This window comes from Hibiscus syriacus, unplaced genomic scaffold (assembly GCF_006381635.1).
Source record: "Hibiscus syriacus cultivar Baekdansim isolate YM2019G1 unplaced genomic scaffold, ASM638163v2 tig00117034_pilon, whole genome shotgun sequence".
NCBI lineage: Eukaryota > Viridiplantae > Streptophyta > Magnoliopsida > Malvales > Malvaceae > Hibiscus > Hibiscus syriacus.
Genome location: NW_024063533.1, coordinates 3,408,126 through 3,480,214, shown reverse-complemented (window position 1 = coordinate 3,480,214; position 72,089 = coordinate 3,408,126). Strand labels below are relative to the sequence as shown.

Below are 72,089 nucleotides of genomic sequence, written 5' to 3'. Positions count from 1 at the left end.
TCTGGGTACGACGTGGTCTGACATGGCAGCTTCTAGAAGGTCCAGTCAGCGGTAGTTTCTAGAAGACTTCCTCCGCACACCTTTTGGAAAATGGACGAGCAGAGTTGCATTAGGAGACTAGTTTAAGTTTGAATTTAAATTAAAAAAATAATTATCTTCAAGATTATTTTATTTTATTTTCTTTGTTTATCCTTAGGCTTTGAGAGGCTATAAATAACCACTTGGGGTAAGCCTAAACTCATCACTCAGATTACAATCTTCTTTTCTCTCTAGTTTTTATACAATCTTTCTCTTTTTACTTTTCAAATTCTTTTCATTTTTCTTTTATTTTTCAAGCTTTGTTTTCAATATGCTAAGTATGAATTTTGTCATACTTAGCTAAATTTTTCATAAGCCGAGAGATGACGCGATGACTCAATTTCAACGGGAGAATTAAAAATACCCTTAATATCTTCAGAATATTTCTTTCAATCTCTACGCTTATTTTTCAAAATCAAAACAATTTTCAAAATCAAAGATTGACTTTGGTCAAGGGGTTGTTGCTATTAAACGTGTGGGAGGAAGATTTGGCTTATAGAAAGCAATTCTACTTCCTGAGAACACACTTGGCGAGATGGCTTCGCCAAGAGGGAATTGAGATCGGAATTGATGGTTATTGAAGCAACAATCTGAGTCGGTCGCCACGAACTTAAACGATAATTGATCTACGACAATTGATGTTGTTAGAATCAATTATCAAAGCTGGAATCAAAGATTTCCTTGGGTATTTGGTATACAAGATAGAGTCACGAGGATTGCCCTTGTAGACAAAGTAACCGACGTGAATCCCGAAGGGAAAATCTTATTCGATGATCTAAAGGAAATTGAGTCAAAGCAAGGCTTGAGGCTATTTTTACAGTATTCATTCATAATATTTATTCTCTTATTTTTACTTTAATAGCTTTTATTTATTTAATAGTTTTTATTACTATTTAAATCTCATTTCACCAAACCCCCCAATTTACTATCTTTCGTCTGGTTTAAAACCAATCAAACATAAATTTGTGATTTTCTAAGTCCCTGAGGATTCGACCCTTATTTCTCTATACTACGCATTTCCTTATTGATTAATTGAGAAAAAAGAATTTTGTTTGACATCGAAAACGACAATTGTCAAATTGGTGCTGTTGTCGGGGATTCACCAAAGTTACTATTTTTTGTTTGCTTTTAATTTATGACCAGTACTAATCCGGACGCATTAGTGGAGTACGACCCAGAGATCGATGCCAAAGCTAGGAGACTCCACGCACAGACGCTTCAGGAAAGAAGGAGATAAAAATCAAATCCAGAAGAAGAATCAAATTCAGGTGAATCCGTTAATACAATTCTGATGACCGATCCTACTATCCGAGAGTTAGCCGCAGCACCTACTGAACAAGGACCTTTGTACATTGATTTTCCCCAAGGAGAAACTCTGTACTAGTTGAAAACCGACCTTATTCATCTACTACCTACATTCCGTGAATTGCCAAATGAGAACCCACACAAACATCTCATGGAATTTCATATGGTATGTACCAGCATGAGACCAAAGGGAGTAACCGAAGACCAAATAAAACTTAGAGGTTTTCCTTTGTCCTTAGTCGATTCGGTTAAAGAGTGATTATTTTATCTTCCCCCTAATTCTATTACTACATGGGATCAAATGACTCGTCTTTTTATTGACAAGTTTTTCCCTACGGCGAAAGTAAGTGAACTACGAAGGAGAATACTTGGAATCAAGCAGCTTGATGGAGAGTCACTTTACAACTACTGGGAGCGGTGTAAGAAGTTATATTCTAGTTGCCCACAACACGGGTTAACTAAACAAACACTCCTTCAACACTTTTATGAAGGATTATCTCCCCTTGAAATGAAGATGATCGATGCTGCCAACGGCGGAGCTTTAGTGAATATGACTCATACTGAGGCTAGAGACTTGATATCCATGATGGCCGTAAATTCCCAACAGTTTCGCACAAATAATGAACCTCCTCGAATGGTTCATGATATAAGTTCATCTTCCTTAGAAAATAAAATAGATAAGTTAACTGAAGTCATCAACTCTCTTATTGCAGGAAAGACAGGACAAAACTGATTATGTGGAATATGTGCATTACCTAATCATCTGATATACGGTTGTCCACTGGTTCAAGATGCTGCAGCAACTCTAGTCAACACAGTCGAAAACTTTTCGGGACCTCCCCAAATAGCCTATAATCCCTACGGCAACACATACAACCCAGGATGGAGGGATCATCCGAACTTTAGTTATGCTCAGAATTCAAGACCAAATCAAAGTTATCAAGTAAGACCACTTCCACCACTACAACAGCCGCAGAAGACATCACTAGAGTCAATTGTTGAGAGGTTAGCACTTTCCCAGGAAAAATTCCAGACTCGTACTGAAGCCCATTTCCAAGAGATAGACAAACAGATAAGCCAATTGGCTCAAACCCGTAGGCCGTTTGGAATCGCAAGGTAAACTCCCATCTCAAACTGAAGTAAACCCGAGGGAAAATGTCAGCGCCATCACTCTTCGGAGTGGTACAAGAGTGACGCCACCTGTTCAATTAGACGGAGCAGTCCAAAAAGGGAAGAAGATTGATGGTTCAAGATCCTATAAAAAGAACAACGAAGAACAAATGGACGATCCAACGCTATCTCTCTATAACGTGCAACCACTTTTTCCATCAAGGTTTGTTAAAGAGGATAAAAAAAGCTGAGGAAAAGGAAATACTAGACGTCTTTCAGAAGGTGGAAGTTAATATACCTCTCCTTGAGGTTATCCGAAAAGTTCCAAGGTATTGTCAGTTTTTAAAGGACCTTTGCACAACAAAGAGAAAACTTACCGGAAATGAAAAAATAAATTTGGGAGAGCACGTCTCAGCCGTTTTCCAACGAAAGTTACCATAGAAACTAAAAGACCAAGGTATGTTCGCAATACCCTGTAAAATTGGTAAAGTTGAGATAAAACAAGCCATGTGCGATCTTGGCACATCAATTAATGTAATGTCTTTATCTGTTTATAAAATGATTACTAACTTTCTTTTAAAGGATACAAAGATCTCGATACAACTTGCCGACATATCGGTGATCTATACAGAAAGACTCTTAGAGAATGTATTGGTGAAGGTAAACGACTTGATATTTCCCACCGATTTTTATATAATCGAAATGGAGAATAATCGCACAAGCACATCCTCTAATATCCTGCTGGGGCGCCCTTTTCTAAGTATTGTACATACAAAAATTGACGTAAGAAGCGGGACTTTAACCATGGAGTTTGATGGTGAGATTGTTAAATTTGACGTGTTAAGAAAATGAAACACCTAGACAAAGTGGAGAGCATAAATTATGTTGGTATTATCGATCCTTTGGAAAATAATAATTTTTCTTTTGATCTATGCAAGGAGTTAGAAGATCATGATGAGGAAATCATAAAGTTGAAAAAAATATTTTCAGATTGTGACGATTTGATTCTTTCTAAGTCTAAAGTTCTGCCTTATGTTTTGCAGGCACAAAAAATTAAGTCGAAACCATCGAGGAATCATTTGACGAAATTAATTTTTGGAAAGACAGATGTTTTGATGGCCATTCTTTTCGACAAGGTTTTTAATTTGGGAAATATCCGAAGAAATCTTTATGAGAATTTTCGAATTTCTCATAAGGAATTTCTTAGTTGGAAAAAGAGAATGAAGTGGAAGTTTTTGTCACGGATCCTGTAGTCTGAATCAGGTCGTCGAGCTAACGACGTTAAACAAAAGCGCTTCATGGGAGGCAACCCATTGTTTTTTTTCGTTACATTTTCATTTTTAATTTTTATTTCGATTGAGCATGTTTCATTTAATTTTTTTTTATATTTTAGGAACCAAATGTTTTTCAAACTTAAACAACAAAGAATTGAGAGATTATCATCTAAAGAATGCCAAATTCGGACCCCGGGAGCAGTGTAATGGCGTACAAGCAGTGAGGTACCGATACCCCTCTGACGATACCGGTACCTTGGGAAATAGAATCGAAATAGGGTATCGATACCCTCATATGGTACCGATACCCTCTATATAGTGGTATCGATACCCCTCTGAAGGTACAGATACTGTTGACTCCTACGGTGTAAGTTAGCACACTTTCAAGGGGACTGGTGCACATTAGCACACTTCTAAGGGAACTGTGGTCGTCATTAAATTCAGGGAGTACTTTATTCCTTCTCTTGTACTTTAATTTTAAATTTTGAGGCAAAACGCTTTAAGTGAGGGGAGTAGAATGTAGGTTGAATTTTCCTTTGCTTATCTTTATGTTTTGATGCTAGAATGTGTTGGTTGGATTTACAGAAATTACATTGAATTTCCCTGTCTTGATGAATATTTTTGGAATGCTATGCTTGTTTGGGAACACATGATTGTTTAAGTTAGGATGTTCTTGATAATGGATAGTATGAATTGTGATAAGTTGGTATTTTTGTGATATTCCATGACTTTGTTGGTTGCAATGTGATTAGCTCAATGCGTGAAAACAATTTGGTGAGATTTGAGCATTTACGAGCATATCATTTTCGCTCTCATTTTGTTGGATTGAGTGTGTTGAATTTGACATTGGTATTCTAGAACCTGCATGTTAAATACTGTCGATATTATACATGAACATGATGCTTAAAAATGATTTGGGCAATTTAGGATTAACCATTCTGTTTTCCCTCGCTAAATTGCATACCCATGCATTTTCCCCTTAGTTAACCACTTTTGAGCCTTTTCCCGCTTCTTTGTTCTCACAACATTTATAAACCCGAACCTTTTATTTTATCCCTGTTTTCTACCTATTTCAGGGCAAGTGAACCATTAATCCATTGTATGCCCCATTGAAAAAAAAGAGAAAAAAAAACAAAACAGCAGTTCGAAAAAAAATAAAAAAATAAAAAAAGAGATGTTGTTCGAAAAAAGAAAAAAAATAAAAGAATGGAGAATGAAACAACAACAAGGAAAAATTATTTGTTGTTTGATAGGTTGTCTTTTTATCTTGTTGCGCTTAATGATTGTTTTGATGCAGTTGAAATTATTTGTTAGTTCCTTGCCTTGAACATTTAGCCATATATTTAGCCTTTTCCCACCTTTACCTAAGCCCCGTTACAACCAATAAAAGACCCTTTGGTTTATGCATCGTGTTCTCATTAGTATTGGAGATTTGATTTACTTGCAGGTCGATGGTAATATCGTGTCGATTCTGACATTGAGCGTTTCTTTACCCCAAACACAATGAGTGATTTGAGTGAATCCTGGTAAGGCGTTGAGTTATAAGGATTGAGATTAATGAATTAATGGATATTACAATTGCACTTGACTTGTTCTAATTGGTGTCTTGAATAGTTATTTTGGTCTCTACCTTGCTTCCTCGAATGTGAAACTTGACAAAAAACGGTAAATGAAATTTTTGACTGATTTTATTAATCATACTTGAGGACAAGCATGAGATAAGTGAGAGGGAATTTGATGAGTGTTCAAAATAGTTAATCTTTTCTCGTTATTTCTTTGATTTTGTGGAATTATTGTTGCTATTTGGTCGTGTTATGCTTGTTTTCGTGCAGGTCCTTACTTTCCAGAATTAGTGACAAAACGGGGTTATTCTATATTTTTTTATTATTTGGTCATGGCTGGAGACATGGGCACGACTCTAGGCACGACGTGGTCTAACGTAGCAGTTTCTAGAAGGTCCAATCAGTGGTGGTTTCTAGAAGACTTCCTCCGCACGACTTCTGGAAGATGGACGAGCAGAGTTGCATTAGGAGACTAGTTTAAGTTTGAATTTAAATTAAAAAAATAATTATCTTCAAGATTATTTTATTTTATTTTCTTTGTTTATCCTTAGGCTTTGAGAGCTATAAATACCCACTTGGGGTAAGCCTAAACTCATCACTCAGATTACAATCTTCTTTTCTCTCTAGTTTTTATAATAGCTTTCTCTTTTTACTTTTCAAGTTCTTTTCATTTTTATTTTATTTTTCAAGTTTTGTTTTCAATATGCTAAGTATGACTTTTGTCATGCTTAGCTAAATTTTTCATAAGCCGAGAGCTGACGCGATGACTCAATTCCAACAGGAGAATTAAAATAGGCCTTAATATCTTCGGAATATCTCTCTCAATCTCTACGCTTATTTTTCAAAATCAAAACAGTTTTCAAAATCAAAGATTGACTTTGGTCAAGGGGTTGTTGCGATTAAATGTGTGGGAGGAAGATTTGCCTTATAGAAAGCAATTTGACTTCCTGGGAACACACTTGGCGAGATGGCTTCGCCAAGAGGGAATTGAGATTGGAATTGAGGGTTATTGAAGCAATAATCCGAGTCGGTCGCCACGAACTTAAATGGTAATTGATCTATCGTCAATTGCGAAGTTGGAATCAAAGATTTCCTTGTGTATTCGGTATACAAGATAGAGTCACGAGGATTGCCCTTGTAGACAAAGTAACCGACGTGAATCCTAGAGGGAAAATCTTATTCGATGATCTAAAGGAAATTGAGTCAAAACAAGGCTTGAGGCTATTTTTACAGTATTCATTCACAATCTTTATTCTCTTCTTTTTACTTTAATAGATTTTATTTATTTAATCATTTTTATTACTATTTAAATCTCAATTCACCAAACCCCTCCATTTTACTGTCTTTCGCCTGGTTTAAAACCAATCAAACATAAATTTATGATTTTCTAAGTCCTTGAGGATTCGACCCTTGTTTATCTATACTACGCATTTCATTATTGATTAATTAAGAAAAAGGAATTATTTTTACATCGAAAACGATAGTTGTCAGAAACTCAATCCTATAAGGCCTTAGGACCACCCTTACTGCACCAGCAGCAGACTCTGAACACTCCAACCCTACACAACTATGAAAGCGTACTCGTTGCACGACTACTGCACCACCACAAGCATGAAGTCGAGGTACCTTGCATTGCATTTCATAGAATGTAGTTTAATTTTCCTTAGTTTTTACTAACCATTTAGGATAATGCTTCTCTCAAGTTTGGGGGAGGTAGGGTTCCAAATCATTGCATGATAGTATTAGTATAATAAATATGTCATGATATTAGTAAATGTAGAATTAGTTTTCTGGAATTAATTAAGGATGCCCAATGATGAAGAATTCTTGATGGCTATGATAGAATGTACATGACTGGTTATAGATGATAGAACCAACTCTAGGACTTGCTTCTTTGAAACCCTTGAATACACGATTGTATGTTTTCCATGCTTGAGAAACTTAGAAATTTTTTATACGAGAATTCTTAAATGTCGTGGCATAAAACTTTGAATGATGAAAAACCCACATAAAATAATTAAATGAATGAAGAGAAGTCATGAATAAATGCCTAGGCATATCTGTAGAGGGACACTCCACTATGCCATGGCATATGAGTGAATTAAAGTAGTCACGGGATGACTCTACCTTACTAGCTCGAGGGTGGAAAGTATGCTCCCTTTCACCTAGAGCGTTGGATGGTAGAGTGATAAGCTGACTCCCCTTGTAGCAGAATTAAAGAAAAGAAAGCAAGGTGGGAGTAAATATTTGTAAATGTCATGGCAAATTAAGAAAGCTTGCTTAGAAAATTTTTAAGTTTTTAAGCATGGACTGGATACAAACACGCACACACCCACACAAAGAATCTTTCCCTAAGGGACAATACTTGATTTCTAAACTTAATTTAGTATGTTGAAGCCATATGTGCTGAGGGCTGAAATTTTATCCCATATAACTATTCTGCTTCTGAAATTGTCATGGTATTTTTGTTTTGCTCAACAATATTCATTGCTTGAGGACAAACAATAGCTTAAGTTTGGGGGTGTAATAACTCCATAAAAAGGTAACATTTTGGGACATTTTCACTTAAGTTATTGAATGTCTAAGAGCCCATTTAGGACCATGTAGATGCATTTAGGAGCATATAGTTGCATGTGGTGGAATTCTATTTGTCTCGGCATTTTATTTTGAAATCGGTGTTGCTTTATGGGAAAGGTGTTTGTTCGGTGATGTGCATGAATTGAGAGCAAGGAAAAGAGAAAAGGAAATGACGTGACATAAGGAGATTGCTGAGCAGAATTTCATGTGACCTCTGCCCGAGAAATATGCCTCAAAGATCCGCCTGAAAGGATCAGCGCTGCTACAACCGATATTGCTGACCGCGCCGTCTGCTCTGCAGATCCTGTCTGTCCTTGAGCCTCTACAGTGATATTATACCGGGTACTCAGCAAGCAACCCAGGTTGGATCATAGCCAGCTCTGCTCGATCCCCACGTGATTTAACCATGGTTTGGGGTATCCTAGGAATTTTAACACCAAGTCCTAGGGTTAATTTTCTCCTATAAATAGAGGATAAAGCCACAATGAATAAGACTTTGGTTCCACGTTGATTTGAGCTTAAAAGTCAGAGAGAAAAGGTCTTAATTTTCTCCGTCAATCCTACTTACCGTGTCATTTCTCCGTGACAAGCTTGAAGGAGTGGTGTTCTAGGCATCCGAGAGGAGCTAGTTCGCTGGGGGCAGTTCGTGGTGGCCGAGGGAAGTTCCGAAAGTGCACGTCGAAGGCTTTTTCTCCTTCCATTAGTTCTTTGCTTTCATATTTTATTGTTTGGGTTATAAGAAATGGATAAAACTTGCTTCGTGCTTATTTATTTCAAACCCCACCATGAACTAATCTTATTTGGTGGGAATCCATTTGGATATTTAAGTTTTATTTCAATGAATGGTTGTTTTTCTATGCTATAATCTATTTTTGTTTATGAAACTTAGTGCCTTAAGGTTGTAGGAGCTACGAGAGCAGCCATTCCTTAGGAGATTCTTTGGGTTTGAGAGAATACCGAGATAACACATCCTTAGTGTTCGAGAGAAACTAGGGAGGAACTACATAAACAAAGGGTTTTTAGGTAGTAACTAGGCCTAATCCACCTTAGAGATAATGCTAGGATTTCATTCGACTAAAAAGAGTTGTGCATGAACGATAGGTTAGATGTTAATGATGTCACAAAAAGGTATTGCCAAGACATATCTTGTTATCTGGACCAATAGGATCACTGCAAGGGTTTACGCCAACCGATTTTGCCAGGACATCTTCAATCTGTCGAATCCCTTCCTAGAGATAACATAGGGCATCATAGTATACTCTGTCGGAAAGAAGAGGCAAAGAGATAAGATCATTCCGAGAAGTAAACTTAGGTTTTCGAGAGTGACTCCCATCACTCATTCCCATAGTAGCTTGTCGTGTGAGAAAGACAAAGTCCTATTAATCAAATCGTATATTTACATTTAATTTTGCCCTGCCATTTCCATTTGTTTGCACTCAACACAATCCACTTTACCACGACATATCTATTTACTACCATACTACCACCATTTCATCTCTACAGCATCCATCTCAGTTTGCCACAGCATTCTTATTTGTACATACCATCATTAACTTTACTTAGGTGACAAAGTAAAGCGTTTTGATAGAACTTATTCGATTTCCTCCAATACCTGTGGAGACGATACTCACTTATCACTGTATTACTTGTTCGATTGTATATACTTGCACATATATTCGTATCCATATTTAGTACTCACACAGCGCGGACAGGGGACCAATTCCATCGGCCCATTCCTCTTCGAACCGAGGACCATCACTTGCTTCCTCGTCAACTGAACACCACGCTCCACCACCAGCAAGCGAGCCATCTATGAACGCTCGAGTCTCTTCCTAAACTGATAACACTTTGCCCCACAAGCTTCCCAACTCCATGAAAAAAATCTCACTCCACACTGCTAGAGGAACGTCCATCAAAGAAATCCAAACTTTGATTCGAACTTTGTTTTCATAGCCCTCCAGCATTTCATGCTCATCGAACCAACGGTGAACCCATAACTCTCTATCAAACAAGCACCCCAGATGATCATTTTCATTTTTGAATTGAATGACAACCAGAAACTCATGTCAAATGCTAACCTTCACATCATACCCTTCAACTCTAAATGTTGATTGAATAATATCTTCATTATACATATTTTTAACTTTCCCCACCAAAAAAGTTTTTATCCACGCAACCTCCTTCTTCGATAATCGAATATTAAAGCTTTTCTCATCAATTTTAGGTTTAGGCCTTGAATCTATATCTTCTTGAAATGTAACATGAATCATGTTACCCTATCCTGATTTAAAAGCATGCTGAATATTATCGTCAACTTCAACAGCCCTTCCTTCAGCAAACTGCAACCTGCCTAGTACTTCCTTAAAAGACCTAGAATTCCTTAACGATGGCTTCCACACTTTTCTAAAGGGTCTGCCTTCCTCATCCCTCTTGATCTTTGATGCTCCAATGAAATCATGAAAGACTCTAACCTTAAAACCATCCATGATCCTACCATCTGCGCTACAGAGTGCAGTGTATGCTTCATGTTTGCTTCTGAATCTAACAAAAGCAAAAGTAGAACCGCATGTGAGTCTTCTTCTACTTTTATACGCTATGAACACATCAGTCACGACTCCATAAGCCTGAAACGTCTCCTTGAGAGTTTCAGGGTGAATCCTTTTACTCATATTGTTGACAAACACAGTATGCCACTTCGAAACTCGATCACGCCTCTCCATTGTTGTTGTTAAATTGTTGTTTTAAGGCACTCTCTGTTTACTGTTTTCTTTTCTTTCCACACTTCACTTTGCCCTGATTGTTCTAATTAGCAAATATTAACTAGAACCAACTTAATTCCAATTAAGATCTAAATTAGTTGCATGTGGCTAAACTAAAAACCCATTGCATCCTCATTCCTCAATGATTTTTGTTCGATATCGTTGCATGTATTTTCCATTGTATAATATAAATGTTAATTAAAAATTTGGTTAGAGGGAACCTTAGAATGTTAATATTATCTATTGCAAGTGGCATTTAAATAAGAGAATAAACTATATTAAATATTATTAAAATTTAGATATTGCAAAAAGGAGGCATTTATCAATTAAAATTAAAACGATATAATTGTTCTCTTAAAGATTAAAAGCGTAGAAATGACAATTTACATTTAAAATCAACTAACATGTCAATTAGAAACATAAAAGAAAAATAAATTATTTAATAGAAAAGAAAATTCAAAGTGCCTTTACACCTAAAATCCGTCCAGGTCATAACAACATTTAAATTTTATCGACTCGGTACTTACATTGCAACAAAATGAAAGTATAGTGCTATAATTGAATTGAATAAAAAAGTTATGGTCAAAACGACTCAAATCCTAAAATTAAATTATATTTGATATAATTTACACCTAAAATTTTGAGAATATTAATCTTGAGATATTGATTTGAAGAATAATTGAAGAGGATAGAACCTTAGCATGTTTCGAGATGTCAATCGCCATGTTGAGAAAGCTATTTCGAACGTATATATGATATCATGTAAATTAGATTTCATGACAAATACGTGAGGAAGACATGAATTAGATTTCGATGAGATTCTTATACATTAATTCTCTCTCTTAGCATCTTGTTACATTTTTAAAATTCTTAAAGACCTTGATTAAGTTAAAACCATATCGTACCAATTGATCCAAATTCCTTCATTCTTGCATAATCTTATAAGAAAGCAATTGAAGCCAAAGCTAGGCCAATCATTGACCATGTGATGGCACCCCTACAACTGAAAGATCCTTGTCGCATATTTAACTAGCAACCTGCTATTGTTTATCATTCTTTCATGGAAGAATGGTTAATGGTTAAGGGAAGGGCAAAGGGGCGGCAATTGGTTGAGTCTAATACAGTGAAAAAAGAAAGTACGGATCATATGATCCGTTTCGTTGCCTAGGGAAGTAAGCTGTGATTCTCCTTGTCATAAATTAACGGGACAATATTGTTATTGTAGTTACCAAATACATCGTACTCCAACAAAGACATGTTGGGAAATAAACGAGAACGAGTAATTTCTCTATAACCAGATTAGTGAGAATGCGAAATAAAACCGGAAAAATAATATCCAAAATTGATAACGGAGTTCAGCCAATTTTGCCTACGTCTTCGGACTACTGCAGATATTTTACTAAAGAGAGAAAATTTACATGTGTTTACAAAACACTCACTACTCACAAGAAAGCTCTCTAGTATTGGGAGAAAGAAATGATTTGGGATGATTTTGAAGCTAAATGATTTAGGGTATTTATAGTTGAAGCTTAAGGACTAAGCTTTGAAAATACCCTAAACTATAGGGACTAAAGTACAATTATCCCTTAAAAAATCAACATAATCATGCTCCTTTTTTTACCATTTTTTCGGTGCATAGTCGGTACATTTAAAGCACCGAAAAACACCTTGACTTTTAACAATCTCCCACTTGAAGACTGATTTTAATCTGTCTTCACAGCTTAATCAATGCAACAACATTTATGGTCTTGTTACTCTAGCATGCCAACTGAAGTTGAACACAACTTCAGTTTGTCCGTTGTCACCATCTTTGTTAACATGTCTGCCGGATTTTGAGCTCCACTAATCTTTTCAAGTTTCAAAATCTCATCTTCCAGAAGAGACTGAATAAAATGATATCTCAATTGTATGTGCTTCGTCCTGGAATGAAAAGACTGATTTTTTGCTAGATGGATAACACTTTGACTGTCGCAATACAAGACATTGTTTTCTTGTTTCTTGCCTAACTCTTCCAAGAAACATTGGTGCCAAACCATCTCATTGCTGGCTTCCGTAACAGTGACATATTCTACTTCAGTTGTGGAGAGTGCAACTATATTTTGTAGTTGAGAAACCCAACTCACTGCAGTACCTCCTAGAGTATAGACATACCCTGTAGTTCTCCTTCTGATGTTAACATTTCCTGCTAAGTCATCATCTACATAGCCTGTCAGTATCGTATCTCCACCTTTGAAACAAAGTGCTTTGTTTATAGTACCCCGCAGATATCTGAGGATCCATTTGACTACTTCCCAGTATACCTTGCCCGGATTATTCATGTACCTGCTAACAGCTCCCACTACATGAGCAATATCTGGTCTAGTAAAAACCATGGCATACATCAGACTTCCAATTGTTGAGGCATACGACACCTTCATCATGTGTGCACGTTCTTCATCCGTCTTTGGTGACTGTTCTTTGGAGAGTTTAAAATGAACACCTAAAGGTGTACTTACTAGTTTATCATCTTGCATGTTGAACCTAGAGAGTACTTTGTTGATGTACTCAACCTGTGATAACATCAAAGTCTCTGACTTTATGTCTCTCTTAATCCTCATCCCAAGAATCTGCTTTGTAGCGCCCAGATCTTTCATAGCAAATTGCTTCGACAATTTTTGCTTCAAGTTTATAATCTCTTGCATGTCTGAGCCTGCAACGAGCATGTCATCAACATACAACAATAAAATAATGAAGATGTTGACGAACTTCTTGATATAGCAACAATGATCTGCTTGGCATTTGGTAAAACCACTGCTACTCATAAAGTTATCGAACTTCTTGTACCACTGTCTAGAAGCTTGTTTTAAACCATATAAGCTCTTCTTCAACCTGCATACCAGATTTTTCTTGTCTGCCTTCATGAAGCCTTCTGGCTGCCTCATATAGATTTCTTCCTCCAAATCACCATGAAGGAAAGTTGTCTTCACATCTAACTGCTCAAGATGTAAATTCTTTGCAGCTACAATTTTCAACACTAGTCTGATTGTAGACAGCTTCACGAATGGAGAGAAAATTTCATTGTAGTCAATACATTCTTTTTTTGAAAACCTTTGACAACCAATCTTGCTTTGTAGCGTTTTCTCCTATCGTACTCTTCTTTGATCATGTAAATCCACTTGTATGGAGCGCTTTCTTGCCTGGTGATAATTCAGCTAATTCCCATGTCTGATTTGACATAAGCAAGTCCATCTCATCTTTCATGAAAGACTCCCACTTGACTTAATCCTCCACCTGCATTGTTTCATCATAGAACTCTGGTTCACCATTGTCAATCAGCAACAAGTAGTGCAAAGAAGGCGAATAACGCTGGGTTGGTTTAGGAATTCTGGAGGAGCGTCTCAGTTCTGGTGTGTTTAGTTCTTCTTGAACTGCTTCAGGACTAATTTCCAGAAATCTCCTCAAACTCAGCAAATTCCTTTGTTTCAGCTTCGGTATTAGAGCTACTTGATTCTATGGTTGACCTGTCTTTGTACATCACATTCTCATTAAAAATGACATCTCTGCTTCTGATGATCTTTCGATTTTCGTAGTCCCAAAACTGGTAACCGAATTCATCACCACCATAACCAACAAAGACATATTTGTTGGACTTGGCATCAAGTTTACTTCTTTCAGTAGAATTTATGAGTACATAAGAAATACAACCAAACACTCTTACGTATGAAAGGTTTATTTCTTTCTTGCTCCAAACTTCCTCTGGTATTCCACCATCCAAGGGAATTGAGGGCCCATGGTTGATCAGGTAAGCTGCAATGTTGATAGCTTCAACCCATAGAAATTTGGGCAAGCCGACATGTATCCTCATACTTCTGGCACGTTCATTCAAAGTTCTATTCATGCGCTCTGCTACGCCATTCTGATACGGCGTCATGAGAACTGTTGTCTCCATCTTGATCCCACTGTTTGCGTAAAATTCTCTGAATCTTCTATTTTTGTACTCTCCTCTATTATCAGACCTCAACCGCTTGACTTTCAAACCAGTCTCATTTTCCACCATGGCCTCCCATTTTCTGAAGATATCAAAGACTTCTAATTTCTTCTTCAGAAAATAAACCTACACCTTCCTTGTAGAATCATTGATGAAGGTGACATAATATAGTGAGCCTGCAAGAGATGGAACTGGAGATGGTCCCCATACATCAATATGAACCAACTCTAACTTTTCTGCCTTGGGTGTCTTGTCAATCTTTGCAAAACTGACTTTCTTTTGTTTGCCAAAGATGCAATCCTCACATAGTCCGACATCTATATTCTTTATATCCGGAAGCTTCCCTTTTGACAAAAGTGCTTTATCCCTTTCTCGCTCCTATGGCTAAGCCTTTGGTGACATAGGTTTGCCTTTCCATCAGCATCTGCTACTGCAGTGATATTCTCTAGATTTGAGGTTACATAGAGAGTGTCAGTCTTCTTACCACGAGCAATGACGAGTGCTTCTTTGGTAATCTTCCATTCACAGCCTGAAAAGGTTATACAATATCCTTCTCCATCAAGCTGTCCTACAGAAATTAAATTTATTTTGAGGCCAGGAATATGTCTCACTCCTTTCAGCTTCTAGGTGGTCTGGTTTGGCAACTTTAATCGGATGTCTCCTTTTCTAACGATCTTCAAGGTTTCATCATCAACTAGATGAACCCTCCCAAAGTCACCTCTGACACAGTTCTCCATGATTTCTTGGCATGGGGTGGAGTGGAAAAATGCCCCTGAATCCAAGATCCATGATTCAATCGGACTTTTAACGCTTAGAATCATCGCATCACCTGTCTTCTTTATCATGTTGACAGATTCATGTGCGTCGGTATCTTTCTTCGGTGCTCGGCAATCTCTTTTAAAGTGACCCTTCTTGCCGTAATTATAACAGTTAAAATCTTTCTTTCTCATTATTGATTTTCCCATTTCTGGATTTCGATCTGCCACGATTTGAATTTCTTTCTGAAGTTCTCCCTCTATACTCCGTGTGCAAGGCTGAGGAGCTTGATTCTTCACCCGATTCTCTCCGTCGAATTTCTTTACTCAATACCAGATCCCGAACATCATCGAATTTCAATTTACTGTTTCCGGACGAGCTGTTGACTGCTGTAATAGTAGCATTCCAACAGTCTAGTAGAGATGATAAAAGAATTAAAGCTCGAACTTCATCATCGAATTCAATTTTCACGGAACTCAACTGAGTTGTGATTGTGTTGAGTTCATTTAGGTGTTGAGCCATTGATGCCCCTTCTACCATCCGCAAATTGAATAATCGCCTCATCAAATGAACTTTGTTTGAGGTCGATGGCTTCTCATACATACTGGAGAGAACCGCCATAAGACCCGCCATGGTCTTTTCCTTTGCTATGTTGAAAGCAACATTGCGGGATCAGATAACTCCGAGGGCTTGTCTGTCGAGAAGAGCCCAGTCTTCATTCTTCATGCCCTCTAGTTGCTTTCCTGAGAGAGGTTGATATAGATTTTTCTGATACAAAAAATCTTCAATCTGCATCTTCTAAAAGCCAAAGTCCGCACCATCGAACTTTTCAATTTTCACCTTCTCTTCGTCTGCAGCCATCGCTCCCACTCGAATCTGTGTTTGGATCGTTTCTGATAATTCTTGCGAACCACTGTGTATTAGAGCACCTCCGTCTACAAATTCGTATCACCAATAAATTTTTTACTATTCACAAAATTCACTATTCACATGAACAGTAATAAATAGTAACCTCACAAAAAATTGATAAAATTCACAACCAAAAGCTCTGATGCCAGTTGTTGGGAAATAAACGAGAACGAGTAATTTCCTTATAACCAGATTAGTGAGAATGCGAAATAAAAGCGGAAAAATAATACCTAAAATTGATAACAGAGTTCAACCAATTTTGCCTACGTCTCCGGGCTACTGCAAATCTTTTACTAAAGAGAGAAAATTTACAGGTGTTTACAAAACACTCACTACTCACAAGAAAGCTCTCTAGTATTGTGAGAAAGAAATAATTTGGGATGATTTTGAAGTTAAATGAGTTAAGGTATTTATAGTTGAAGCTTAAGGACTAAGCTTTGAAAATACCCTAAACTATAGGGACTAAAGTGCAATTATCCCTAAAAATCAGCATAATCATGCTCCTTTTTTGTCCATTTTTTCTATGCATATTCGGTGCATTTAAAGCACCGAAAAACAGCTTGACTTTTAACAAAACCATGTTTTTTAACCCTTTGTCCAATGATATAATATGGGGAAATTGTTGGTGTTTCCTTAATTGTTTTTGTCTTTAGTCTTAACTACATAAATTAGCAGAAGCAGATGACATCAGTCTATCATAAATTTGGTTGTCGAATTTGGGTTTATGTGGACATCATGGCCAATGTACAAGATCCGTGGAGGGCGAGGTTGCCAAGATTCTCTAGGTACTAAATCCTCGCTATATCCGCAGTTGTCGTGCCATAACTCACCCATGCTTTTCTTTTAATTCTAAATCGCCATTATGATTTCATGTAAGGGGTCCTAAAAATATAGATTGTAAGAAAATAGAAATTTGATGTTTAATTGTTATGTCATTAATTTAAAACTTTAAAATTAAAAATTAAAAATTAAAAAATTATTTTTAATTTTAATTTTAAAATTAATTTAGATCTAAAAATATTTAAATAAAAATGCAATGACCAAAATTTTGATTCAATCGTATGAGAGTTGACCCAAGATAGTCTTAAGCTAATTTAGGAGCTTAATTGGAGTCTTGAGATATGTTGGCCTCATTCATGTGAGAATTGGGCTCATTTGAATCTAGAAAGAAATCTTTATGAGAACTCAAAAATTGAGGGACTAAATGGATAAATAACTCATTTAGATATTTAAAGGCTGATTTAGGACTAAATTCATGATGTCATTTGAATCTATAACTAAATTAATGTTTAAATTATAAAATATTATAAGAATATTAATTGTATATTATATTAATATAATCTTAAATTATTTTATATTATATTAATTTTATAAATTATTTTTAATAAAGAAATTTAAATTAATTATCATCCCTCTAAATTATGAAAACTTTAAGATGAAATTTGATGAAAATATAAAGATGATGTCTGATCAATTTACTATTATCATTAATGGATTCAAGACATTTGAAAAATATATATCTTAATGAAGAGATAATAGAAAAAATGTTCTATTATTTGTGCTAAACAAACAATATGAATATAATGACTGATTTTATGACGAAGATAGTTCATATCGATGATTTTAGGGATTAAATGTTCTCAATACCCCCGATGACTATAGAGTCGATACTTTGTAAAGAATGTTTAAGAGTTAATAGTTAAAATATTTTATGTCCTTATTTCACTAAAAATATACTTAAAAAATAAAAAAAAACCCAATCGAAGAAACTATGATTTATTAATAATAGAAAAATAATATGAATATGTTATGTGATATTAAGAAAAAATATACACACTCATACGTAAAATAAATTGACTTTTATCATTTTTTACAACTTTATATGATAATATGATGTGATGTAATATGGAAGATACAATAATATTTTTAGACATACGAAACTTACAATTATATTTTATTTTATTGATATTTATCACCGTGAGTCGAGACTACTTTTATGTGATTGAATTTTATAGTTTAAATTTAAATTTTAATTTAACTTTATCACTAAATTTTAGTTTTTTTAATTAAATTTTAGACTAAACATCTATATTAAAACTATAAAATTAGCATATGGGAATCGTAGTCGAAATTCACATTGTTTTACTGGTTAAATGAAATTTGGCCCCCCTAGTTCAAAATTTAAGTCTTGCCCCATCCCTATTTTTTAAAATATGATAATTTTAATTAATCAATGATATCCGATCTATTGATCGACTAATCCAAATCAAGTATTGCAGAGGCAAGAGACGACCTAATTTGCTCCATTCGCAAACGTCAGGATTTAAACCTCTAAATTTATTCAGTAAATCTAGTATCTCATTCTACTAAACCAACGAGTTGTTAGTTATTATTATTTTAATTATTAAAGTAATATATTTGATAAGAAATATTTTGTTAAATTTTATTTTAAATTATGCAAAATTGAATTCAATTTACAACAAAACTTGCTTAACGTGCAACATACACTTGCGTAACAACCAAATGGTTCATGTCGTAAAATAGGGTAATAGGCCGCTAAAATGAAGGGAGCCGCCATCCTACCCTTTTGAATGGAAAAGTCAAATAAAGTTTCACTTTACGCAGGACACAACGATTCTGATCTATTCAATGAGGGGAATAAAATTTGACTCTATTCTATACTTAAAAAAATTAAATTTGACTCGATTTATAAAATAAACTTCGAATAACTCAATTAACTCTAAATTTAATAATTAATTAATTGATTTTTAAATTTAAGTCGAGTTCCTCAACTCTACATTATATATGCGATAAAAAAATTATATTTTCCTTTATGAAATTCGCATATCCAAAGTAATATTGGTGTTGACTGAACAATAATTGAAGTAGACAAAATGTAGGGACAATTGAAAAAGCATGATAAGAGCAAAGTTCATAGACGAGAGATTCAAATGCAATCGTGGTTGCAAGTAAGCAACCACCAACACAAGAAAGTTCACAATTTAAAACCGCTGCTTGAATGTGTACAATGCAATCGTGGTGGTTGTATTGAAGTTGCAATTTAGTGAAGAATCGATCCATCCTTTTATGTCATCGCATGCATTTGGAGTGTCCCAGGGGAGTGCTTGAAGTCCATCGATCCATCGAATCTGCCGAACTCGGTTCCCACGAGGAGGAACCTGAAAATCCCCATTGCTGCTGCCCACTGCACACAATACTATTGCTTCCTGATGATTCTTGTTCCTCCATGTCTGCACCATCAACACCTCTCCTAACTGTCACATACTTGTGAAAACTTGGCTCCATCAAGTGAACACTTTCGATTACCTCCGACTCGACAAAAGGGTCTCTGGTTTCTTTCATTTTCTGCCCGACAGCACTAATGTTGTAGCCATTCTTGTTTGAATTATCTGTTGGTAGACCTTTTTTATCAGAGAAGTTGGAGCTTGTAGTCGAGTTGAGGTCAGCAACTGCTTCCAGGATGGAACAAGCCTTGCTAACGCACGCTGGGAGTGAGAACTGAGGAGGATTGGTGTTGTTTTGGTGAAAATTTTGAATATCTTCGAGCAATAGCGTTGTATATGACGATGGAATGGGATTCACCAAAGTTTCTGGATTCAAGTCCAACTCCCTCGATCGCCTAGAGGATCTGCTTCTCGTCAATGATTGAGGTTTCAGATTATCAGCTCCGGCCTTGGGTGCTGCCTGCGTCTTGCTATCTTCAACCATTGGTGACTCCTTTGCCGTGCCTTTAACATTCGATTTCTGCAAATGCTAGTCTTTAGATGCGAGTAATTTAAAATCAAGTGTTTGGATATAAGTAATTTGACATTGATGGATACCTTGATTCCTACTTGTCCCTTGTTGGCAACCGACTGGGGGTATGCTAGTGAGTTGGGATCGATCTCACTCAACGGATTTCGTCTATAAGGCGAATGCTCAGCTTTCCTCGATGAACTGCGACTAAGTGCAGGCTGTTGCTGGTTCTCGTTGCATCCTTTGGCATTATTAGGGTTTGGGTTAGTCTTTGCAGGAGACTGAGAGCGAGGTGAAGCAGCGGTCCTTGCAGGGGACTCTCCGACATTCCTCTTCACGGATATCCTTTTGACACCATTTGCAGTAGTCGTGGCAGCTTCTACACCGTTTATGCTCTTATCCGTTGCCAATGAAGAAACAGTCGGTGGAACCGAGACCATCTTCCCGGGCCTGTTAGTGCCATTGGCAGCATTGGTACCATGAGTGCCTTCACTGTTCTCTGATCTTTTTCCCGGAGACCGGCTCACTCGTCTTCCACCACCGCTGCCGCTACTACCTCTTTCTCTGCTGCCCGAGCGTTGCTGTTGCTCTCTTTCTCTGCTTGGAGTCCTTCTTCTTCCTTGAGAAGACGACCTGCTCGATGGCCGGCGGCGTGGGCGGTCATCATTCTCACGTAAACTCTCATTTCCTTTCTTCCTTGAACCATAATCAGTGGAGGTAGCAGCGCCGATGTCATTTTCGTTTTCGCGATCGAAATCGAAACTTCTCTTGGATCCTGAGTACTTCCTGGATGAAGGCGTTTTACACGAGGAGTTGCTTCTGCTAAGCCTCCCGCACTGTATCAAAATAGCGTCGACTTCCTCTTTAGTGCAGCTGGACGTCCTCACGGTAGACGTATTGATGTTGCAGATGCCTCCTTCAGTGGAGGCAGACGAAGCAGGCTCGTTTTCTGCTGACTGCGGTGGATTTTGCGGCGGAGGAGGAGGAGGGGAGCGTTTGTCTGTGTCATGGCTCTTTCTGTGTTTTATGATGAATACCTCCTTCTTAACCAAGCTCTTCTCTTGGCTTGCTTTCACAACGTGTTCTTCTTCAGTTACCTGCAGTTGACTCTTGGGCTCAGCTCCGGCTTTCAGGGTGGTCTCCGCCGCAACCGGTGCTACTGCAGAAGAAAGAGGAACCTCCTTCGGCTGAGGCTGAGGGTTGTTATGGGTGGAGGAGACTTTCTTTTTGCTGAAACAGCCACCCATTTGGGATTGGTCAATCAGACGATTAGAAAAGTGAAGAGAAATGGTTTAGAAAAGGGAAGAAGTGGGAGGTAAGAACGGAAATGAATAAGTTCAAATGATTGTGGGGCACATTTGTCTTTAAAACGCAAAGCTTCTTATGGGAATTCAAATTTTGAATCCATGATCTATCCGTTAAATTAACAGCACGTTAGGATGCCCGACTGACATACTCCAATTCATTTATAATATTGTTTAATATAAAATGATTTGTGGGGCACATTTGTCTTTAAAACGCACAGCTTCCTTTGGGAATTCAAATTTTGAATCCATCATCTATCCGTTAAATCAACAGCCCCTTACGATGCCCGACTGACATACCAATTCATTTTAGTATATATTTATTCTGGAAACCCGTAACTTTCCCTTGCATAAAAAGCTACTTTTTCCAAGGATAAAGTAGTCTTTAGGCCTATATTTATTTTTTTTAAAACTTAATCCTTGCATTTATATCTTTATTCTTTGTATAATGTGGGAAATTTTTGAATAAACTATACTAGTGACCACCCAACTATAGTTGCTTTTCGCTTTGATCATCATTTTTGAATTCTTATCAATCAGACCATCTAACTATTTAAATGCATTCAATCAGACAATTAGCTGTTAACAGTTAATGGAAGTGCTGACGTGGCAGTTAATAAAATTAGTATAATTACACATTTGCTCACTGTTACTTATATATTCTATCAATTTGGTCTTAATTTTAATAAATTAAAATAAATTTAAGCTTCGATTCAGATCATGCCACGTATCAGTAGTGCCAAATTTCATGACACGTGTCGTCATCCGATTGGAGAATTTAAATTATTTTAATTTAATATATTTAATTTCCACCAATCATAGGGTGACATGTGTCACCCTCAGGTGGAATGAAATTTAAAGGCAGTAGGGGCTATGGGATTTGAACCAGTGACCCTCATGTGACAAAGGAGAGCATCAAACACTGAGACAAGCCCATTGTATAGTTTATAATAGAGTTCATATTGTATATATCTTGTTTCTTAATATAATCTTAATGTTTTAATATTAAATATATCTTAACTTAAAATCACATCTTAACATTAAAAAATATATTTTGTTTTTTTAACTTATTGAATTTATTTTATTCTTATATTAACTAAAATATATATTTTAATCTTATCTTAAATTATAAATTATATTTTATTCCTACCTTAACTTAAAATATATATTTTATTTTTATCTTAACTTGTTACATATATTATATTATTAACTAAAATAATAAATATATTATATTATTACCTTTAATTATTAAATATTATTTATTCTTATCTTAACTTGAAAAACTATATTTTATTTTAATTTTAAAAAATATATTAATATATTTTATTCTTATTTTAATTTAGAAATATATTTTATTTTTATCTTAACTATAAAAATATATTTTTATCTTAATTTTAAAATATTATTAGAATAAAAAGTAAATATTTAAGTTAAGGTAAAAAATTATTAAGCTTAGAAAAGACTAATATATATTTTTTATTTTATTTAAGATAAAAATAAAATATATATTCGATTTTATTAAGATTTGAATTTAAGTTAAGACATATATAATATTTTGAATTTAAAATTACACTAAGATACAAGTTATATACCATATGTAGTCAATTTCAAGGTAAATAATTAGCCTTGTCCCAGTTAAGGGTGCTTATCGAGCGAGTTGATCGCAAGTTGGATAGTGCTCGATCCGTGCTCGTTGAAAATTTTGTTTCTCGACTCGTTGCTCATTAAGCTCGTTAAAATTTTACTTCACTCATGCTCATTAAAAAAACTTGTTGATCGACTCATTGTTGTTGAGTTTAATGGTGAAACACAAATGATCAACCGAATGTTTTGCCAATAGGGGGCGAATTGGTTTTTGAGATAAGGGAGTAAGGAGTAAAAAGAGATAGACAATTTGCACAGCGATTTATAGTGGTTCAATTTCTCAACCAAGTCTACATCCAATACCTTAGCTCCTCACTAAGGATTTTCTACCAAATTAACTAATTTTTTCTTTCTCTTTGCAGGATAAAGAGATAACCTTTACAACTCCTTAGCTTTTCACAGGCTAAGCTATAACCAATCCCCTCTTCACAAGGAATAAAAGATGTAAACAGGAAAACCTCTAAAAGAAAGATGTTTACAAAGATTAAGCTCACAAGAAAACAAATAAAAGATTTGCAATGAGCTCAAAAACACTAATATTTACAAGAGAAAGGAAAATAAAAATAAAAAGCTCTTCTCTTGTGTTTGATTGCTTAGATAGGTGTTCTAACCATTCTTCAAGTGTCCTCAACTTGTTTTTATATGTTGGAATGAGTTTGTGGTTGTTTCTAACCGTTGGGATGATTTGGAGCCGTTGGGGATTAATGTTTTACAAAATAAAATTGTCCAGGACATGGAGTATCGATACTCTTTTAATGAGTATCGGTACTTCCTTTGTAATTTTTAAATCAACTAGCCATTACTAGTGTAACATCCTCAATACCGAGTTAGTGATTAAAGTGTAAGATTTTAAAATTCAATTACCAAATTAGATTAATTGAAAAGTGAAGGAATTAATTAAAAGATATTGGTGTATGATGAATTAATAAGTGAATGGGAAGTAAAATGGTAAAAGAGTCATTGAGCAAATAAAAGAATAAAATAATAATTAGTGGGTATTATAATAACCATGTGATTCATAAGTGAGGAGATAAGTTTCCAGAGACTTATCTTCTTCATATTCTTCTCCCAAACGTGAAGCACCCAAGCCTAAGGTAAGTTTGATTTCTTTTGGCTAATCCTTCAAATTAAAGCATGGGTTTGATTCATGAAGCTTTAGGAAAGATGATGGAGATGAAAAAGAGCATAGAAAGTCAAAGATTTGTAAGTTATGAAGGATTAAAGATAGGAAGTGGATAAGTGAAATTTTGAATAAGGATATATAAATGGATTTAGAAGTTGAATTTGACTTGTCATGGGTGTGAATAAGAAGTTATATGTGTTAGAAATAAGTTTGGATTACATGGAAATTTTGGTATGATTCTTAGTTTTAAGAATTTGAATGAGATATGGGATATAATAAGGTGTTGGAATGATAAAAGTTAGTTAAAATGGTTGTAGTTGAGTTTAGTGGTATGGAAGGAGTTTTATATGAGGAATTTTAATGAAAAGTTGTGGAATTTTCGGGTGAAACCAATTTATTATTGGCATGTGCATTGATGCACTATGAATGGGCACCGATGCACTAAGACCAAATTTGAAGGTGCATTGATGCATTAAAGGGTGCATCGATGCATGAGAATTTCGAACCTAATTTGGGTATCGATGCACCCATAGTGCATCGGTACACTCCTAAAGGAAATTAGGAATATGAGTTTATTAAATTCGTTTAAGTTATTAGTATCGAATTATAAGGTTTAGGCTTTTTATAATTGTCTTAAAATTATAATTATGTAGATATCGAGCCAAAACAAGTTCCGGAACAAGTGACAAGAAAGATCGATAGAGGAAAAGGCAAAGAGATATAGATTAGTGCATATGCATAGCATGAATATAGTAGTATATTTATTTCTAGACTTTTGATAAGTCTAGATTCAATATTTTGATACATGATCATATTCCATATTATATGTATTATGTGACATGAATATGCAGGAAAAGTTATATGAGCAACGTGATAAAGGTATGTAAATGATATGTCTACGTGATATAAACTATGTGAACTGTGAAAGCCCATGTTATGTAGATAAGAACTATAGGTATAGTTGGCATGCCAAGAATAATGGGTCTACGCGGTCATTCGGGACAAAATTCTACGTGGTTCTTCAGGACATATATGTATTCTTTGGAACATGTATGAGGTCTTTTGAGACACCTACTTGATATTTGGTATATATATATGATTCTTAAGGAATTTCTATGTGGTCCTTAGGGACATATTATATGGAACTACGGTGCAATTCTACGTGGCACTTCAGTGTATTACGTGGTCCTTCTGGACAAATTCTACGTGGCACTTCGGTGCAATTCATACGAGATGTGGTGACAACATTTGTGCACAACCTCACAGTACTCACATACCTCGGGTTCTCAGTATTGTATAATGGGTTATTGAACCTATTAAACCTTTTGAACTTATTACATGAATTCATGATGGTTAATTTGAAGAAATTATTGGTAAGATACATTGTTATGCATATTACATGGATTGCATGGATGATTTCATTACATTTCATCTTATTATGGCATCATTATTATATTTAATTATTATTATTATTATTATGCCTCACTAAGTCGATGACTTAGCGTGTAAGTGTTTTACACGTAGGTACCGAACAGCAGAGAGACCTATAATAAGCTCAGCAAAACAACATAACTCCACTTGAAGGTCAGATCAGAAGTAGATTAAATAGTATGTCTTATTATGTGAAAATAGGTTGGCATGTAAACAAAGTCGGTAAATTAAGTATTTATGCTGTGATCTAGTTTTGTAATGTTTTAAACGTATTTATGTAAATATAAATGCATAGTAATGAACGATTAAATTTTTATGAGTTTATGTACATTTTACGAAAGTCACTGTAGCAGTATTACATGAATTTATTACATGAATTCATGATGGTTAATTTGAAGAAATTATTGGTAAGATACATTGTTATGCATATTACATGGATTGCATGGATGATTTCATTACATTTCATCTTATTATGGCATCATTATTATATTTAATTATTATTATTATTATTATGCCTCACTAAGTCGATGACTTAGCGTGTAAGTGTTTTACACGTAGGTACCGAACAGCAGAGAGACCTATAATAAGCTCAGCAAAACAACATAACTCCACTTGAAGGTCAGATCAGAAGTAGATTAAATAGTATGTCTTATTATGTGAAAATAGGTTGGCATGTAAACAAAGTCGGTAAATTAAGTATTTATGCTGTGATCGAGTTTTGTAATGTTTTAAACGTATTTATGTAAATATAAATGCATAGTAATGAACGATTAAATTTTTATGAGTTTATGTACATTTTACGAAAGTCACTGTAGCAGTATTGTAGCAGTGCATCGATGTACAATTTGCATTCAAAATTTTTGTGCATCGATGCACTGTAGCATTGTTCATAGTACTGTTCATTACTGTAGCACTGTTTATGGCACTGTAGTAATAAGGGTATTATGGTCTTTTCTAAAAGAAGATTTTTATTTTTCTCTTTTAATGGGATATAACACGTGGAAATGAGAAATGAAATAGGAAAAGTCTGGAGAATGCAAGCTTATTCTTCTTCTCTTCCCGTATCTCCATAGCTAAGGTGAGAATGCTTTCAGTTGACAAATTCTTGCAAGTTTTGAGTTGGTTTTATTCTTGGGATGTTAAGTAAGCTTAAGGGAAGTTTAGGATGGCTTAATAATAAAATAATTTCAAGTTATGAGAGATTAAGTAAAAGGAGTTTTAAGTGAATTATTGAAAAATAAGGATTAAATAGATTTAGAAGTCATATTTGACTTATCAAGGGTATAATTAAGAAGATATAAGTAATAGAAATGAATTACAAACATGTTGGAAATTTTGTAAGATTCTTGGTTTCAAGAATTAAGTTGAGTTATTAAAGATGATGATGGATTATATGGATATAAGATGATTTGGATAATTGTAGTTAAGCTTAAAGGACTAGAAGGAGGCTATGGTATAAGAATTAAATAAGTTTGGTAAGATTTTAGGGTAAGAAAAGTGAATTATGGGCTATGAGTATCGGTACTGCTTCATCCAGTACCGATACTTCAAGAGTAAAAGAGTGATATTTGGTATAGGGGTTTTGATACTGGTTGAATAGTATTGATACTATAAGCTTGAATTTGATAAAGGTATTCATGGGGTATCGATACTTGGAGGGTAGTATCGATACCAAAAGTATCGATACCATAAGGTCAGTATCCGTACCCATTGTTGAAACAAATATTTTGAATGCAAAAAAGGTATCGATACCCATGCTTGGTATTGATACCACAGCTAGGGAAGTATCGATACCCTACAGAGGGTACTGATACTACTTAAGTAGAAAATAGAATTAAGTATTTCTTTTGGTTTAAGGAATTAATGATTGAATTATAGTATTTGGAATATTGATATGCATATCAAATGGATGATTGTGTAGATATTGATCGGAAGTGAGTATTTGATGAGTCAACAAAATAAGATCGAGCAAGGAATAAGTAAAAGATCGGTAATGACTAGTGAAGCCAGGTGAGTGCATCTTATTTTGATATAAGACTACATGGAAATTGGAGTTGCGATAAGTCTATTTCCTATAAGTCTAGTGCATGAGTCATGAATATAAATATGTGAATGACATGATTTGTATATATGCATGACAATATGTGTTGACATGTTTTATATGTGCTACATAATTTATGCAAATATATGTCTATGAGAAGACTTAAGAGAACAAAAGATAAATCATAAGATAATGAATTATGATACTATATGAGAATAGTATAAAAATTAGGGGACATGAACATAAATGAGAATACGAACTCATATGATAAGCATTATAGAAAAGTTTTATATACTTAAAGGAAATTATGATATAGGAGTTATGTTAAACTGAATTAAATAAATAGATTAAACTATTATTTAAATAACGTGGGAAAAGTGATATAGGTTATATGTATGGATCAGCGCTGTTGTATAGATCAGAATGTTGGGCAACCAAGAAGGATCACGTAAGGAAGATAGAGCTCGCAGAAATGAGAATGCTTCGATGGAGATGCGGTAGGACTTGTGGGATATGACAACAAACTCTGCTATTAGGATGTCCTTGGGGGTGGTGCCTGTTTCTGAAAAATTGAGGGAGGGAAGACTACGGTGGTTTGGACATGTCCTTAGGCGACTACCGTCGGATGCGGTCAGAAGGGTAGAGTCGATTACAGTCGACGGTGCCAGAAGGAGAGGACAACCAAGGCGGAAGTGGGAAGACTGCTTGAGATCTTATTTGATGGATTTAGCCCTTATCGAGGACATGACCTCTGATAAGAAAGTATGGAGACTTAAGACTAGGGTAGTCGAGTAGTGTGGGTCACATATTTAGAGTGTATCATCTTTGTCTTCTTTTAATGCCTTTGTAGTAATTTCCATGACTTTTATTTTTTATACATTTCTGTTATTGGTATTTATGGAGGCTTGGAACTGGGCTTGCTATTGTTGACTTCTGTGTATCATTCTCTTCACTTTTAAATTTAGCCGGGTCTTACGTTTCTGTCTATATGCAGAGATTTTTTCGCAGGGTTTACTTCCCATTACAAACGCACATATGATATTAATGGTTGCATATGAATATTGTTCAACTATGTATTTATGTATTTATTTATACATGCATTGCATTTTATCTATATTTTTAATTTTTCTGACTGCCGGAGGTCTTCCACGAAAGCTACTCTCAACCTGGCGTTGGGGGGAGCCTACTACCCTACCTCCCCCTTACCCCATTACATATGAGAATTGGGTTTTGTTGTTGTTGTTGTTGTTGTTGTATATATTAGTGTAATAAACCATGTAAACTGGTATAAGGGGAAAATAAGATAAGATAAGTAACATTTACCTATAGAATAACACAAGATGATATTAATATATAGCATAAACTATATAAGAAAGACTTATGTGTTATATGATTTAAGCATGGAAATGGACATAAGATAAAATCAGGTGAAATTATTATATGAGATGAGTATACATGAATACATGTGTAAGTTACATGGTATGGATAGAACACATGAGACTACATGTCTATGTTAATACATAAGAAAGTGAAATAAGTCCAATGGTATTGAATTATGTGAATATAGTACATGTGATATGTAACATGTGGCAATGAGTTATGAGAATATACAAGAATATTTTATGATATGAGATTGATGATTATATGCACAAGTGATATGTGATAGAAGAAAAGATATTTGTGATTATGAGAGAAATGATATGCATACATGAATATATGAAGTGTGTGTGTGTGTGTGTGTGTGTGTGTGTGTGTGTGTGTGTGTGTGTGTGTGTGTGTGTGTGTGTGTGTGTGTGTGTGTGTGTGTGTGTGTGTGTGTGTGTGTGTGTGTGTGTGTGTGTGTGTGTGTGTGTGTGTGTGTGTGTGTGTGTGTTAGGGGATATAAATTGCATTAGATATGTTATTATACATCACTAAGTCATCGAATTAGCGTGTAAATGTTTCACACGTAGGTTTCAAGAAGATTAAGGAGCAAAGAGGAGCAAGACATGTCAGCTTCTCATTTACTATGATCAGAGCAGACAAGAGTTTTGAAATTATTTTTTTATATTTGGAGTTCATGGTTTTAAACTCCGAAAATAATTCATCATATGCATTTTGTAACTCATTAAAAGAATATGAATTAGAATCATTATAGTTAGAAGATAACTCGGGATCTTCAAGAGCCATTAAGGACACCGCCTTTGTTGGTTCTTCTTTCTTATTTCCATGAAGTTCGTCAAGCTTATTCAAAAACTCATTGGCATTTGAACAAGAATAAACTCCTTCATAGTCATCAAACCCAAATGCACAACACAACATTGTATGACTTTGGCATTTAGTTGAGTTTTCTTCCATTCTTGGGCACTCCACTCCTTCGTCTTCTTCTTTGGAGAATAGTAGCCGTTCTCGATCATCTCCCATGCATCAAGATCATTGGATTAGATGAATAGCTTCATTAATTTCTTCCAATGATGATATTTGGCTACATTGTATTATGGAGGCTTGCCGATCGGTTGGGAGTCTTCCATGTGGAACGAGCCGGGGGTGGAAACCATCTTCTCGGTTGTGTCAAAAATGGATAGAGGTTCTTCAAGGATCGTCTCAAGGTTGTTAGACCTTCAATGAGTCAAGCTCTGATACCAATTATTGGGATTAACGGTAAAGCTCAAATGATCAACCAAGTTTTTTGCCAAGAGGGGGTGAATTGATTTTTGAGATTAGGGAGTAAGGAGTAAAAAGATATAGATAATTTGTACAACGATTTATAGTGATTCGAATTCTCAACCAAGTCTACATCCACTACCTTAGATCCTCACTAAGGATTTTCTAAAAAAAATCACTAATATATTTTTTTGCAGGATAAAGAGATAATATTTATAACTCTCTAGCTTTTCACAGGCTAAGATAGAACCAATCCCCTTTTCACAAGGAATAAAAGATGTAAACAAGAAAACCTCTAAAAGGAAGGTTTTTACAAAGATTAGGCTCACAAGAAAACAAATAAAAGTTTTTGCAATGAGCTCAAAAACACTAATATTTACAAGAGAAAGAAAAATAAGAGTAAAAAGCTCTTCTATTGTGTTTGATTACTTAGATAGGTGTTCTAACCCTTCTTCAAGTGTCATCAACTTGGTTTTATATGTTGGAATGAGTTTGTGGCTATTTTTAGTCGTTAGGGATGATTTGGAGTCGTTAGGGATTAATTTATGCAAAATAAAATTGTCTAGGACAGGGAGTATCATTACTCCTTTAATAAGTATCAATACTTCCTTTGTAATTTTTAAATCAACTAGCCATTACTGGCCGTTGGGCTTGACCAGTATCGATACTATGCTCATTGTATCGATACTACAGTAGAATGTAGTATCGGTACCTATTTTGCATTCTAGAATTTAAGCAATTTGGAAAACACATGGTAGTATTGATACTACCTATAGAGTATCAATACTTCTCTTACCTTTGGTATCAATACCACATGAATAGTATCAATATCAATACTGTAAGAACAGTATCAGTATTACTTACCCATAAAAATATTTTTGTGCTTAAATTCTAGTTCAATAGACTTTGAATTATTTTTGAAAAACTTTGAACAAATTCAATCAAGTCCAAAAACATTTTTGCCTTAATTTGTAATATCAAAATATTATAAAACATGGTTCAACAGTTACTTGTTAAGCTCAATACTCATTGCTCACCTCGTTGCTCATTAAGCTCATCGAAATTTTTACCTTATTTTCTTAACTATAGGTAAATTTACTAATTCTATATTGAGCTTAATATAAACATAAATTAATAAATTTAACCAAAAATTATCAAGAGATTGTATGAACCAATTTTAAAATCTAAACTCTAAAGTAACAATCCATAAATATATTAAAATAATAAATAGAGTTTGATTTTTAGTGTAGTAAAATATTAATTAATAATTTAATATTTTTTATTGTTAATTAGAAAATTAATATATTAGCAATTTAACATCTTTTTAATTATCTATTAGTAAATTAATAATTTTTTTGAATAAAATAATTTTTTAAGGTAACTACTAAAACATTATATAAAAAAATTAACGAGGTGCTCACGAACTTATTGAGTCGAGTTGGACTTTGCTCGACTCAACTCGTTAATGTCTCGAGTCGAGTCAACCAGGTTTGAGTTTTTACCGAGTTTTGACTGAGTCGAGTTCAAGCTGTTCAACTCATTAAGCAGCCCCAGTCCTAATGGTTGATGCTCTCCTTTGTCACCCACACAACCTATGTTCAAATCCTATGGGGCCCTTTCTGTGCCTTTAATTTTCATTCCATCTGAAGGTGACACGTGTCACCCTCTGATTAGTGGATACTAAATATACTAAATTAAAAATAAATTAAATCATTTAATCGGGTGATGACATGTGTCATGATATTTGGTGTAACATCTTCAATACCGAGTTAGTGACCAAATTGAAATATTTTGGAATTTGGTGATTAAAGTAGAATAATTGAATAGTTCAATGATTTATCTGGAAATATTTTCTAAAAGTTGTTAGTAATTATTAAAGGAATTAAAGGGCAAAATGGTCATTTGACAAGGAAAATTTTTATATTCCTTTTATAAGACAAGGGAACCACATGGAAAAGGAGAAAATTCTCCAGAGTTTTCTTTCTTCTTCTTCTTCTTCTTCTTCCCGTATCTCCAAGCTCTAAGGTGAGTTTCTTTGTTTGTTGATTAATTGTTGATTTTCAGGTTGGGTTATGATCATTAGATGATAATTAAGCTTAAGGAAAGCTTAATCTGTTCTAAAACAACAAGATGAAAGATATAGAAGAGATTAAAGAAAATGAATTTTTAGATGAATTTCTGGAAAAAAAAGTTAATAAGTGAAATTTGAGAAGGAATTTGACTTGTCATCACTAAGAATAAGAGATTTATGAAGTTAGAAAGGATTAATAACAAAGTTGAAAGTTTAGTAAGATTTTTAATTTTAATAATCATGATGAGATATGGAAGATAGAGATGGTTTATATGAATACAAGTTGGTTTAAGTAATAGTAGTTGAGTTTAATGATATGATAGGGGCTTAAAATAGAAGATTTGAATGAAGAGTTGATGATTTTCGGGTGTAAAATACAAATTATGGGCAAAGTGTATCGATGCAAATTCAATGTGTACCGATGCACTCTTTAAAGAAGAAACATCGAATGCCTTGAGTGTACCGATGTACAGTTAGTGCATCGATGCACCCCCTTAAGATTAAACATCGAAGGTGATTTGGGTACCGATGCACAGGTAGTGCATCGATGTAAACTTTATGGAATGCATCGATACACTGTAGAGTGCATCGATGCATACCTTCATTAAAGGATGAAAATAGCTTTCTTTTAGCCTAAGAAGTGACAATTTAGAAGATATCAATTAGTATACTGATATGTATCAATGTATTACTATGTGATATATGATGGCGTAGATTTCGATCGAGAGGAACGTCCAGAAAAGTTTACAAGTAATAGTCATCGGGAAGAATTAAGAGATCGATATTGACTAGTGAGGCCAGGTGAGTGCATATTAGATATTATATGATGTTTAATGGAAATAAGACTTGCAACAAGTATATTTCCGATAGTATTATGCATGAATTCATGAACTTGAGTATGTGTTTGTTATGGGTGTATGAGTAATATGTTATTGTATGTGTGACAAGATTTGTATGAATTTATGTTAGTGTGATAAGATATAAGAACCGGTATAAATAATATATATGTTTACATAAATTATATGATGATATAAGAATAGATATGAAATTATGAGTATAAAAGATAAGTCATGTGATAAGATTTAGGTAATTTATGGAAATGAAAATATATGAATATGAAGAGTTATAAGAGAACAAATATAAGTTATATGATAATGAAATACAATACTATGTGAATAAATGGTTATACGATAAAATATGTAATAATAGAATAATATGATGAAAGTGAATTCATGATATCAATAGGAACTAGGTAAACATATAAAGGTTATATGAATAATGGAAACATGAATTAGACAAGTACATAGTGATATGATCAATTATGAGAATTAGTGTATTAGATATTATATGATTTATGAGAATTTAAGAAAACTACACAAGATTGAATTATAAAATGAACTGAGAATAATATATCACTTAGTAAATTGTATATAAAGTGATGATATACACATATAATATAAGATATATGTTTATAAATATGGCATATGTTATGTAATATAAGTGCATATCAAGAAATAAAGAATAAGATAGATGATACGATATAAATTATATTATGAATTAGTGAGGTAGGAATTCGATATAAATATGCAATAAAAGTTATGTGTTATATGATAAATATAAACATATGAGAACAAGAGATAAATTATATTAGAAAGATTTATAGGCTTAAATGAAGCCATAGGAAGATGTTATAGGAGTTATTTGATGATAATTTATGAGATATATATATATATATATATATATATATATATATGTGATAAACTATGTGAAACTGAACTAAGGCAATATATATATATAATTGATGTGAGTATAAAAGTACAAACCATAAGTTATATGATATGCAATAAGTTATTATATATACATGATGTATGTTATGAGATGTGATCTATATGATTACAGGAGAAATGATAATAGCTATAAGAGTATATGTATATGTGAACTATATGGAAATGAACTACGTGACTATGTGTGATCTTATGGAAATGTAATAATGGGTTATGTGGAAGAACTATGAGATTATATGTATATGTGAATGTGAGATAATCTAAATATTAATGCCCATGTTATGTGTCAAGATAGCTAGAGGTATAGTTGGCATGCCAAGAGTCGAGGGTCTACGCGGTCCTTCGGGACATATATGTATTCTTTGGAACATGTATGAGGTCTTTTGAGACACATATTTGGTCTTTGGCATATGTATATGATTCTTAAGGAATTTTTCTACGTGGTCCTTAGGGACATCTTATATAGCACTACGGTGCAATTCTACGCGGCACTTCGGTGCAATTCTACGTGGCACTTCGGTGCATTTATAAGAGTTGTGGTGACAACATTAGTGCACAACCTCTAATGACTCACATATCAATAGTTCTCACATATGTACATGGGCTAATCAAGAGATAATAACAAATATATGTTGTGATATGATAAATTTTATAGCAAGGACATGATAAGGTATATGTATAGTATATGATTGAGAAGGTTAAGTATATGTGCTATGTGATTTAATGATAAGTGACTAATGATGATTCATATGTATGCATGTATTTCTTATTAGATAACCTGATATGATTTATATGATGATGTTTGTATTGCTTAGTTAATTAAATCATATGTTGAGTAAAAGAATAAATATAAGAGAGTATAATTATAAGATATAAATGATAAGAATATTGATAGTGGAATAAGGTTAGAGATGAAAACAATGTGTGATATGTATTTGGGTATAATACGTTATATATAATGTTATATTGTTTTGATGTGGCATTATAAGATGATATGTTCATGCATATGTAATTAGTTAGAGTTTTTTTATAAATTAATGCCTCACTAAGTTATAGACTTAGCGTGTAAGTGATTTACACGTAGGTTTCAAGAAGAGTAAATAGCGATGTGGAGTAAGACAGGTCAGCATCTCCTTACTGAAGGTCAGATCAGAAGAGAGGTGAATAATATGTTTTTTAATATATATAATGTTTTAGTTGGCATGTATTCAAAAGAATATATTGTATAAGCTCTGAATGGTTCTGTAAACATTTTGAATAAGTTATATGTTATAAAAGTTTTAAATTACTCACTATTTTAGACAAGTAAATGTTTTGAAAAGTCAACGTGACACCTCGGATCCAGATCTGGGTCGGGTACAGGTTGTGGGTGTTCCATTTGGCATATTGACATGTGGCATGATCTGATTCGAAGAATAAATTTATTTTAATTTTTTAAAATTAAGACCAAATTGATAGAATATATAAGTAGCAATGACTAAATGTGTAATTATACCAATTTTACTAACTATCACGTCAATACTTCCGTTAACTGTTAACGGCTAATGGCCTGCTTGAATGCATTTAAATAGTTTGGTGACCCAATTGTCAATAATTCAAAAATTGTGGTTAAAGTGAAAATGGGCTATAGTTGGATAATCACAAATAAATTTACATAAATTTATTATGAGATGAATCTCTTAACTTAGTTTTATTTATACACAAAATCAAGATTTGGTTATCTTATCTTACTTAAAAAAAACCTATATTTTCTTTTGCTAAACAAACTAATAGTTTGACTTGACATTTACCTTGACGATCTTAATGGTTTTTCTCGAGATAGTCATCATCATGTGGGAACCATCCCAAAATTAACACCTAATCAATTGTATATTTTTTTTCTTCTCTTATTTAAGAGTGAGTATTCAATCAAAATGAGTAGAGTAAGTCAAAAAATTTTGAGTTATTCGAGTTGACGAATTATATTTTATGACTCAAATTTAATTTGAAATTTTTTCTAGTCGAGTTTATGAAATTCGAGTCAAATCAAGTTGTTCGAGTTTTTATACAAATTTAATTATAATTATTTATAATATTATGGTACAGACTGGTTCTATTTTTTTATTTCCTCTAACCATATACGATATATATATTCATATTCTTTTGTATATTATAATGTTATTTAGTACATCAAATGCAATCTAAAATTATAAAAAAACATATTTACAATTGTAAACAATTGTATAAAGAAATTGATGAGAGTATAAAGTAGTAAAGAAATTGATGGGAAGAAATAATTTCAAATAATTGTAGTCAAAAGACCAAATTAAGTAAAATGTGAAATTAAGGGACTAAATTGAAAACTATAGGACATTTTTAGTAAAAAATATTAATTGAAGTTACATAGGTATTCTATACTGATAGAGGAGCATCTGGTTCAAATTTGGTCAAAACAAACTTAAAATGAAGGATGAACTGAAGAATTAAGTAAATCATGCAAAGTTGAGTAACTAAATTGAAAAAAATAAAAATTGTTATTAAAAAGAGAAATTGAAAGTACATATGTATTCTAAGATAGTTTAGAAGCATGTGGTTCAAATTCAGTAAGAAATGCACTTAAAATTAAGGAGGAATTGAAGGAATAAGGAAATCAGGGACTAAATCACAAATCTGACAAAATACTCAGCTAAATTTTGATTTTTCAAGTGACTCAAAATTTTGAAATTTCAACTCAACTCGAACGACTTGATAATTTGAGTTGACTTGATTAACTCGACTCGATAACTAAAAATTAAAAGAAAAATTGATTTTTCGAGTCGAGTCGAATTTTGTTCACTCATACTGTCATCGGTTGAATTTGACATTGTCATTCATATTTGATAAACTTCCTTTGCTATTACTCGAATGCTCTTTGTCGTCTCCCCACCGCTGCCCTTGCATCGAGGCCTAAAAGACTTAGCCCTAGTCGATTTGTCTCTATTAAATTCATCTGACTTTTGAAATCTCTTTTACCACCTCTTCATTGTAATTCAATTTTAACCTATCGTTGTAACTCATCCATAAAGGTGAAGAAGATATTCATGTTGCTTATGTCCGAGACTTGCAGTACAACTTGAAGTGTGGTTGTGGGCAGTCCCAATCGAAAATATTGAATTTACTTTTGAAAATTAGAATATATTTTTTAAAGGAGAAAGCATTTTTGAACATCAAGAGACAAATAAAATTTTTGAAATGAATAAAAACATAACACTAATGACAGTAGAGAATAAGAAAAACACCTAAATAAACACAAGGTTTGGATCAAGGTTCGAATTTTTTAACAACGTATGATTTTATCATAAGATAACATAGACAATACATACATGTGAGCAATGTAATAATTTATAATATAGGCTACGTGATGGCAAGCAAATGACCAAAAGTTTGGTGGTAGGGAAGCCTTATAAATGATTGTTCTTATTGTTTCAATAATGTATCAATGGTGTCGTCCAACAAGAGCAACATCCTGAGGCATATATCAGAGAGTCTTTAACAATTGTTGGACGGTTAGTTTATTGGACTGTTATAACTAACTAGCCCGTATGGTTGTGAGTGAGCTACATAAAGGGAGCCCGTTTCTATGTAATGCACAAGGTTCAATAATAAAAAGAAAATATTTTAGTTTACCTTCTTCCTCATATTACACTATCTGCAGGCTTAATTGATTGCTGCTCTTCTGCCTTGCTGTTTATGGCTTTCCATTAGCTTATACGTCAGACTTACAAGATGTCTAATACCATTTAAAGTTCAATACTTTTGAATTTAGTACCACCATCTGTGTAAAATGATATGTTTTAGTATTGAAATGTTTCTCCAGAAAGGGATGAAATCGTTGAAAAATGTCGTTATTTATTTCATCTCATTAACTAATGATTGATCTCTTTATTGATTCAACTCAGTTCCTTTATTTTGATTCAACTCATTAACTAATAATTTTATTCTGCTTAGTGGTGTAGGGCAATTCAGGCAAAAGGCCTTTGGTTATTGCAATCCAAGTTGTTTCCATAGCCTACACCCAACATGTCACAGTATCTTTTGTAGAAACCAATCCTATCTTCCACCCTGCTATCAGGACCACGACCGCACTCTAGCCCACCGTTGATTATGTTATCATGACTCCATAACCGGGACCCGACCAGTGGCGATGTCCGCACCGGACGAGCTCCAATTCCCGATAATTACGTTATGGCTGTCGAAACGATTTTTCTTAAAAAAAGAATTTAATTTTTAAAATCTAATTTTTAAAAGATCTTGTTTCGAATAATTTAGTGACCGGTTAATAATAAAACCTGGTTCGAGGAGTCGCCATCTGTAAACACTAATTTTTTATTTTACTTAATTTATTATTATTAAAATTATTATTATTATTATAAATATTATTATTATATTATATATATTATATTATTATTAAATAATTATTACAAAGCCTAAAGCGGCAGCCCAAATACAAATCCCAGGCCCAACCAGAACCGGCCCAGACCCAAATAGAAACCCTGAACTAATTTGGGGTTTCAGCTAGGGTTTCTCAACCCTATCCCAGCCGCCGCTACTTCCAGAACATACACGACGCCGCTCCAAGCTTCAGCCGCCCCACGCCTCCAGCTGCTTCCAGAAGCCCAAGCCAGATGTCTCGTCCAGCCGTTGACGACGCTTCACTACTGCCATGACGCCAACAGAGGATTCCAGAAGGCCAGCTGCCCCCACACGTCGCGGCTATAGGGTGAGTCACTACATAGCTCGGTGACTCACCGAACTTCCCCTTCTGGACCGGTCCGAGCATGGCTCCGTGGTGGCTATAAAAGCCACCGGATCCTGCAAAACAAAAGAAAAAAACAACAAAAAATGAGAGACCACGAGAGCAAGAACTACACCAACGATCCCAGATGACTACGTAAGAAGAAGAAGACGAGAAGACTTACCACCGAGAAAGCTACGCCGTCGTCAGAATCTCCACACACACCGCCAAAGAAATCGAAATACCGTGGGTATTTCTGAAGATCTAGGTAATTTTGGGGTTGTTTAAGGGAAAAAGAGGTCGGATTCGGCCAGGAGAGGTTCAGAGCTTCATTTTGAGTATATTTTTAATTTTCTGGCCACCATGGGTGGTGGCCGGCGGTGATGACCGACGCCGGAGCACGGCTGCCGGCCGGTGGTCTCCCTCTCTGTTTTAGAGAGAGGCCAGAGAGAACTCTGGTTCTCTCATTTGAGAGAGAGAAGAGAGAAAGAAGAAATGAGGATGATGGCCCTTCGGGCCAGCCATTTAGGGTATTTATACCTTTCCCAAACGACGCCGTTTTGGGAGGGGTATATATGTAATTTCGCGCATGGCCAAACCATACGCGCAGTCATCCAAGTTTGTAATATTTTCAATTTAGTCACTAGAATTATTTTTCTGGATATTTTAATTTTGTCTTCCAATATTATTTTATTTTAATTTAGTCCTTATCAGCATATATATATATATTTAGGGTAAATATCAAATTTAGTCCCTCATAGTTTAGTAATTATTATTTTAATCTCGTATTATGAATTATGGTTAAATTACACTTTTAATGCGCATCTTTTATATATTTCGAATTAGTACTCTAGTTTTATAATTTTACATTTTAATCATTAAAATTTCATTTTTGACTATGATTTTTTAATATTTTACATTTTAATACTATATTTTTAATTCTTTTTATTTTAATCATTATTTGCAATATTATTATTATTATTATTATTATTATTATTATTATTTCATTATTTTTATTTTTATTATTTATATAAATATATATATATATAATAAATAATATTTGTTTATTCGTTAAAATCCTATATTTCATAAATTACTTTTAATAATCATATTTTAATATATATTTATTTATTTTTCAATATTAAGAAAGGGCAGTCTTAAAACAACTGGATGTTCATTTTCTGATATTTTTTAAAAAATAAATATCCTATTTTATAAATTATATATTAATTGTTTTAATTATTTATTTTTTAATATCGAAGAAAAGAGCTGTCTTAAGGCACCTAGAAGTGTTTTTATGATATTTCTAAATAAATAAATATTTTATTTATAAATATATATAAATTAATATATTTTTTTCATAATTATAATTTTGAAACAACAGAATTATAAATTAAATATATTTGAATTCTTAAAATTCTATTATTAGAGACAATGTATAATTAAAAATTACCAATTTTGGGCGTTGTAGGGGTGTTAATCCTTCCCTAAACGTAACCGACCACGAATCCCTTTTTATTATTAAAAAGAACGAATTTTTGGTTATAAATGCAAATCAGTTCATCTTTTAACTGATGTTTTCTTAAAAACTCTTTTAAAAGATAATTATTAGGTATTCGACCTACCTGAACCAAAAGGCCAATGGCGACTCCCAAATTATTTTAAACCATTTATTCACATTATTTTCCCGCCAAGTAAAAAATTCGTGCCCGGACGAAAACCGGTTACGACAGCTTGGCGACTCCGCTGGGGACTGATCAAGCTTTTAAAATGAATTATAAATTGTCTCTATTAATTAGAAATTAAAAATTCATATATTTAATTTATAATTCTTTCTTTTCAAAATTTTTATATATACTTATTATTTTCATAGTATTTATATATATTATTTTATTAATATTTTATTTTATTTTCAAGTATTTTATTTCATTATTTATTTTTCTGTCAGAGGTTTGAACATTTCTCCTCACACACAACACTTGCATTGCATAACATAAAGCTCTATAATTGAGTTTGTCCCTTTTAAGTGGGAGTGAAAGCGACGTCTTCGTGAGAATTTATTCTGTGTCAGACTTAGCAAGTAGCTTTCGGGGTTCATATGCTCTATGTCTTCGTGGGAATTTATTCTCCGTGTCAGGCATAGAGAAGTGTATCCCCTCAAATTGAACTCGATCCACTTTAGTCTGTAATGGACTAGGATTGAGGGTTGGCAGCCCAATGAGGCTTCAACAAGGACAGTTCGAGTACTTTTACTCCTAGAACTGAAACTTTGCATATAATAAACCCTAGAAACTCTCTCGATCTGAAACCATGCCGAAATTTTGTCCAAAATAGGTGTACCCAAAGGAGAAATAAGTTCTAACTTTTGTTTTTTATTGATTTTTTTCCTAAATAAATGCATGTGAATTGGTAATCACGTGGTTAGGTTAATTTTTCCAAACAAAGCATGGAACTAGAAAACATGAGGTTAGGATTTATATACCATGATAGATAGGATTTTTTTCCTCTTTTTATTAATTGGTACTAACCAGTTTATTTTTTTCCTTTCTCATTTTTATTACTCTAACCTGTTTGCATTAATTTGTTTTGTTTTAATTGCATGATCATGGCATAATCAAAAGGTGTTGACTTGAAAGACTGTTCATCAAATTGGAAAGAAATCGTAAATGGACAAAAAGTTTTATGATCAAACAAAATATGATGCGGCCAAAGAAAGACATCCTGAGGAAACTCCGAGGATAGAAGCAAGCAAAGCACACAGAGATCCTGTTATATTAATACCAAAAGTATTCCACAAAGATCCTGCCAGATTGATACCAAAAGCAGTCTATGGTAAGAGTATCAGTCAGGGCATTCAGAGTAAAGGAGGTTTTTATGAAGCTCAAGCATGTTATTTGAAGGACTTGAATGACCAAAACAAGAAATTGAGCACAGAAGTGGAAACCATGCATGAAGATTTCCAAAAGATCAGTCAAGCCTTTCGAAATGCTGGCATAGGAAACACCCCAGAAGAGTGGATCACAGGGGTCACCAAGCTGAAAAAGAACTACAACATATATGAAGATCTTGTTCAAGAACTTCTTGGACAGAAAGGTTCTCTTACAAGGGAAAATGAGCAACTCCGAGAAATGCCACAGAAGATGAAAGAGAATGTCATGGAAGAAGTTGCAGTCCAGACAAATAATATGGTTCTTAAGTGATAGATTTAGCTGATTTTATAAGGAGATAAAGCAGACTGAAAACTCAACTTTTGAGCATGAATGGAAACTAACTGGGCTTTGGAGAAGTTAGGAGTGAAAGATATCCTTATATGTAAAGTTTTGTTTGATTTACCGAAACTTTTGTGTTTAATGAAATATGTTCTAAGATGATCACTCTTGAGTAAACACCTTTTCATACATGCATTTGCATTTTGCATCTTTGCATTTTTCATTGTGCATTTATACTTTTATATTTGTTTTTATACTATACAATTTTCATTTTATTGTTACATTCACATATTTACATTTGCATTTTTTACGTTTGTATTTACATTTTCATTTTTACATAATTACATTTGGTTTTAAACTATTTTACATACATTTAAACATAAAAACATGAGAGTATTTCGTGGAAGATTCCATGACAGAATTTCTGAAATCAAAGTGGAGCTAACTTGGTCTTCCTAAACAATGATAAGAACCATGAATGAGATTTTAGCAAGGGTTGGTAGAATTGAGAAACTACAAGAGCAACTTATCAAGACTCAACAAAAGATGACTGATCAAGTAAAAAAGTTCCAGGAGGATTCAAAAGAACAACTGACTAAATTGATGGTCCTGGTGAATATTGTAATCCATGGAGAGAAACCCTTAGAGGATTCTGTTGTGAAAGATTTGAATGGGATTATGAATAATGTAGATGATACAATGGAAACAAATGACCAAGACTTTGTCGGGGAATGTGGAAATTCGATAAATCTCCAAAAATCGGGTATGACCCCAGAAAATGAGACAAAGATCAAGTTGAAGAGAAGCATGGAAGAAATTTCAGTACCATTGAAGAAAGCTAAACAAAGCAAACAGTCACAAGGTCTTCAAGAAAGCAGAGTAAACAATTGTAATGTGACAGTGATGTCAGGGGAAATTCTACCCAAGTTTCCTTCAGTTTCATGCAACAAGTTATATCTTGAGTTACTCAAAGCCCAGATTATTACTCCATGTCGAGCTAAACCTTTTTTGCTTCCATACCCAAGTTGGTATAATGAGAAATTCTCTTGTGATTATCACGCTGGAGCCCAAGGACACTCCATTGAAAAGTATGGTCGCTTCAAACAATGAGTTCAAGACCTCTTGGTTCAGGGAATCATAGAATTGGATGACCAGTCTGTTTTGGTCAAACAATCGAGAATTAAACATCAAAATGGAGTTGGTAGTATAAAAAAAAGTAAAGTACATGCCCCAGAAAATGAAGAAAACAAAGTACTTAAGCCAAAGATAAAACGTTTAATTATCGATACTTCTCTGATTATAAATGATAAAAAAAGTAAAATGAGAGGTAATTCGAGACTGGTCTACAAGTTTAAGAATGAATGGGAAAGATAAAACTCTGAAGAAACCTCAAATGCATGTATCAGATTTTCTGAAGACCAGTGAAAAGAGTCTGGATACAAAGAGTCTGGTGAATATTACTCCAATTACAGCCACAATATGTGTTCAGAATCAGGACAAGGCTATCATCCTTTGTAAAAGTTGTTTTGAATCCAAAAATAAGCTCAATTACCAGCTAGAGAAGAAAAAGAGGATGATGGAGACTGCTCAGAATAAAGCAAAGAGTTGTGTATCTGAAGGCTTACCCAAAGAAGTTGACACAAAAGATGATCAAGAAATGGGGGGCAAATGAGGAAAATCTTGGGCCAATTACTTACCCAACATTACTGAAATGATGGGGTAGGCTGAATAAACAAGTGGAAGTTGTTATCTACCACTGTAGTACTTTTCTATTTTCAGCATCCTGTTTAAACTTGTTTTTTGTTCCTTTCTCCGCCTTTTGTGCAATATATAAATTTGTGTTGCTTATTAAGGTTATGAGCATTGAGTCAATTTTGCAATCTTGCAGTTCTTTGAATATCAACTGGATTAAAAAGCTCTTCATGATTAGAATTATAATCTTTGACAGAATATCAGGATTGAAAACCAGAAAAACAAAGACCATTGACCTTACCTCAAAAGAAATACACCCAAACACTATCCTATTACAAATATGAGATAGCCTACTCCTATTGAAAGAAATTACAAAAAGGCTTGGTATTTATATATAGGAGCGTACAATATGGGGCATCATTGGTGTATTAGATTACAAAACTGACTAGAGTATTTTTCTATTGATGACATTCGATGATGAACATAATTTTTACAAATAGGTAAAACTAGTTTAAATAAGTTTCTTGGGAATTGAACTCTAATGAAGAGATTTTCTGACTTCCTCCAAAACACCTAGACTATAACAGGTTCTTCTTAACAAGCTTAAGAAGTTTGAGATGTATACTCATATTATTATTATATACAATAAAGCTTGAGTTATCCCCCTAAAGCAATTGGTTAATAGCCCTGGCTTTATGGATAATATTCAACTAGTCTGTTATGCTTGAGTTATCCCCCTAAAGCAATTGGTTAATAGCCCCAGCTTTATGGATAATATTCAGCTAACCCATTATATTATTATATGCAATAAAACTGTTCCTCTAGATCAATTGGTTAATAGCCCTGGCTTTATGGATAAGTTTCAATTAGCCTGATAAAGGTGATTATTTTATTATATACAGTAAAGCTGAATTCAGCTTGCCAAAATGGCAAATGTGTTAAGAGATGGACTAAGGGAGTTGTGAAACACCTGTTATAGTCAACTTTACACAAGCACTCATAAATTTCATTGTTAGACCGATATTTTCGCACTAATTTGGTTAGATAAGTCTAAATGAAGGATTTCAGAGAATTGAAATGGAAGCGTTCTGAAAGGTATAGTAATTGGTAATCCTAGTTGCATCATTTTGTATGCATATGGTTAAAATACCAAGTCCTTAAAGTGAGGCATGTGACAAAGTTCACACAGAGAGAGAGGAGTGACATCTTAAATAGATGTAAACATAGAAAATAGGAAAGCCATCCTGAAATCAAACCAAATTTTGATACTTGTCAAAGAGCTATAATTCTCAAACATTAAAGAATTGTTGATTCTTTTGATATTCTTTGAATTCATGCTTATGATTTGATTTTATTGTGAACCTATGATAGGCAACATTCTACAAAATTCTTTCATTCTTCGATAAAGAAAGGAGGAAAAACATTTTCAAACATGACAGTCTCAAATGAAGAAGGTCCTTGAAGCAAGTTGTTGCCTATTCTACCTCTATTATAGAAAAAGTGACGCTAGAATGATGAAGCACTTCACATTTTTGAAGGCAAGGGGTCCAAGAAGCCAGAAAGTCCGGAGAATTGAACTTGTGACACTCTCTTATGACATTATTAGCAGCTCATCAAGAAAGATTATCGTTTATCTCATACTGAGGGCAATAAGCATCACCAGACAGATTATTTTCCCAAACCATCAATTCATGTTCTCTAGAAGATTACATCATAAATCCATGAACAAGTCACTACCTGCACTTTGGTTATACCGTGATGCTGGCTCAAGTCTTGATACATCATTGCTACTTCTTCTATGCCGATCACTTTCTTTGTCAAGATGATATTCATTATGTCTTTTAGAAGATTGCTGAATTTGAATTTGAGGACTTATGACACAGAATAAGACATTGGAACAGAATCTACCCTTATAAGCCTTTTATATAGGATAACATTGGTTACAGGATTCCAAAGGTTGAAGATGACCAGTTTTACTGTCAACTAAACCGTTCCATGAGTCGAAAAGAGTGGGATATATTGGAGCAGTAGAAGAAACAGTTGTCGTAACAGTCATTAATCTTTTAGTTCATCCTGATGATGTTTAGTGCTTCCATTAAGGTTGTTACGCTGGATGCCACCGACAACAAGGTCGAATTCGACAAATCTACTCATCAATTGCTCCAACCGATCATCATTCAGTTCTTACACATATACCTTTAAAGGTATGCCAAGATAGTAGAAGGCAACCTCTGCATCACTGATTCCAGAAAAAAAAGAGACAGGACATTGATATCACCGGAGAACATGTCTCTAGCAGCTCTTCATGTATGGTTTTTAGGGAAACCTAGAAGCATTTCCACCTCATCAGGTTCAAGTGGAACAATTTTATTCCTTCCAACCCATACCAGATTCCATTTTCAGCACTCATCAAGAACATACTTCTAGACACTCGAAGGTGACTCATCGTCATAAGCTTCAAGAGCCTTGCGGATCCTTTCTGTCAATTTGGCACTTCCTATACATGTTTGTAAACAGTTCAACTTCATCCCAGGAAGGTCACCAGTTTGTTGTCAATGGAAAAGCATCATGTATAGTGCAATGAGAAAGTAGAATAAGAGGAAATCTATTCTCAATTGACATATTATGAATATAGCCCCATTTCCGGGCAGCAGCACAAAAATGCTTCGAATCTACAAATTCTGGCTCTACATCGTATAAGTACCGTGACATTTTGTTCCAAACACTAATTGGAGCAAGTGCCATGTTCTCGTAGTAGAAATAAGGAGGCCCAATAGCATCTTCTGGAAGTGGTCTTTGAGTTATCTGATCCGGTTCGATAGAAACCCCAAAAAACCAATCATTGGAATTGAAAGATGAACTGCATGATCGTCTTCATTAAGAAGCTTCTTTTCAAGCTTCCTCTACTTCTTCCTTTTCAAAAATCATAGCCCAAGTTTTGCCTTTGCTTGTAATTGGGGTCATTGCATAATGAATTCCTACCTTCTACTGGAAGAAATGCGTCAGCAACTTTAGCCATTTGATCAGCACATATAAAATCTGTCAACTCTGTAATTGATGAATTCGTACCACATCTCTCCATGGCTATTGAAGCCTCAACCTCTGAATATCCTGTTTTTGTCAAGTATAACAGTTTATTCTCCTCATCAGAATCTGAATTCAGGATTTCCTCGGTATCAGAAAGAACTATCAATATCTGTGAAATCATCCTGAAAGATCACTTCATAATCAGATGAGTTGTTATCAGAATCAACATGTTGCATGGGTGTGGATTTTTCAAGAGACTGTACCACTGTATATGTAGTCTTGCTATTGTACCATATTACCGTTCACATAAATTGGTTTCTCTCCCACAGAAAAGTATATTTCAGAGATGGCTTTCACTGAAAGATGATAAGCCACTGTATCAGCCTGGAATGGATTACCAAGCTATTTTTACTGCTCTGTCTGAGTAAATCCCTCCAGATAAAGAAAATGGTCACCTCATTCAGAAGACACATATCTCAGACGTTTCTGTCAGAATGATTGAATACTTCTTAAGTTTGTGACAACATGAAGAGAATTCCAATTACTTGATAACACTACTGTTTAGTGACACCAGAATGAGAGTATTCAACATAAATAGATTTGGGGCACGAATAAAGCTACAAGTACATACAACAGTTCATTGTCAAAATTGGACCTCGTGGGGATCATGACATTCCAGTCAAACAGACATTGAGAGTGAATTAGACAGATCTAGAGGGACATCTTGAGGGCCCATTTAAACCAGAAATAGAATATTGGGGCATTTTGAAGGCTCACAGCAATATGAATATTTGGGCATTCTTGGAGGCTCATCTCAACAAGAAATAATGTGAACACATTTTTAACATCTGTATCAGCAAATATTGGGGCATTTTGAAGGCTCAGATCAACAAGACGCAAATGATAGGCCAAACTGAAAGCCCATTTCAATCAGAATTAGGATTGTTGATGCATTTTTGAATAATTGTATCAGCAAATGCTGAGGCATGCTGAAGGCCCACATCATCATGTGTTAAAAATCATTGACTTGAGCAATATTTCCAATAAGACAGAAAAATATGAAGAATGAAAATGGTGAAACAATAACAGTCAATCTGACTACACATAATTGCTTCGTTCATCAGGCAGTTGCATTAGGGTCCTGTTGTTGAACAAATATTTATTCAGCAAGTATGGTTTCAAATACCCAATCTTCTTAAACCATGTGTCACATGACAGTGTGTTCTTTGTTAAGATGGTCCCCTTGTAGACCATTCGATCCAAGGATTAGTTCCTCGAGATATTGAACTCTGAATTTGGCCTTTTGTGTGTCGGTGATAATTGAAAATATTTATTTGAGATTCCTGTCACTTAGTTTCAACTATACTGTTGAAGTTACGAAGCTGTTTTTCACATCAGTTTTGTTTACTTGATGACATCGAAGAGAGAAGCTCATGTATATTGCTCTTTCCCGTTGTTATTAGGGTTATCATTACCAGCCAGGCTGAACTGAATTTTTATCTATTTTGGGTTTTATCATATGCGTTTAATCCCCAGCAGCAAGAATTCCACGGATATTTTTCTGTATATGGATCTTATAGCTGAAGTGTTTCTACTTTTTACAATGCTCATTTCGGAAGAAAATGTGATCGATATCACACTTGCCCTTGTTCGAGATGATATCAAGATCAGTTGGTATCTTTTATTTCAACTCGAAACTAGCATATATCGTGAATTTGACCAACTTTTTGGTCATACCAACATCTCACTTGTATCCCCACTGAGTTTAGTTCTCAAGTGATCTTGTGATATCATACAAAAACTTTGAACACTAGGCAAAGAGCTTCAATGATTGAGAAATCTGAGCAGAAGCCACAGAAAAGGATGAATGTGTTGTCAAATGCTTTATGAACATCTGAGCAGAAGCCACGGAAAAGGATGAATGTGTTGTCAGGTGTTTTACATCTGAGCTGAAACCACATGAGATGAAGAATGTGTTGTCAAATGTTTTACAAACCAGTTATTCTGATGTTGAACCAATGTTGTGATCATATGGTTTCCATTTTTGATCCAAGATTAAGTTTGTCTTCTTCAACTTCAAGATTATAAGATGAGATATGATGAAGATTTCTTTCCGCAGAAGGAGAGCTAAAATTTTAACCATAAGAAACTAGTTGAATGACAGGTTGTGGTTAAGCATCTCGACATGATATTATCCAAGTTGCTTTGTTCGAGAACCAATTAAATGTGGACACATGAAAGTAATTGAGATAAATTCTCCTTATGATGTGTTTCAAGAGTCAAATCAGAACAGACTCTACTCCCCTAATTAATCCCCGCTGAGTCAGACATATCTACATCTACACTCTTTTCAAAGATGATAGATTCTCTTTTCAAAAATGAAAACTTTATTGGATTTCTACACAAGTCCAAGCAAATAAAGTTGTTTTTATCCAAGACAAGATGGGGCATCAAGGTCATAGCTCTGACTACGGCAAGAGTTCCACAAATGAAACATTTCTTCTGAGACTTTCATGAAGCAAAGAAGACATCAAAATACAAATTGATTAGATGATTCTGCAGAAATGCAAGCTTGATAGCATAAGTTGCTACACTGATATTCAGAGGTAACCTTGGCAATAAATAATGAAGTGAAGGAAGACCAAGTTCACCACTTTGAAGTCAAATGAAGATTGCATCAACATTCATGCATTCATAAGAACATCATTTCCACAATAGACAATGCATTACATTGATAAATCTGAGTGCATTCAAACATAACGTTTTACAGATTTTCGTAAGAACAAGAAGATTCATGATAAAAATACCTTACAAGAAGAAGGTAGAATTCAAAACCGCAAATACAGGAATCACGCAAACATCTGAAGAATATATGGACGTAATCCACAAGAATGAACATTATCTTGAGATTGGGTCATGTTACCCAATCAACATGTTATTTTGAAAAATAATGAGAAAACGATTTCCATAGTTTCTCATTCAATCTTTTCTAAAAATGAAAATGTTGAAAAGTAAGAAAACGATTTTCATAGTTTCTTACTTAGTAAACTATTTACCACATCTGTAAGTCCTACAGTGTATGATGTTTCCAAAAAGCCTTCGGGAGCTTTTTGATGTTTTCAAAGCCTTAGGGTCATCTGTAAGTCCTACAGTGCATAATTTTTCCAAAAAGCCTTCGGGAGCTTTTTGATGTTTTCAAAGCCTTAGGGTCATCTGTAAGTCCTACAGTGCATGATGTTTCCAAAAAGCCTTCGGGAGCTTTTTGATGTTTTCAAAGCCTTAGGGTCATCTGTAAGTCCTACAGTGCATGATGTTTCCAAAAAGCCTTCGGGAGCTTTTTGATGTTTTCAAAGCCTTAGGGTCATCTGTAAGTCCTACAGTGCATGATGTTTCCAAAAAGCCTTCGGGAGGTTTTTGATGTTTTCAAAGCCTTAGGTAATCTGTAAGTCCTATAGTGCATGATGTTTCCAAAAACCCTTCGGGAGCTTTCTGATGTTTTCAAAACCTTAGGGTCATCTGTAAGTCCTATAGTGCCTGATGTTTCCAAAAAGCCTTCGGGAGCTTTTTGATGTTTTCAAAGCCTTAGGGTCATCTATAAGTCCTACAGTGCATGATGTTTCCAAAAAGCCTTCGGGAGCTTTCTGATGTTTTCAAAACCTTAGGGTCATCTGTAAGTCCTACAGTGCATGATGTTTCCAAAAAGCCTTCGGGAGCTTTTTGATGTTTTCAAAGCCTTAGGGTCATCTGTAAGTCCTACAGTGCATGATGTTTTCAAAAAGCCTTCGGGATCTTTTTGATGTTTTCAAAGCCTTAGGGTCATCTGTAAGTCCTACAGTGCATGATGTTTTCAAAAAGCCTTCGGGAGCTTTTTGATGTTTTCAAAACCTTCGGGTCATCTGTAAGCCCTTTAGTGCATGATGTTTTTATGACCTCTGGAATGATGTTTTCAACATTTCAGTCTTACTCAAAAGAAGTCAAAAAAAATTATTTTTTTTCCGTCTTTGCTCTATTTTTGTTAACACAAGAATGAGCAAAGAGGGGCAGTTGTAAACACTAATATTTCATTTTACTTAATTTATTATTATTAAAATTATTATTATTATTATAAATATTATTATTATATTATATATATTATATTATTATTAAATAATTATTACAAAGCCCAAAGCGGCAGCCCAAATACAAATCCCAGGCCCAACCAGAACCGGCCCAGACCCAAATAGAAACCTTGAACTGATTTGGGGTTTCATCTAGGGTTTCTCAACCCTATCCCAACCGCCGCTACTTCCAGAACATACACGACGCCGCTCCAAGCTTCAACCGCCCCACGCCTTCAGCTGCTTCCAGAAGCCCAAGCCAGATGTCTCGTCCAGCCGTTGCCGACGCTTCAGTACTGCCACGACGCCAACAGAGGATTCTAGAAGGCCAACTACCCCCCACACGTCGCGGCTATGGGGTGAGTCACCATATAGCTCGGTGACTCACCGAACTTCCCCCTATGGACCGGTCCGAGCATGGCTCCGTGGTGGCTATAAAAGCCACCGGATCCTGCAAAACAAAAGAAAAAAACAACAAAAAATGAGAGACCACGAGAGCAAAAACTACACCAACGATCCCAGACGACTACGTAAGAAGAAGAAGACGAGAAGACTTACCACCGAGGAAGCTATGCCGTCGTCAGAATCTCCACACACACCGCCAAAGAAACCGAAATACCATGGGTATTTCTGAAGATCTAGGTAATTTTGGGGCTGTTTAAGGGAAAAAGAGGTCGGATTCGGCCAGGGGAGGTTCAGAGCTTCATTTTGAGTATATTTTTAATTTTTCGACCACAATGAGTGGTGGCCAGCGGTGGTGACCGACGTCGGAGCACGGCTGCCGGCCGGTGGTCTCCCTCTCTGTTTTAGAGAGAGGCCAGAGAGAACTCTGGTTCTCTCATTTGAGAGAGAGAAGAGAGAAATAATAAATGAGGATGTTGGCCCTTCGGGCCAGTCGTTTAGGGTATTTATACCCCTTCCCAAACGACGCCGTTTTGGGAGGGGTATATCTGTAATTTCGCGCATGGCCAAACCATACGCGCAGTCATCCAAGTTTGTAATCTTTTTAATTTAGTCACTAGAATTATTTTTCTGGATATTTTAATTTTGTCTTCCAATATTATTTTATTTTAATTTAGTCCATATCAACATATATATATATATATATTTAGGGTAAATATCAAATTTAGTCCCTCATAGTTTAGTGATTATTATTTTAATCCCGTATTATGAATTATGGTTAAATTACACTTTTAATGTCCATCTTTTATATATTTCGAATTAGTACTCTAGTTTTATAATTTTACATTTTAATCATTAAAATTTCATTTTTGACTATGATTTTTTAATATTTTACATTTTAATACTATATTTTTAATTCCTTTTATTTTAATCATTATTTGAAATATTATTTTATTATTATTATTATTATTTATATAAATATATATATATATATATATAATATTTGTTTATTCGTTAAAATCCTATATTTCATAAATTACTTTTAATAATCATATTTTAATATATATTTATTTATTTTTCAATATTAAGAAATGGAAGTCTTAAAACAACTGGATGTCCATTTTCTGATATTTTTAAATAAATAAATATCCTATTTTATAAATTATATATTAATTGTTTTAATTATTTATTTTTTAATATCGAAGAAAAGAGCTGTCTTAAGGCACCTAGAAGTCATTTTCTGATATTTCTAAATAAATAAATATTTTATTTATAAATATATATAAATTAATATATTTTTTTCATAATTATAATTTTGAAACAATAGAATTATAAATTAAATATATTTGAATTCTTAAAATTCTATTATTAGAGACAATGTATAATTAAAAAGTACCAATTTTGGGCGTTGTAGGGGTGCTAATCCTTCCCTAAACGTAATCGACCACGAATCCATTTTTATTATTAAAAAGAACGAATTTTTTGTTATAAACGCAGATCAGTTCATCTTTTAACTGATGTTTTCTTAAAAACTCTTTTAAAAGATAATTATTAGGTATTCGACCTACCTGAACCAAAAGGCCGATGGCGACTCACAAATTATTTTAAACCATTTATTCACATTATTTTCCCTCCAAGTAAAAAATTCGTGCCCGGACGAAAACCGGTTACGACACCATCAATATTTGATTAAGATGTGATTGGGCACCCAAAAAGTAATTGTCATTTAAAAACATTCATTTTAATTAAAACAACAAATTTGCGGTATGCGTTACCAAAATTTCAGTTCGGGAGTCGGTTACTTGTGGGAAAAGATTAGCACCCCACAACGCCCTAAATGGGTACCTAGTCGATTAATTAGTTAACTTTGCAATGAAACTTAAGAATTCGAGTCTAATTTAATTTAAGACCCCCTAAAAGTAATATTCTTTTGAATTTCAGGACGAAACACAATAATATTTAATTATTTACTATTGAGAATGATCGACCTTCTAAACTTTAGAGCAGTCGATTCTTACTCCAAACGAAATAAGGAAATATTATAATTCATTTATAAAATTTATTATTAATTCAAAATAACAACGCAAAAATAATTTTAAGAGAGAAAATGATAATATCTAATTATTTCTAATCGAGAATAAATGACCTCTTATGCCTTAAAGTAATCATTTATTATTCCAATCAAAATGAAGAGTTATCACTATTTCGTCTTAAAATTCAATATCGATTCGAGTGAAAACGATAATATCTAATGATTTCCAATCGAGAATAAATGACCTCTCATACCTTAAAGCAGACATTTATTACTCCAATCGAAATGAAGAGATATCACTATTCCGTCTTAAAATTCAATATCAATTCGAGTGAAAACGATAATATCTAATGATTTTTTAAGGAAATATCTAATGATTTTTAAGGAAATATCTAATGATTTTCAATTGAGAATAAATGATACATTAAAACAGGCATTTATTACTCCAATCGAAATCAAGAGACATCACTATTCCGTCTTAAAAATCAATATTGATTCGAGAGAAAACGGTAATATCAAATTATTTCCATTCGAGAATAAATGACCTCTCATGTCTTAAAACAATCATTTATTACTCTAACCGAAATGAAAAGATATTACTATTCTCAATATCGATTCAAGTGTTACTATTTTGAAAACCCATTGGAAAACACATGCAAAAAATAAAGCAAATTAGAAGCATACCCCGAACAATTACAATTAATTATTTATTTTACCAATATTTAATGAGAATAAAGATGTTCAATTATTTAAATACATCGAGACGAGACCTTATATTCAATCTAACAATCTTTTCTTGGTGAATTTAATTAAAAGAACATGATATTTTTCTCAATCCCCAAATTTTAAAATGAATTCAATTTAATTTGTGTCACTCAACGGGATAGACTTTCATTTTAAAATTATCGAAAGTAACTTTCTTATACGTTAAGACAGTCACTTTACGACAATATTAAAATGAAAGAATATTACCTTTAGTCAAATTATTTTGATTCAAGTCAAGAAATGCTTGTGAGGATATCATGCAAAAACTAATTAATGACAAAAATGAAATAACATGCAAGCAACTTGCAAAAATAAAAAAAAATAAAATGAAAATAGGACTAAAATATAAACAATAAAGTCATCATGTCAAAATAAAACAAAATAAAGTGCAAAAGTGACTAAAATGAACATTTTTAATATTAAGTTCTGAAATTACAAAGAATAAAAAATAAATGAAACATGGGACCAAATTAAAATAAAATATAATTGCAAGGCCAAATTAAATTAAATAAAAACCATATTACAATTCGAAATATAAACATGCAGAAACCACAGGGACTATTTCATAATTATTTAAAACATGCATTCAAATAAAAAAGCGTAAATTATTAAAACAATCCAAAATCTTTTTTAAAAAATTTAAACAGTCACTACATATGACCAAAATAAAAACACGCTAAACATGGAGGGACTAAACAACAAATAACCCTAAAATGTATAATACACATAAAGATGGGTAAATATCAATTTTAGCCTCTACAGGTGACTAACATGCAAAAACACGCTAAAGTTAGGGGGACTAAACAACAAATATACCAAAATTATAAAGCATACACAAAAAATGGGTAAATATCAATTTTATTCCCTACAAGTGACTATTTTGTAAAAAACACGCACAAAGTTAGGGGATCTAAACGTGATTTTCCCCTAACTTTTTCTATATATACAACCTTTTCCTTTTTTTCCTTTTAAACCATAAAAATAGTTTAAAACTTCTCCCCTCTCTCTTTTCTTCCCTCGGCTGGCCCATTGCCAGCCGCCTTACCCCGTCTGACCTCCTTTTCGGTCACCGCACACGGTGGCCGGAGCTCCAAAATGAACCCAAAAATAAACCTTTCGCTTTGATCCGTCCTCTCAAGCCTAAATCTAATGCCAAAACTTACTAAAAAAAACCCTAAAGACCCGAAAAACCCCCGTGACCTTTCGGTTTTCTTGCACTCCGGCAACCTCCGACGAAGACGAATCGACCCCCCTCCGGTTTGACTCCCCATTATAAGGTATAGATCTAACCCTTTCTCTTTTGTTTCGGTTACATGCAAAACTTGGTTGTTTTATTTTTTCTCTTCACTTCGAAACTAAAAAAACAATAACAAATACCTTGAATACTTTTTGACTTTTTGCTTGTATTGCTCTCTCAAAACCGAAAAGGGAACCCCTTTAACATCATTCGGGTTTTATAACCCCTAGATTTTAAATATTTTTTCTTTCTCTTAAAATGAAATGATTACATTTTGTGTGTGTTGTGGTTTGTCTTGCTTATTTGAGTGATCTGACATGGTAGGGGACTTGGCACGTGGTTGCTGGCAGCGGCAATTGCTGGGGAGTGGTGCAACAAGGAGGTGGTAGCTGATTGGTATAGATGGCGGTGTCCAACCTTAAAATTAAGATTAGCCAAAGTTTGTAATAGTGAGCCTTTAGGGTTTGATTCTATTGGGCTCAGGTCTGGACCAGTTGGGTTTGTTTCCCTCTGGGCCTTGGGTTGGGGTGTGGGCTGATTTTGTTTTGTGGTCCGATTGGGCTTATTATAAAAACATGTAATAATTAATAAAAATAACATTAATTAATTAATAATAATAAAGTCGGGATGAAAACGAGTGTCGGCAATGGCACGACGGTTTGTTTCCCTGCGGGGTCATCCATAACCATATGGTTGTCTTGAAGGATATAGTGGGTTCGTGGCTACAAGATCCGGATTATTTATCAGGTCTTCTCCAATAGCTCTTCTAGCTTGCCCATAGTTGTAGTTGCTGAGAGAATTAATTCGTCAATAATACATAGTACAGGGACTTTAGAAAGAAATTGACCTTAATTGAGTGACCGAGGAACTTACTGAGTCAATTGGATGGGTCCTCCTCCATAATACTGTCTTCCAGGAGGACATGGCCAGTCACTTGAACTACAATAAGTGGAAGGGTTACGTTCCCTTATAAAGCAATAACCCCATGCATAGGGACCATCAGGTGCACTTGCCCATCCACCTGTGGTTTCATGAGATGTTTTCCCATCCATCTGGTGGCATCTTCACCGGTTGTGCCGAATCCATTATATGAATCAGCAACAGCAATGAAAGCTTCATAAGTATAGAAACCGTTGCTGGGGTATCTTCCGTCGTTTCGATACTTTAGCATTTGATTAAAAGGGTCTCGGGTGCTGATGCTGCCGACACTGCCGCCGGGAGTGGAGCCACCACCGCACTGGCTCTGGAAGCCGGTTCCGCAGTACTGGGGCGTGTTGCCGCACCACCCGTATTGGCTGCAACACAGTCTGTTTGCACCTCTTACTTGTCTTCCGCACTGTTGTGCAGTTGCTCCTAGGCAATGCAAGAGTATTTCTACACAACGTCAAAAGAGCATACAACTTCATTTTTGTATACATTGATACTTTAGTGTGGGTTTTGAATAGGGATGGGCATGAAACTCGAATTCGACGGGTTTCGACCCGATCGTGTTTGGTTTTTTAAAAAGAAATTTTGGTTTGGGTCGGGTTTTTTTAAAAGTTATGTTCAAGTAGGGTTGAATTCGAGTTTAGAGTGAAAAATATCCGATCCGACCCGACTCGGGAAAAATATATATTTAGGAATAATTATAATAATACTCATCTATATATTATTTTTTAATTAAATAATTGTTTTTATTGAATAAAAGTAATATATATTTTTATTTCGAGTCGAGTTGGGTCGGATTCGGATTTTATCTCAAAAAATCAGGTCGAATTCGGATCGAATAAAAAATATAAAATTTTCAGATTGGGTCGGATTGGCCAAAACTCGACCCATGTCCTCCTCTACTTTTAGATAGATAGAACAAGTAGCGGGTATATATATACATGTAGATATGATTGCTGGGTTTTTCTTTGACTTTTCCATTCAAAGTACTATAAATAATTATGATTTATTTATGAGCATATTATGAAAAAATAATAAAAATAAGTTTTAAGTTGAAAAAGGTATAGTGAACTACGTCAAAATTTATAATAACTCTCGAAATGGTCAACAATTATCATTTATATCAGGATTAAGCATTCGATCGAGTTAAGTTAAAAAATTTCAAGTTATTTAAGTAGATAAATCATATTTTATAAATCAAGTTTTATTTAAAAAAAATTCAAATCGAGTCCAATTTATGAATTTTGAGTCAATTCTAATTATTCGAGTTTATGTTTAAATATAATTATAAATATTTATAATGTTATGGTATTATATGGTTTCAATTTAAACATATATATATATATATATATATACTTAAGACATTCAGTGGAGAGTAAATTTAGATTAGGTTTTATTAGATTCATTTTTTTTATCGAATATTGAGTTATTCCATTATTCAAGTCAACTCGAATTAATGAGTCAATTTTTGAATTTGAGTCGAGTTCAAATTGTATCAATTTAAAAAACAGTAAAACCAAGTTTTAAAATGACCTCATTTTGATTTTTAGCTAAGTAAATCAATTGTTTTGTTATTTAGTACCTCATTTTCTTATTTCTTTAATTACACCTTCATTATAAATATATTTTTATTAATTCTGAACAACGTGCTCCTAAATTACTATAAAATATCTATGTAGCATAAATTTCACTTTTTGAAAATAAATTCTCTTTTTACAATTTAATTTCTCGACTTTATATGATTTCTCATCTTCTATTTTGTATTAATTCTATTTTTGACTAAATTTAAACCGCATGCTCCTCTAAAGCTAAGGAATATATATGCAACATCAATTCATAATCTTCATAATATTTTTATTTTTATAATTTAGTCTTATAATTTAACATTTTATTCAATTTGATCATCCAACTACAACCTTTTACAAATTATTTCTTTCTAATAATTCTATGGCTCCTTATAGTACATCAATATTTTCTTTCCTCAAAATCTCTTCTTTTAAAAAATAACATTATGAATATATTTTATAATTTGATATGATGTTTGATTTATTAAATAACATTACAAATCTTACTTATAAATATGGTAAGGTAAAATTGTTTAACTTATAATCAAATCATATCATAATATTATAAATAATTACAATTAAATTTAAACATAAACTCAAAAAAATCGACTCAACTTTACTCGAATTAAAATGTTTCATATAAACTTTAATAAATAAAAATTATAACTTACCTAACTTAAAATTTTTAACTTGACTTAATCAAACCTTGTCCGCTACTGATATTGCCCTAAAAAGAGTACTAAGTACATCATTCCTCAGCAACTGCCGGTTGCCTTCCATCGTTCAAACAAGCATAAAAATCCTGTAATTGAATAAAGCCCAGAATAGTAGCTGGGCTTGGAGTAAGCTCACCTTATTTAATTTATTATTATATTTGAAAGTTTAATGTCACATTATTCTTATTAAAGTTTGTCATTAGTCCCTGAATGATGCACAAATTATAAGTTGAGTTCATGCATTTTAATTTATTCAATTCATATTTTTTATGCTTTTCCAATTTTAAAATCTTGATAGTGATCTAAATAATATAAACAAAATATAATCAAATTACAAGACTTGAAATGATCAAATTAGAGAACAATAATTAAATCTAAAATTTACTTATTATATAATATACATATTAATAATAATATTTGACCTAACAATTAACATATTTCATTACTGCTTATACCAACATATTTCATTATTACTATTTCAAAATATTTAAATTAGTTTTTAATTAGAAAATTAGGGTATTCCAATTGAATTATTTTATCAATTTTTTTGAATTTAAATAAAAAATTCCATCCTTATTATTTGTCTATTTAAATTTAGGGTAAAATACACAAATGGTCCCCCAACTATTGGGCATTACTTTTTGAGTCCTCTGATTATTAAAAGTTACAAAATGATCATTCGACTATAAGATGTTTTGTAGAGTTTATTGACTATTAAAATATAATATGGTCCCCCGATTATTCATATGTTTCAAAATCATAATTTTTCGTTAAAATTTTGATGCTCGTCTGAGCTGGACATTAAGTTGCTAACTAAGATATGATAAAAAAATCATATTTTAATGATGTTTACTGACAGCTCTGTTGCTTTCAAGCATTGATTCGCCAGTATAATGTTTCAAGCACTAGTTTGACAATATAACATAAATGGGTATTTGATCCACAAAATACAGTTAAACGATTATGGGATTAAATTATATCATACCTCAGTCTAACATGTTAATGTCCATCTCAGACGATTGTCAATTTTTTAACAAAAAAGGAGGAGTTTGGAACATATGAATAGTCTGGTGACCAGTTTGTAACTTTTAATAATCAGAAGACTCAACAAAGCAACACCTTATAGTTGGGAACCATTTTATAACTTTTAATAATAAAAGAACTCAATAAAAATAATATCCTATAATCGGAATATCATTTGTGTATTTTACCCTTAAATTTAAAATCATTTATCCCAATTGTTGGAAACACAATTAATTAATTGAACCATCAAATTGGACCAGGTCCAAGTCAAAAAGGGGGGACCTGAAGTTTCTAATGAGACGGGGGCAAATTCGACTCGACCCAATTGCCAAATCAATATATCATTTACCATTTCCAGTCAATGGTACTGCATATAATACGCTTTTACCAGAAATTTGAGGGAAAGCCAGAAGAGATGGCGAAGCGCGTGGGTATTAGTCGGGACAGCGGCAGAGGCAGGAAAGGGTGGTCGCTGACCGCCGCCGTCAATAACATCTTCGAATTTTTCCGATTGGCAGAGTTCGAGATCCTATTTTTCCTCTTCCTCATCATCGCTTTTCTCATCTTCAAAGACCTCGTAAGTTTCTTTTTATTTATTTATTTATTTTTCTTTCTAATTTATGGCTCTCGATGAATTTTCAATTCTGATGTATAGAAAAGTTGAATTGCTTGCCTTTGTAATACCAATTTTCTGTTGCAAAATCGATGTGATGACAAATCAATATGAATCCTTCATTTAAGTTAAAATTCAAATAAATCGATTCGATATTTGATGAAAATTGTGGATCCAATTGGATGTGTGTTATGTTGCAGACGTCACGGCCTGAATACAACCAGCTGCTCGTAAAAAAGCCCGGCGGTATGGATCTGTGGCCGTACTAGGAGTAAGATAGAAGAGGAAAGTGGGTAAATCTCCTGCATAATTGGATTCGTAATGTTTACTTAGTTGTTTAAGGCTTCGTTTGATACCTGAAACAAGGATACTTTATTTTCTGTTTGGTTACTTTGGTGTGGATAAGTTCAATTTATTGAATTCTTAGGAGCCCTCCTCCTCGCTTCAAACTTGATTGGGAATTGATTCTTTCCTTCTTTGTCATGTATATTTAGGTCAAATGAACTGAAATATTCAATACATGATCATACATGATAATTAAATAAAAATCAATAAATAATGAACATATTAAGTGACCTAATTGATAAAAAAGAAAATGTTATTCTCTTCTAAAGATTTGGATTTAGATTTGAACAATTGCGATTGCAAATTGTCTTTGCGATGTTCGCTTTACTTATGGGTAAAGAAAAGAATAAGGAATTAGGATTGCCTTGTACATTTTCTTCCCAACTTCTGTTTCTTATTACAACTTCTTTGATTGATTTCTCATCTGCTGGATTACCAATTCTGACTTTTGTAGCAAAATGATTTCATGAATATTCTAATCTCACTTTATGATTTATTTTTCTTTTATTGGACCATTGTTTTTTTATGTTGAATTGATATCGAGCTTTCGGTCATATATATATTTGTCATTTTTATTTATTACTTTACATGCACAATTAAAATGATTGTATTATAAAATGCAAGGATCGGTTAGTAACATATATATCAAATGTAGTATGAACTTGGTAGTTACTACAAATCAAGCGATAAGAGAAGATTCACAAACATTTTAGACGATTGACATACGTTGGGTAAGGTCGGTATTTTGGCCTACTCGATCTCGATTCGAAAAAAGTTATTATCTACCTGTTATTGAATTTGTCTTGGGTTTTTGAGGATTTCACCTGATTCAACATCTACTATAAATTTAGAGTAAAAATCTAATCCCGACTCTGCCCTACTCAAATCAATCTCAGGTTTCCTCATTGCTGATTTTCTCATCTCTAACCAATTCCTCCATTTTCTCACCAGCCAAACAAACAAACTGAAAAATAAACCAACCAAAGTAAACTTAAAAATCAAAGCAAATTGAAAAACTTAAGTTAAACCATGAAAAATAAATCATTACAACAGAAACAAAGAAACATGTAAACGCTAAAGATACGAGATTCTTTTAAAATAATCCAAAAAAATTAAAAGAAGAAATTTTATCCATAAATAACAAATACAATACTTGAGTCAATATTATAATTTTAATACTATTGTTGTTGTTGTTCATCGGGTCTTGAACCTAACAAAATCCACAAAAATTATGGTAAAAATGGAGTGGGAGAGACGCATGTTGTTGGTGTAGGTGAAGATTGAGGAACGGGAGAAAATTCTCCAGAGTGAAGAACAAATAAAAAAGGAATGAATTCGCGACAGAAAGGAGATAATGAGAAAATTATCTTATATATATTATGATATTTTTCAAATATCTCATATATTACTTTAAAACATTTTATATTAGTCCTTAAACTATCACTATCATTCCATTTTGATCCTTTTGTTACAGGGTCGTTAACTATTCTGGTTAAATAATAATAGTATATTTTTTAAGGCCTCGGAAATTAAACCCGTGACCTTTTAAAAAATTCTCAAGAGCTTAAAAACATACTAATATTTTTAGAATGTTATATGTTCAATTCTCATTATCTTCAAAAACAAATTACTTTTTTTTTTTGAACTAGTAGAGTTAATGAAAGGATCAAAATTAAATTAATCAAACTTTTATCGAATTAAACTGAGTATGTCATATCATTTATCGCCTTACCATGACAGTCCTAGCTAAAGCCAATGGCCGTAAGCCGGTAGATATGAGCATATCAATGAACAACTATGGGCAGCTCAGAAATTCCCTATAAATGTCTAGGCCTACCCACTCTCCTCATCACATCATTGTACCATTTATCCATACATCACTGTACTCACTTGACCATTCCAAAACATTTTGGACCACACCTTTTTTAACATCTCTTAACTTTTTTTTATTTTACAGATCAAACATCAGTATCGAAACCAAACTCGTCACATAAGGACTTAAACACAAATAATTTAGTAATAAATAAAAAATATTTTTAATAAATAGTGTAAAGGCATAATTATAGGTGAAAACTGTATTTATTTTTTGTAATGTATTTTTTATATTTTAAATACTATATACCATATATATTTCATAAATAGTTTATTATCATATATGTCATTTCTATATTTGAATCTAAGGTAGTGAGTATTCTTAAAATTTCATATTAATAGGGCTGGATTGGATTTAACATTTTTAGAAGGTTCAAAATATAATTTTATAAAAAAATTAATTAACAGTAGTTGCATTTTTTATATAATTTTTATGTGTGTTCTATAATCTATATTTGAGATTTGAGATTATTCCTTTCAATTATATCATTTTCAAGATTAAAACTTGAATTTTCCCGTGAGAATACAATCAGGACGGACACAAAATTTTGTGTTAGGAGATAATTTTTTTAAAATATAGGGATGAAAATATATTTTTAATAGAAAATACATAAACGATTTAAATATAATTTTAAATGTTTAGGGAACGACTATCTCATCCACCCATAACGGTCCTCCCCGAATACATTACGCCTTTACCACTACAAACTAAACTAGTGATTAATATTAACATTTTATGTCCTTGTATAATATGGTTATATGTAAATTATTATAAAACAATCAAAATAGTAACTACAAGGTACATCAAATAAATTTCGATAATTAACTCGTACCTTTTTTTAACAATTATTTATCATTTTTAATGTATTTATCTTTTAGGACAAATAAATATAAACCTTAATCACATAAAAGTTTTTATAAAACTAACATGCAAGTATGCAACTTGTAAATTTTCATAAAAATAAATAACATTTAAGCATCTTTTGTTATGAAAATGCATTATCTTAAACACAAAATGAACAAAGATTACACAATAACAACAACTTCTAAACAAGAATACTAAACTTTTAATAAATATTTAAAAAATTCAAGATTAAAGGATCAACTACTCTAAAAATTATTACTCAACTAAGACATTAGGAATCCCATGTAAAATAAATACTCAAAATTATTTAGTTAATAAAATAATAATCTATTACCAGTAAAACCATAATCCTAATTTTCTAAAGATAAATCAATAAAACTTAAAAAGGAAAAGAAGAATGGTTATGAAATGAGGGGAAGTCGCTTAAAAATCTTGAAAATTTTATTAATTATTTTATAAAATTCTAAAGAAAGTATGGGAGAATAAATAGATTTATATAAATCATTGTCTATATAAAACAAATTTTCTATTTTTAAAGTTTTTCTCTTGACAAATCTTAAATCTAATCTTAATCCTCGTTAGAGAAAAGAGGAAAAAGCGACGCTAAGAGAAGTAAAGAGAGTGTTCATAATAAATCTAGAATTCATTACCTAAAAAAATGGAAATAAAGATGAATAATTTAACCAACAGGCCAAATGTATTTGCTCTCAATTTTTTAATTTTTAAAATTAAAAATTTATATAAATGATTCAATACATAAACTAATTCTTTTAGTTTTTTTATTCTTAATTCTTTTATTTTTTAAATTCATTGACGCACATTCTTATAATAATTGTTGGTAATCACCACGGTGGATCCATCCTTAATCTAGGGTGGGCATATACTCACTTTGAAATTTGAGTTTTCTTCAATTAGTTATTATTTTATTGATTATGTTTATCCTAAAATTTTATTTGTTCTCATCTCATAGGAAAATGTCATATTATTAATGCATATGTATTCATCCAAAAAATATTTATAAATTCGTCACTATCGATAATAATTATAAATGTTAGTATTTGAAGGAACAAACGGCTTGAACTTAGGTACGTTAACATAAAAGTTAACGTCAAATATTAATTTATGCATGATTGCAAATATTTATGTAGTTAAACAATGTTACTTGAGTTAATCACTCTAAGGAGGATTATTCTACTGTAAAAGTCACACTAATATGTACCATGAATGCTATATATTCACATGCATTATTAATATAAAATAGAATTAAATAATTTTAATGAAAACCCTATAAAACCCCAAGCTTGCTAATTACATCTTTCATAGAAGATGATGAGCTTCCCTTGAAGCTCTAGACATGTTGATTTTTAATTTTACCTTCACTAATCTCGAATTAAGATTTAGCTCAATAAAAAATTACTCTTTTGATGCTTCTGCTAAGGTATGAGAAGAGGGAATATGAGAGCATGTCACAAAAGATAAAAAAAATGGGTGATGAAAGACTTTAACTTCCCCCTTATTTTTACTCATGTGATATAAGCTTCAATTAAGTTCAGCCTTATTATCACCTTGGTATAATTACCCATATGCTCTCTCCTTGATTGATATCAACTAAAAAAATCCATTTTATGTCCATCCAAGCCCAAAACTCATCCAACTAAGCACATATTTTCCTAACGATTTTAATCTCACTCTCATAATAGTTCATTGACCCATCGAGTCAACTTTCATGCATTAACTCAAAAATTTAGGTCGTTAGAACTCTCACTTATAAAAAAAATTATCCTCAAAATTTACTTGAATCGAATATATGATGATATTGAAGTTGTATAGACTCCTCTGGCTCACTTGTAGCCACCTCCGCTCCATGATTCATCCACAAGATCTTCACTAGTGAGATTATTTTGCTCCAAGGCTTTTTAACTTCTTTGGCAAGGATCATCAATAGTTCTTCCTCTATGAGAAGTAACTCACTTCATTATGCTCAATTGAGATAATGTGGGATGGATCTGAGCGATATCTCGTCATCATTGACACATGAAATGAAAAACATTATGTATACGTTGTATTCCTAATGGAAAAGCCAATCGATAAACTACCGGTCCAACCCCCTCTAAAATCCCATATGGTCTAGTAAAACTCAAACTCAATTTCTATTTGAGTAAAAATACAACACCTTCTTCCAATGTGTAACCTTAAAGAAAACTTTATCTCCCACAACAAACTCAATACCCTTCCGCTTCAAATTCATGCAAGATTTTTAATAATCAAAAGTTACTTTTAGTCCAACTAGCTTTCCTTCGGTAGGCTTATTCCAACATAAATGATTTCTACATTTGTGTCCATAAAATGCCCTAAAAGGAGTTATCTGAATATTTGATCGATAACTATTATTGTAAGTGAATTCCACTGTGGAAGAACTGCTCTCGACTTCAATAATACAACATTAGAGCATATCCTCAAAGACTTGAATAACTCTCTCAGACTGACCATCAATTTAAGGATGAAAAATAGTAATGAAATACAACATAGTACCCAATGCCTTATGAAGTTTCCCCCCAAATTCTTGAAATGAAGCTAAGATCTCTATATGATATGATCGAAATCAACACATCATATCTCTATATGATATGATCGATGTCGACACATCATCTTGTCTAACTATCAAATGTATTTTTTTAACTTGATAGCATATTCAAGTATTAAAAAGGTCAAATTCCATCATGTCCCAAAATCTTAAGTAACAAAACTTTTAATATCCTCATTCTCATATTCTATGCAAGTTTTAAACTTTTGAAGCCTCATTAGAGAAAACCTAAAATATGTCACAAGAACTCAAACTTTCATAATTCATGAATCAAGTTCTTTCAAACTCTCTCTAACAATCAAATTCAAAATATACTACTCCAGTTTAGGATCAAAGATGATCATGGAGCCAGGAAATTTAACTACTCAAACAGAGGATCAAAGGATATGACTCATTCCAAGTAGGATACTCCAGCTTAGGATCAAAGATGATCATGTAGCCAAGAAATTTAACTACTCAAACAGATGATCAAAGGATATGACCCATTCCAAGTAGCAAGTATCTGATGGTTCTTATTTGGAATGTTATTGGACTAAGAGCAAATAAGGTGGCACAAGTTGATTGGGTCTCATTTTACCATTCCTAAATGTTCAATTTTGTGTTGGATACTAATCCTATTGCACATGTCACAACTCACACCCAAGGTATAAACTAACGTGATTGGATGAAATAAATCAATGATTTTTTATTTTATTTTTAGTAATAAATAAGAATGACATTTTCCTTTACATTTCATTTATCCAGCAGCATTATCTGGTACATTGTCAGCGATAACTAAGCATTATTTTTCTCTTATCACACCACATCAACAAACAAGTAAACTTGTATATAAACATATAACATATAACATAAACTCTGGTTTTATTCAAATTCAAGACAAAGCAAGAATCTTGTTGTAATGGTGTTAAGGAACTTGGTTGTTAACTTCAGTAGACTTGGTCTTTGTAATCTAGAAAGTTTTGGCCACAACTCTAAGTTGAACCTTCTGGATTTTCCCCGTTGAAGTTTTGGGCAATTGAGGTATAAATTCTACCTTCTTGAGAATCAAACCATAAAATGATGAAGATTTTTGTTGGATATATCTTTAATTGAAGAGGTTCTACAAAATTATAGAGCTTTCTAGAGAAGTGTAGAATTTTCTAGAACATTTCAGAGAACTCTAGAGAAGTGTAGAACTCTCTAGAAGCTTGTGGAAGAGTGTGAAATCCTCTGGAATATTCTGAAGATGTGTGAAACCTTATGGAAGAGTATGAAAGAATATGGAAGGGAGTGGAAGAGTATAGAACTTCTTAGAGCGTGTGTGGAACATTCTAGATAATTAATCTCCACCCTTGGATGTAAGTAATATCCACCATTCATTGTGGAGATGGAGTAGTATAAATAGGGGTGAGAGAATTCATTTATAACCATCCAAAAATCCAAAACACTAAGAGAGTCCACTTCTTATAGTGAGAAACTAGAGAATTAGATAACCACTTTGAGAGAGAAGAGAGATAGCTTGGGAAATCTTTATCCTCAAGCTTGAGTGAGCCACCAAGTGTGAGTCAAATTTTGTGAACACATCCTTGCGATCATACTATTTTTTTGTATAGTGGAAGAAACTCCAAATTAAAGAATTATACTCTTATGCTCTCTTTACTATCCTTAATCTCTAAGTTCCTATCTTAACTTCATGAAGCGGGAAAGACTTTCATTCCCAATAGTGGTATCAGAGCCAGGTTCATCCGTAGTCGTAATTAGCTCATACAGTTCAAGATTGAAGATAATGTCACTCATGATGGAGACAAGTTGAAGCTCATAACCAATAACTACTCATATTGGAAGCCGATGATGGAGGACCACCTGTACTGCAAGGATTTACATGAGCCCATCATCTACAAAGACAAGGTAGAAGGCAAGAGTGATGCTCAATGTGAGCTACTAAATCGGAAGGTCGTTGCCATGATCTGTAAGTACATTGATAAAACCCTCTTTGAGCATGTTTCTACTTATACAAATGCTTATAAATTATGGACAAAGCTTGAGTCCATTATTCAAAAGAAAACGCCTCGTAACAAAGCCAATTTAGTTCGATGGTTGGTGAAATTTGAGTATAAGGATGGTCAAATTATGATTGAATACTTAAATAATTTCAAGTGGCTCGTAAATCAATTAACAAAAATTGAGATGAAAATTAATGATGAGTTACAAGCCATTCTACTCCTAAGTTCCTTACCGAAAATTTGGGATATACTCGTTGTTACACTTAGTAATTTAGCTCCGAAAGGAAATCTCACCATGGATACCGTTAGTGATAGCCTCATCGGTAAAAAAGTAAGAAGAATGGAACAAGGTGAGTCTATTCATCTCGAAGCTAATATTATTGAGAATCGGGATAAAAATAAAACTCGTGGACGTAGCAAAAGTCGAGACCTGCATCAATCTCGATGTAGATCCAAGCCACGCTTGAAGATTACATGCTACTACTATGGAAGGATGGGCTATAGGAAAATGTAATATCGATCCTTCAAGAGAGACCAAAAGGTTGGTAATGTTAAGCCAGACTAAATCAGCCCAACGAAGAAGCAAGAAGATAACAGTACTACTGTCGTAATATCAAAAGAAGATCTATTATATCTCGTTAATGAAGGTAATGTCATGAACATTGCTTATGATTATAGCTCTTGGATTGCCGATTCTGTTGCTTCCTTCCATGTTACTCCACATAGAAGTTTATTCTCATCCTACCGAACCTGTGACTTTGGTACGGTGCAAATGGGAAATCAAGACATGAGCAAGATTATCAGGATAAGAGATATCATCCTGACGACAAGCACTGGATGCAAGGTTATCTTAAAAGATGTGAGGCATGTTTCGGCCATGTACCTCAATCTTATCTCTGATGGGAAGCTAGATGATGTTGGTCTGATAACTTACTTTGGTAAAGGAAACCGGAAGCTCACCAAAGGAAGCCTAATAATGGCTAGAGGAAACAATGGTCATTATATGTGATGCAAGCTAAGCTCTGCAAAGGAGAGGTAAACATCACCACTAAAGATGTGGAGATATGGTATAAATGACTTGGGTACATCAGTGAGAAGGGTCTTCACATGCTCGCTCGGAAACAACTCATACCTGACGTGAAAGGTAAACCACTTGATCCTTGTACTCACTGTTTAGCTGGAAAACAACTCAGAGTTGCTTTCCAAATATCTTCTCCACCCACAATGAGAAAAATCATCCTAGACCTTGTACACACCGACGTGTGTTCCATGTCTGAGAGATCAATTGGTGGTGCATTATACTTTGTCACCTTCATTGATGATCATTCAAGTAAGGTGTGGGTGCACCTGTTAAAATTAAAGGATTAAGTGCTTGACGCATTCAAAGAATTCCATGCCCTAGTGGAGCATGAGACCGGATGAAATATCAAGTGTGTAAGATCTGATAATTGAGGTGAGTATAGAGGTCCTTTTGAAGCATATTGCAAGAAATATGGCATTAGACTAGAGAGGACTCCACCCAAGACACCATAATCAAATGGAATAGCTGAGAGAATGAATAAAACTATTGAAGAATGAGTTCGATGTGTGTTCTCTCATGTTAAGTTACCCAAATCATTTTGCATCCAAGCTATCAAAATCTACGGGCGAGGCCCATGAAGACCCCACCACTGAATGATGAACTTTGCGCCTTCGACCCAGACGAATTGAATTCATATCTCTTTCGTCTGGTCGCCGGACTGTGATTCTTCTATTACATTACATTACAGAGAAGTCTGGTTGACATTGTCAACCTTACACTATCAGTTTCCTTGAACGGGGGCATCCTAGAAGAAGTCTGAACGGGCAAAAGGGCTTTATACATCTCAAGGTATTCGGGCACAGGGCATTTGTTCACATACCCAAAGATGAGAGAGCCAAGCTTGACGCAAAGATGAAGGAATGTATCTGCCTTCCTTCACCTAAGGATGAATTCGGTTATTGCCTTTGGGATCCAGTCAATAAGAAGGTTGTCCACAACAGAGACGTTGTTTTCTTCGAAATCCAAACAATCAAAGATATCAAAAATTCAGAAAGGCCAAGAATGAGAAGCAACAAGAACGCCGAACCTACTCTAGTTTGACGTGAGGATAATAATATACAAGAAAACAACGATGCTAAAAATTGTGAACGTATGTTAGAGCAAAGCAACTAGGAGACTCATGATGAACCAGCTCAGGAAGAGCCTCAATCTAGCTCTCCAACAGCACCAGAACCGAGCTGGTCCTCGAGAGATAGAATACCATCTACTTGGTATAATATAGATGAGTATATTATGCTCACTGATGAGGGGGAGCCTCAAAGCTATAAAGAAGCAATTAGTGATAGTCATAAAGAAGAGTGGAGAAGAGCCCTACAAAAAGATATGCAATCATTGCATGAGAATCGTACTTATGATCTTATGGAGCTACCAAAAGGGAAAATAGCCTTGAAGAATAAGTGGGTATATCAGATCAAGATCGAAGATAGTAGCTCAAAGCCTCGCTATAAAGCTCGGTTGGTTGTCAAAAGATTCAGACAAGAAAAAAGTATAGACTTTGAAGAAATATTCTCTCCCGTGGTAAAGATGTCATCCATTCGAATGGTCATTGGCTTAGCAACCGTGCAAGATTTGGAGATTGAACAGCTCGATGTTAAGATGACGTTCCTACATGGCAATCTAGAGGATGAAATTTACATAGAGTAGCCTGAGGGATTCAAAGTTCCAGGTAAAGAAAATCTAGTGTGTCATCCGACTAAAAGTCTATAAGGGTTTAAGCAAACACCAAGGCAGTGGTACAAAAAATTTGACTCTTTCATGGCAGAACATGATTTCAAAAATATGGAAATTATGTCTTCACAAAAAGGTATGCAAATGGCGATTTTCTTATACTTCTTCTCTATGTTCACGATATATTAATTATTGGCCTATATATCGCCTTGGTAATTCTATACTCATCTGTAGTAGGCAGTCTTATGTATGCAATGATATACACAAGACCATATATCGCCTATGCAGTTGGAGTCGTGAGTCGTTTCTTGGCCAACCTAGGGAACGAAAATTAGGTTGCAGCCAAATGGATCATCCGATATCTACGAGGAACTTCCAAAAGGTATTTTTTCTTTGGGAAAGAAAAACCTGTGTTGGAATGATACACAGATACAGACTGGGTCGGTGATTTTGTTTCAAGAAAATCAACATCGGGATACCTAACTACTTTCGCAAGGTAGTTGTCTCATGGCAATCAAAGCTACAACAATGTGTTGCATTGTCCACTATTGAGGCAGAGTACATCGCGGCTACTGAAGCTTGCAATGAGATGTTGTGGATGAAGAATTTGTTGCTTGGAATGGATCAAGAAATGTATGTCTTAAAGTGTGACAATCAGAGTGCAATTTATCTTGCAAAGAATTCAACATTTCATTCCCGCACAAAGCACATAGACATTAGATATCATTGGATCTGAGAAGTTCTCGAAGAAAAATAAATACATATTGACAAGGTCCACACATATGAGAATTGGTCAGACATGATGACCAAGGAAATACCGAAAAAGAAGTTCGAAGATTGTTTTCAAGGTGCCGACTTGCTACTACCTCCTAATTAAGTCGAGAGGGGGAAATTTTTTGGATCTCTCCTTAATTGGAGAGGTTCTAGAAAATTCTAGAGCTTTCTAGAAAAGTGTAGAATTTTCTAGAACATTCCGAAGAACTCTAGAGAAGTGTAGAACTCTCTAGAAGCTGGTGGAAGAGTGTGAAATCCTCTGGAATATTTTAGAGATGTGTGGAACCTTATGGAAGAGTATGGAAGAATATGGAAAGGAGTGGAAGAGTGTAAAACTTCTTAGAGTGTATGGAGTATTCTAGATAATTAATCTCTACCCTTGGATGTAATTAATCTCCACTATTCATTGTTGAGGTGGAGTAGTATAAATAGGGGTGAGAGACTTCATTTCTAACCATCCAAAAATCCAAAACACTAAGAGAGTATGCTTCTTAGTGTGAGAAACTAGAGAATTAGAGAGCCTCTTTGAGAGAGAAGAGATATAGCTTGGGAAGTCTTTATCCTCAATTTTGAGTGAGCCACCGAGTGTGAGTCAAATTTTGTGAACACGTCCTTGTAATCATACTATTCTTTTGCATAGTGGAAGAAACTCCAAATTGGAGAATTATACTTTTATGCTCTTTTTATTATCCTTAATCTCTAAGTGTCTATCTTAACTTCACGAAGCGGGAAAGACCATGATTCCTAACAATTTTTACGGCAGTAA

The 72,089-nt window shown here is 33.7% G+C and overlaps 1 protein-coding gene and 1 pseudogene across 1 annotated transcript; both read right to left on the bottom strand.

Moving 5' to 3' along the window:
• Positions 1-19,243: 19,243 nt before the first annotated feature.
• Positions 19,244-21,363, bottom strand: LOC120196627 (uncharacterized protein At1g65710-like). Its single transcript, XM_039198387.1, has 2 exons — positions 20,140-21,363; positions 19,244-20,062 (listed from the first exon to the last, which is right to left on the bottom strand). Exons 1-2 carry the CDS (start codon positions 21,298-21,300, stop codon positions 19,388-19,390), a joined length of 1,836 nt encoding a protein of 611 aa, XP_039054318.1. The 5' UTR covers positions 21,301-21,363; the 3' UTR covers positions 19,244-19,387.
• Positions 21,364-38,074: 16,711 nt separating this feature from the next.
• Positions 38,075-56,714, bottom strand: LOC120196902 (annotated as a pseudogene).
• Positions 56,715-72,089: the final 15,375 nt, after the last annotated feature.

Coding starts and splice junctions, on each gene's coding strand:
- LOC120196627 (XM_039198387.1), bottom strand. CDS start 21,300: ATGGGTGGCTGTTTCAGCAAAAAGAAAGTCTCCTCCACCCATAACAAC. Junction 20,063..20,139: donor AGGGACAAGTAGGAATCAAG/GTATCCATCAAT, acceptor TAGCATTTGCAG/AAATCGAATGTTAAAGGCAC.